General features: G+C 41.5%; 1 protein-coding gene and 1 pseudogene across 1 annotated transcript; both read left to right on the top strand.

Moving 5' to 3' along the window:
• Window positions 1–23,962: 23,962 nt before the first annotated feature.
• On the top strand, window positions 23,963–44,758 carry LOC122427818 (syncytin-2-like). The gene is given in 5 exon segments (XM_043447536.1): window positions 23,963–24,143; window positions 29,294–29,372; window positions 42,305–42,415; window positions 42,418–42,473; window positions 42,808–44,758. Coding segments are annotated over 3 exon segments (1,206 nt in total). The 5' UTR covers window positions 23,963–24,143; window positions 29,294–29,372; window positions 42,305–42,343; the 3' UTR covers window positions 43,886–44,758.
• On the top strand, window positions 24,000–26,321 carry LOC122429076 (annotated as a pseudogene).
• Window positions 44,759–72,089: the final 27,331 nt, after the last annotated feature.

Below are 72,089 nucleotides of genomic sequence, written 5' to 3'. Positions count from 1 at the left end.
TTTTTTTTTTTTAACCAGTGAGCCATTTGGGAAGGTCCTCAATAAATGTTAGTTATCTCTCTCTCCCACCTCCCACTCCCCATACATATCTAGGCAAATTAGGCCTGGTGCTCTGTCACAGGGAGCTATGTTCTTCCTGCTTAGAAATTAGATTAGTGCTTCTTGTCTGGGGCCAGACGCCTCTGTGTCTCTCCTAACCAGAGGCTGAGAGCTCACCAGTGTTGACCTTTCCAACACGCATCAGCATTCACCCCTTCTAGGCCTGCTCATTTTGACTGATGTCTACAACCGGATAATCACTTTGGAAGCTTCTGGATAATCACTTCTAATCTCCTGCTCCTGGAGGGGTGTAGAAAATGTCACTCGTGCCGTCTTTTGTGACTTGGTTACCAGCAAATACCCACATTGGCTGTGGTGGACTCTGGGACAAAAGGGGAAGTCTAACCACTCAATACACCAGCAAATTTGGAAAACTCAGCAATGGCCATGGGACTGGAAAAGGTTAGCTTTCATTCCAATCTCAAAGAAGGGCAATATAAAACAATGTTCAAACTATTGTGCGATTGCACTCATTTCACATGCTAGAAAGGTAATGCTCAACATCCTTCAAGCTAGGCTTCAACGGTACAGCATCTGAGAACTTCCAGATGTACAAGCTGAATTTAGAAGAGGCTGAGAAACCAGAGATCAAGTTGTCAACATCCGTTGGATCATAGAAAAAAGCAAGAGAATTCCAGAAAAAGCATCTACTTCTGCTTCATTGACTAAGCTAAAGTCTTTGATTGTGTGGATAACGACAAACATGCTAAATCTTAAAGACATTGGAATACCTTACCTGCCTTCTGAGAAACCTGTATGCAGGTCAAGAAGCAATAGTTAGAATTGGACATGGAACAACAGGTGGGTTCAAAATTAGGAAAGGAGCATGTCAAGGCTGTATATTGTCACCCTGCTTATTTAACTTCTATGCAGAGTACATCACGCAAAATGCCAGGCTAGAGAATGCTCAGGCTGGAATGAAGACTGCTGGGAGACATAACAACCTCAGATACGCAGATGACTTGACCCTAATGGGGGAAAGTGAAGAGGAATGAAAGAGCCTCTTGATGAGGTTGAAGGGGAAAGTGAAAAAACTAGCTTAAAACTCAACATTCAAAAAATAAGTATCATGGATTCTGGTCCCATCTCTTCATATCAAATAGATGGGGAAACAATGGAAACAATGATAGACTCTATTTCCTTGGGTTCCAAAATCACTACAGATGCTGACTACAGCCATGAAATTAAAAGACACTTGCTCCTTGGAAGAAGGAGCTATGAAAAAGGAGAATAGCTATGACAAAACTAGACAGTGTATTAAGAAGCAGAGACATCACTTTGTTGACAAAGGTCCATATAGTCAAAGCTATGGTTTTTCCAGTAGTCCTGTAAGGATGTGAGGTTTGGACCATAAAGAAGGCTGAGCACCAAAAAACTGGTGCTTTCTTTTTTTTTTTTTTTGGATTTTTTTTTTTTCATTTATTTTTATTAGTTGGAGGCTAATTACTTCACAACATTTCAGTGGGTTTTGTCATACAATGACATGAATCAGCCATGGAGTTACATGTATTCCCCATCCCGATCCCCCCTCCCACCTCCCGCTCCACCCGATTCCTCTGGGTCGTCCCAGTGCACCAGGCCCGAGCACTTGTCTCATGCATCCCACCTGGGCTGGTGATCTGTTTCACTATAGATAATATACATGCTGTTCTTTCGAAACATCCCACCCTCGCCTTCTCCCACAGAGTCCAAACGTCTGTTCTGTACATCTGTGTCTCTTTTTCTGTTTTGCATATAGGTTTATCGTTACCATCTTTCTAAATTCCATATATATGTATTAGTATGCTGTAATGTTCTTTATCTTTCTGGCTTACTTCACTCTGTATAATGGGCTCCAGTTTCATCCATCTCATTAGAACTGATTCAAATGAATTCTTTTTAGCGGCTGAGTAATATCCCATGGTGTATATGTACCACAGCTTCCTTATCCATTCATCTGCTGATGGGCATCTAGGTTGCTTCCATGTCCTGGCTATTATAAACAGTGCTGCGATGAACATTGGGGTGCACGTGTCTCTTTCAGATCTGGTTTCCTCAGTGTGTATGCCCAGAAGTGGGATTGCTGGGTCATATGGCAGTTCTATTTCCAGTTTTTTAAGAAATCTCCACACTGTTCTCCATAGTGGCTGTACTAGTTTGCATTCCCACCAACAGTGTAAGAGGGTTCCCTTTTCTCCACACCCTCTCCAGCATTTATTGCTTGTAGACTTTTGGATAGCAGCCATCCTGACTGGCGTGTAATGGTACCTCATTGTGGTTTTGATTTGCATTTCTCTGATAATGAGTGATGTTGAGCATCTTTTCATGTGTTTGTTAGCCATCTGTATGTCTTCTTTGGAGAAATGTCTGTTTAGTTCTTTGGCCCATTTTTTGATTGGGTCATTTATTTTTCTGGAATTGAGCTTCAGGAGTTGCTTGTATATTTTTGAGATTAATCCTTTGTCTGTTTCTTCATTTGCTATTATTTTCTCCCAATCTGAGGGCTGTCTTTTCACCTTACTTATAGTTTCCTTTGTTGTGCAAAAGCTTTTAAGTTTCATTAGGTCCCATTTGTTTATTTTTGCTTTTATTTCCAATATTCTGGGAGGTGGGTCATAGAGGATCCTGCTGTGATTTATGTCGGAGAGTGTTTTGCCTATGTTCTCCTCTAGGAGTTTTATAGTTTCTGGTCTTACATTTAGATCTTTAATCCATTTTGAGTTTATTTTTGTGTATGGTGTTAGAAAGTGTTCTAGTTTCATTCTTTTACAAGTGGTTGACCAGTTTTCCCAGCACCACTTGTTAAAGAGGTTGTCTTTTTTCCATTGTATATCCTTGCCTCCTTTGTCAAAGATAAGGTGTCCATAGGTTCGTGGATTTATCTCTGGGCTTTCTATTCTGTTCCATTGATCTATATTTCTGTCTTTGTGCCAGTACCATACTGTCTTGATGACTGTGGCTTTGTAGTAGAGTCTGAAGTCAGGCAGGTTGATTCCTCCAGTTCCATTCTCTTTCTCAAGATTACTTTGGGCTATTCGAGGTTTTTTGTATTTCCATACAGATTGTGAAATTCTTTGGTCTAGTTCTGTGAAAAATACCGTTGGTAGCTTGATAGGGATTGCATTGAATCTATAGATTGCTTTGGGTAGAATAGCCATTTTGACAATATTGATTCTTCCAATCCATGAACACGGTATGTTTCTCCATCTGTTTGTGTCCTCTTTGATTTCTTTCATCAGTGTTTTATAGTCTTCTATGTATAGGTCTTTTGTTTCTTTAGGTAGATATACTCCTAAGTATTTTATTCTTTTTGTTGGAATGGTGAATGGTATTGTTTCCTTAATTTCTCTTTCTGTTTTTTCATTGTTAGTATATAGGAATGCAAGGGATTTCTGTGTGTTAATTTTATATCCTGCAACTTTACTATATTCATTGATTAGCTCTAGTAATTTTCTGGTAGAGTCTTTAGGGTTTTCTATGTAGAGGATCATGTCATCTGCAAACAGTGAGAGTTTCACTTCTTCTTTTCCTATCTGGATTCCTTTTACTTCTTTTTCTGCTCTGATTGCTGTGGCCAAAACTTCCAACACTATGTTGAATAGTAGTGGTGAGAGTGGGCACCCTTGTCTTGTTCCTGATTTCAGGGGAAATGCTTTCAATTTTTCACCATTGAGGGTGATGCTTGCTGTGGGTTTGTCATATATAGCTTTTATTATGTTGAGGTATGTTCCTTCTATTCCTGCTTTTTGGAGAGTTTTAATCATAAATGAGTGTTGAATTTTGTCAAAGGCCTTCTCTGCATCTATTGAGATAATCATATGGTTTTTATCTTTCAATTTGTTAATGTGGTGTATTACATTGATTGATTTGCAGATATTAAAGAATCCTTGCATTCCTGGGATAAAGCCCACTTGGTCATGGTGTATGATTTTTTTAATATGTTGTTGGATTCTGTTTGCTAGAATTTTGTTACGGATTTTTGCATCTATGTTCATCAGTGATATTGGCCTGTAGTTTTCTTTTTTTGTGGCATCTTTGTCTGGTTTTGGAATTAGGGTGATGGTGGCCTCATAGAATGAGTTTGGAAGTTTACCTTCTTCTGAAATTTTCTGGAAGAGTTTGAGTAAGATAGGTATTAGCTCTTCTCTAAATTTTTGGTAGAATTCAGCTGTGAAGCCATCTGGTCCTGGGCTTTTGTTTGCTGGAAGATTTCTGATTACAGTTTTGATGTCCTTGCTTGTGATGGCTCTGTTAAGATCTTCTATTCCTTCCTGGTTCAGTTTTGGAAAATTATACTTTTCTAAGGATTTGTCCATTTCATCCAAGTTGTCCATTTCATTGGCATATAGGTGCTGATAGTAGTCTCTTATGATCCTTTGTATTTCAGTGTTGTCTATTGTTATCTCTCCATTTTCATTTCTAATTTTGTGAATTTGGTTCTTCTCTCTTTGTTTCTTAATGAGTCTTGCTAATGGTTTGTCAATTTTGTTTATTTTTTCAAAAAAACCAGCTTTTAGCTTTGTTGATTTTTGCTATGGTCTCTTTAGTTTCTTTTGCATTTATTTCTGCCCTAATTTTTAAGATTTCTTTCCTTCTGCTAACCCTGGGGTTCTTCATTTCTTCCTTCTCTAATTGCTTTAGGTGTAGAGTTAGGTTATTTATTTGGCTTTTTTCTTATTTCTTGATGTTAGCCTGTAATGCTATGAACCTTCCCCTTAGCACTGCTTTTACAGTGTCCCATAGGTTTTTGGGTTGTTGTGTTTTCATTTTCATTCATTTCTATGCATATTTTGATTTCTTTTTTGATTTCTTCTATGATTTGTTGGTTATTCAGAAGCGTGTTATTTAGCCTCCATATGTTTGAATTTTTAACAATTTTTTTTCCTGTAATTGAGATCTAATCTTACTGCACTGTGGTCAGAAAAGATGACTGGAATGATTTCAATTTTTTTGAATTTTCCAAGGCCAGATTTATGGCCCAGAATGTGATCTATTCTGGAGAAGGTTCCGTGTGCACTTGAGAAAAAGGTGAAGTTGATTGTTTTGGGGTGAAATGTCCTATAGATATCAATTAGATCTAGCTGGTCCATTGTGTCACTTAAGGTTTGTGTTTCCTGTTAATTTTCTGTTTAGTTGATCTATCCATAGTTGTGAGTGGGGTATTAAAGTCTCCCACTATTATTGTGTTACTATTAATTTCCTCTTTCATACTCGTTAGCGTTTGCCGTACATATTGCGGTGCTCCTATGTTGGGTGCATATATATTTATAATTGTTATATCTTCTTCTTGGATTGATCCTTTGATCATTATGTAGTGTCCTTCTTTGTCTCTTTTCACAGCCTTTATTTGAAAGTCTATTTTATCTGATATGAGTATTGCGACTCCTGCTTTATTTTGGTCTCCGTTTGCATGAAATATTTTTTTCCAACCCTTCACTTTTAGTCTGTATGTGTCTCTTGTTTTGAGGTGGGTCTCTTGTAGACAGCATATATAGGGGTCTTGTTTTTGTATCCATTCAGCCAATCTTTGTCTTTTGGTTGGGGCATTCAACCCATTTACATTTAAGGTAATTATTGATAGGTGTGGTCCCATTGCCATTTACTTTGTTGTTTTGGGTTCACGTTTATACAACCTTTCTGCATTTCCTTTCTAGAGAAGATCCCTTAGCATTTGTTGAAGAGCTGGTTTGGTGGTGCTGAATTCTCTCAGCTTTTGCTTATCTGTAAAGCTTTTGAATTTTCCTTCATATCTGAATGAGATCCTTGCTGGGTACAGTAATCTAGGCTGTAGGTTATTCTCTTTCATTACTTTAAGTATGTCCTGCCATTCCCTTCTGGCCTGGAGGGTTTCTATTGATAGATCAGCTGTTATCCTTATGGGAATCCCTTTGTATGTTATTTGCTGTTTCTCCCTTGTTGCTTTTAATATTTGTTCTTTGTGTTTGATCTTTGTTAATTTGATTAATATGTGTCTTGGGGTGTTCTGCCTTGGGTTTATCCTGTTTGGGATTCTCTGGGTTTCTTGGACTTGCCACTTGGGTGGCTATTTCCTTCCCCATTTTAGGGAAGTTTTCAGCTATTATCTCCTCGAGTATTTTCGCATGGCCTTTCTTTTTGTCTTCTTCTTCTGGGACTCCTATGATTCGAATGTTGGGGCGTTTCACAGTGTCCCAGAGGTCCCTGAGGTTGTCCTCATTTCTTTTGATTCTTTTTTCTCTTTTCTTCTCTGCTTCATTTATTTCCACCACTTTATCTTCTACCTCACTTATCCTATCTTCTGTCTCTGTTATTGTACTCTTGGTTCCTTCCAGAGTGTTTTTTATCTCACTTATTGCATTATTCATTTTTAATTGACTCTTTTTTATTTCTTCTAGGTCTTTATTAAACATTTCTTGCATCTTATCAATTTTTGTCTCCAGGCTATTTATCTGTAACTCCATTTTGTTTTCAGGATTTTGGATCATTTTTATTATCATTATTCTAAATTCTTTTTCAGGTAGATTCCCTATCTTCTCCTCTTTTGTTTGACTTGGTGGGCATTTTTCATGTTCCTTTACCTGTTGGGTATTTCTCTGCCTTTTCGCCTTGTTTAGATTGCTGTGTCTGGAGTGGGCTTTCTGTATTCTGGAGGTCTGTGGTTCCTTTTTATTGTGGAGGTTTTACCCAGTGGGTGGGGTTGGAGGATTGGCTTGTCAAGGTTTCCTGGTTAGGGAAGCTTGCATCGGTGTTCTGGTGCGTGGAACTAGATTTCTTCTCTCTGGAGTGCAATGGAGTGCCCAGTAATGAGTTTTGAGATGGGTCTATGTGTTAGGTGTGACCTTGGGCAGCCTGTATGTTGATGTTCAGGGCTATGTTCCTGCGTTGCTGGAGAATTTGTGCGGTATGCCTTGCTCTAAAACTTATTGGCTCTTGGGTGGTGGTTGGTTTCAGTGTAGGTATGGAGGTTTTTGGACGGTCTCTTATTACTTAAAGTTCCATGTAGTCAGGAGTTTTCTGGTGTTCTCAGGTTTTGGGCTTAAGTCTCCTGTTTCTGGATTTCAGTTTTATTCTTACAGTAGTCTCAAGACTTCTTCAACTATACAGCACTGATAATAAAACTTCTACGTTAACGGCAAAAAGATTCTCCCCCGTTAGGGACACCCAGAGAGGTTCACAGAGTTACATGAAGAAGAGGAGAGGGAGGAGGGAGATAGAGATGAGCAGGAGGAGAAAAAGGGGGACTCAAGAGGAGAGAGAGAGATCTACGCAGTTGTCTGTTCCCAGAGTGTTCTCCGTAGCCCAGACACCCATAAAGATTCACAGAATTGGATTGGGAAGAGAAGGGGAAAGGAGGAAATAGAGGTGTTCTGAGGTGGAGAATGGAGAGTCAAGATTGGGAGAAAATAATCAACACACTCCAGAATAAAAATGGAAACTGAATATTGGATTCTTAAATGTCCACAATTTATATCATATACGGAAAACAAAGATTAAAAATCTAGAGTAGAGGTTAGACTCTTAAAAATACTTTATTAAAGACACAAACAAAAGCACAAAAAAAATTTTAGAAATATATATGAAGTTCAGTTTAAAAATAGGTTTCTCTTTTTTTTGTAAGATTATTGTGTAATGAAAATAAAAAATTAAGGAGTAGTAGAGGAGTAATAGAGGACTTTAAAAGGAAATAAGAGAAAAAGAAAAATAGAAAATAGAAGAGAAAAAGGAAAAAAAGAAAAAAAAACAAGAAAAAAATTTTTTTCCTTATTAAAAAAATCATAAAAATCTATGAAAATGAAAGTTAAGGAGTAATGGGGGAGTAATAGGGAATTTTAAAAGAAAATAAAAGAGAAAAAAGAAAAAAGAAAAATAATTTTTTTTTTTTACTTCAAAAAAAAAAAAAGAAAGTAAAAATATATCTAGGAATTTCTCTGGAGCTGTTCCAGTCAGTGTGGGTTCGGTTCAGTTTCAGATAGCTCCTCGTTCCAGCTTACACTTCTCTATATCTACAGGCCCCCTCCGGTGTAGTCAATGTTATCTACAGGGATTTTGATCTGTTGCACCGGTCCCTTCTGAAGTGGTTCCCTTTGTTTACTTGGCTTCTGTTTGCCCGTCTCTTCAGTGCCTAATTTCTGCCCTGACCCAGGCGGGCGAAGGTGGTCTCTTATTCAGGTATCTAGTTCTGTCGGCTGCGCGGAGGGGCTGGCGCTGCTTTCCCCATCTACGCTGCTCAGGCTCCCAACTGTTCTATATGGAGCGTGCCCTGCGCTGCACGCGGTTCCAGCCCTTGGGTGTTCCACAAAAACGTGGAACAAAAAGCTGCTTTTTGTGCCTTCCCCGTCAGAGCGGCTCAGGCAGCCAGGAGCTTGACGGGCGCACTCTCCCCAGGTGCAGCGCACCTCCTGCCCTCTGCGTCCCCAGCCCCAGTCAACGCCGGAGCCGGTCGGGTGCCTGCGCCCTGTGTCTCGCCACGACCCTCCCGGTGGATGTCGACCATCCAGAATCTCAGGAGGTCTTTGATTAGAAACTGGGGGCCTGTTTGCCGTGCGGTAGGGGATGTGGTCCTTGGGGCCGAGCCTGCCCCTTTCCCCTCCCCCTGCCTCCAGCCTCCGGGCGGGGCTGGGCTGGTCCGCAGCCTGCGAGCTCTTCTCTGGACTTGCTTGGTCCCTTTGTTCTGCGAACGGCCAGCAGTGTGTTCGGGCCGGTTAATTTTCTCTCTCTCTTTTTCTGTCCCACAGTTTAAGTTGGTAACTCACAAAAGCTCCCTCCGATTGTCCTCAGGGCACTCAGGCCCGGTCCTTAGCCTAAGCAATGCTGCCCACTCCTCTCTGTTCTGCTCCCACTTGCTGGTGGCGGATGCGGGTGTCTGGGGTACTTTTCTGCTGGGAGTTGCGTTTAGGCACGTAATCTGTGGGTTTTATTTATTGTTCCCCTCCCAGTCAGGTTGCCCTCCGAGATTCAAAAACTTCCCCCAGACCCGCCAGTGCAAGGGTTTCCTGGTGTTTGGAAACTTCCTCTATTAAGACTCCCTTCCCAGGACGGATCTCTGTCCTTAGCTCTTTTGTCTCTCTTTTTATCTTTTATATTTTGTCCTACCTCCTTTCGAAGACAATGGGTTGCTTTTCTGGGTGCCTGATGACCTCAGCTAGTGATCAGAAGTTGTTTTGTGAAGTTTGCTCTGCATTCAGTTATTCTTTTGATGAATTTGTAGGAGAGAAAGTGGTCTCCCCGTCCTATTCCCCCGCCATCTTGGCTCCTCCCCCAAATTGGTGCTTTCAAACTGTGGTGCTGGAGAAGACTCTTGACAGTCCCTTGGACTGCAAGGAGATCCAGCCAGTCAATCCTAAAGGAAATCAACCTTAAATATACATTGGAAGGACTGGTGCTGAAGCTGAAGTTCCAATACTTTGACCACCTGATGCAAAAAGATGACTCATTGGAAAAGACCCTGGTGCTGGGAAAGACTGAGAGCAGGAGTAGAAGGGGGAGACAGAGGATGAGATGACTGGATGGCATTATTGAATCAATGGACATGAGTCTGAGCAAACTCTGGAAGATAGTGAAGGACAGGGAAGCCTGGTGTACTGCAGTCCATGGGATTCCAGAGAATTGGACATGACTTAGTGACTGGACAACAACAACCAGATTTTGGGGCTTTCCCAGGTGGCACCAGTGGTAAAGAACCCACCTGCCAATGCAGGACATGTAAGAGATGCAGGTTTGATCCTTGAGTTGGCAAGATCCTGTGAAGGAGGCATGGCAATCCACTCCAGTATTCTTGCCTGGAAAATCCCATGGACATAGGAGCCTGGTTGGCCTGCAGTCCATAGCATCACAAAGAGTCTGACATGACTGGAGTGACTTAGCAGGCATGCACCAATCAGATTTTAGACACCTATCTAGCCCTGTGGTTGAGTCAAGGCTACACCATAACCAGAAGGAGAGGGAAAATGGAGGAGCAAGATCAAAGGGGTTGCCCTGGAATCAGTGGTGAAAACTCAATGCCAAGAGAACAGTGAGCATACATTCATATGACATTATTGTGTCATGTGGTTATGAGCGACAAACGTTTCTCATTGAAAGAATTTCTTGTCTGGACCCACCAGATCTGAGCATTCTCCACTCTCTCCTGCCTCGGGTGGGTCACCTGACTCGAGGGAACTAAAACCATCTACACCCACACAGAGACTGTCTATAGTAACAGAATTTTCCTATTTCACTCTTTGTGTCAACATAAGTTGACTCTTTCAGGGAACTCTTGCCCAGAAGGTGAAAGCTGAAGTAACTATTGTTTGTTCCTGGAAGGTTTTTTTTTTTTTTTTTTTTTAATGCTTTAAATGATCATTCAGTTACTCAACTTTTCAAAAGAATACATCAACAGACAATTTACCTCCCAAGATTCTCTCTGAACCCTTGCTGCTTCTCTTGCTGTGGCCATCAGTCTTAAACTCTAATTTTGTGATCCTTACCCAATCCTAATCAAGCCCTTCCATGAAAGAGCTTTCAAAACCGGACTCCAAAACCTTATACACATCCTGACTTTACCTTCTTCTCTCCAAGACACTACTAAGATTCTGTCTCACTGAGAAAAGAATGAACTCAGTCTTGTCTTAACAACAGGTTTTCCTGGTGCTATTTGGTGGGAAGGCAGCATTCGACAACCTCATCTGTCACCTCTATCTCCCCACTAGTTCTGAAAGCCATTTGGAACTCAGACAAAGAGGATATGGGATATGGGTTCTGACTGAGCAGGACGAAAGCCTTAGTCTTATATTCAACATACAGGGCTCTAGGTGATCTGCCTGGCCCTAAATGTATATTCAATGTATTATTGTCTACTATTTGTCAGGTCAGATGCTAGACATGGGAATTTAAACCTGAAGATATATGGAGTTACCTTATCTGCCTTCAGTGCATACACCCTTAGTGGGAAGAGAGTCACTTAAAGGTAAAGTACATTGTATTATGTGCAGTGATGTTACGCAGAATAGTGCTTCTTAAACAATATGTGGTTAAAAAGAAATCCCCCTCTACCTCCAAATCCACTATGGATCAGTGTTTTTGTAAAATGCCATTGTGTTCATTATCTATGGCTGCTACAACACATTAACACAAATTGAGTCACTTATATCAACGGAAATGCATTCTCTGGCAGTTCTAGAGACCAGACGTCTGAAACCAAGATGTTGGTAGGGATATGCTCCTTTCGGGACCACCATTCAACCCATAACATCCATAAACATGAATAAGTAGGAAAAGAAAATTAAAAATAGATGCAATAGAAACCCACTGACTGCACAGCATCAAATTACTGTAAAGTTCTAGCCACATTTTGAGTGGCACTGATGTGATGCTTATGAGAGCTGCATGTCATCCCTCCAGATTTGTGAGTATCTGTGGTGACCCTGGGGGCAAAGGTCATGGAAAGCTTTCCAGAGGAGGTCATGCTGAGGTACAATTTTAAGAAACGGTAGGCATTTGCTGTGAGGAAGAGTGAGAGCTAGAGGGGAAGAGCATCTTTAGAAGAGAGGAACAAAAGCATATGTTATGTGCTGAATTGTGCCCCCCCTTCCCCCCAAAGATATACTGAAGTCCTAACCCCTAGTACCTCACAATGTGAACTTATTTGGAAACAGTTCTTTACAGAGAAAATCCAGTTAAAATAAAATACTTTATGTGGAAGAAAACATTTGTATGCAGAAATAGACACTCATGGGGCTTCCCAGGTAGTACAGTGGTAAAAAAAAAATCCACCCGCCAATGCAGGGGTTGGGGATTTGGGAAGATCCCCTGGAATAGGAAATGACAACCACTCCAGTACTCTTGTCTGGGAAATCCCAGGGACAGAGGAACCTGGCAAGCTACAGCCCACAGGGTCACAAAGGGTCAAACACAACTGAGCATGCACATTCACAGTAGGCATGCACATTCACAATAGTCATGCACAGAGGGAAGATGATGTGATGATACACAGGGAAAAGACACTCCCATGAAAGAGGAGGCAGAGATTGGGGTCATGCTGTCAGAAGCCAAGAGGTGCCTGGGGCCACCAGAACCTGGGAGAGAAGCCCTGGCTGATCTGATCTCTTGGGTCCTGTGTCTGTTCCTTGTTAGGGCTGTGACTGCTTTTAAGCCTAGATCGTGTCAACTAGGGGTAGAACTCAGGTGGCTTTATAGCCATGCCAGCCTTAATTCTCACCCTCCTTGCTCCCTGGCTGAGCCCCGCCTTGGACCGCTGGCTCTCTCCTCCTGAGTCCTGGATGGGCATCTGATGTGCAAACCTTGCTCCTTGGTAGAGTTTTCATTACTTATATCTCAGTTCTGCCACATCCTGACCAGACCTCTGAACCCTGAGACCCAGACACCCCAAATTACACTCCAGTGAGGCTCTGTCTTACCTTACCCTGACTCAGAGCACCCTGTTCCAGCCATCTAGGGGAACCATAATGTCATCTGTGAATGGCATCTCCTGAAACACAGCCAGCAGAATATGATGTTCACTAGTTACAACACTCCTGGAGTTGTGCAACTGAAGTGACTAGTGGCACTGTAGACTCCAACATCCTTTGAGTGTGGCAATGCCTCCTTCAGACAAGATTCCTTCATCTGCTCCTGAGCCCCGCCCCTCTTTTCCACCCCACTTCACCAACTATACCAGACTGGACCACATCCACAAGACCAATGTGCTGACCAGGGAGTGTGGGGGACTTGGAACAGGAGTTTGGGGGCAATACATTTTGTTAATTTTCACATTTCCCAAGCTGGAAAACAACTGGGAGATGAGACACCAGAAATGTCAATTTTACAACTGATCACAACTGTAAAGAAGGGCGTAGCTTCCCTGGTGTTTCCATGGTAAAGAATCAACCTGCTGATGCAGGAGATGTGTATTCAATCCCTGAGATGAGAAGATCCCCTGGAGAAGGAAATGACAACCCACTCCAGCATTCTTGCTTGGGAAATCCCATGGACAGAGGAGCCTGGTGGGCTACAGTCCATGGGCTTGCAAACGGAGTCAGACATGACTTACTAACTAAACAACAATAGCTGGAAAGAAGGATGTGACTTACATGTGCACAGCGAGTATCTCACGCTTGCACCCAGAATCCCATGTTCACTCTGGTCACAGGCAGAGCTGCAGTGCCCCTTTCTGTTTCCCTGTGATATTGTGACTTTAATAAAAAATATATATTGGACTTTGTCCCCTTTCTGGCACAGGGCTACTAAAACTGTTGAATCTCCTAAGTGATGAGAGCTGTAAAGGGGTGTTTTGTATGTTAATGAACACCTTTTGGATGGCACCTAAGGACGGAGACTGATTGTCAGGAGAACCAACCATGCAATTTAAGGGTTGGAACATTCAGTCTTACTCCTCTGATCTCCTTACTTCTGAGGAAATGAGAGGGGCTGAAGACTGAGATCTATCACCATTGGCCAATGATTTGATCAGTCATGCCTATGTAGTGACAACCCAAGGACCAAGGTTCAGAGAGCTTCTCGGTTGGTGAACCTCTGTGGAGATGCAGAGAGCAGTGCGCTCCGAGAGAATAAGGAAGTTCGGTGCCCTTTCCCCATTCCTTACCCTACACTCTCTTCCATCTGGTTGTTCCTGAGTCCTTTTATGATAAACCTGTGATCTAGGAAGTAAATCTTTCTGTGAGTTCTGTAAGCTGCTCTAACAAGTTAATCGGACCCAAGGAGAAGGTCATGGGGAACTCTAAGCTACAGCCTGTCAGTCAAAAGCACAGGTGACAACCTGGGTTTGTGACTGGCATCTGAAGTGCAGGGCAGTCCTGTGGGACTGAACCCTTACGTTGTGATTCCATTTCCAGTCACATAGTATCATACAAGTTGAAAGGTAGGACACCCAGCTGGTGCCCAAGAATGGCTTGGATGAGGGGAACACTCTACACACTGTAACTGGTGTACAGAGTCTTAGTCCCCTAGTGATGCATGGCTGAGCCTGTCCTGCTGAGACAGCAGTAGGTAGACACAGACACGTGTTAATCCTCTCTGTGGGCAGGCAGAGCAGAAACAGGTCCTGGCCTTTGCTCCTACACTGCTCCTGATCTTCAGTTCCCTGTGTTACACATAGGACCTTGTTGTTTATCCATTCTATAAATAATAGTTTGTATATGCTAATCGCAAACTCTCAGTCCTTTTCTCCCCCACCACCTTGACCACATATCTATTCTCTATGTCTATGAGTCTGTTTCTGTTTCATATATAAGTTCATTTGTGTGATATTTTAGATTCCACATATAGGTGATATCATATGGTGTTTCTGTTTCATTGATAAGCTCCTTTGTGTCATATTTTAGATTCCACATGTCAGTGATATCATATAGTATTTTTCTGACTTTCTTTGCTTAGTGTGATAAACTGTAGGTCAATCCATGTTGCTGCAAATGGCATTATTCCATTCTTTTTATTGCTGACAGATATTTCTATATATACACATATATGTGCATATATATATATGTACACCACATTTTCTTTATTTGTTCATCTGTCAATGTACATTTAGGTTGTTTCCATGTCTCACCTATTGTAAATGGTGTTGCTAATGAAAAAAGGGTGGATGTACCTTTGCAAATTATAATTTTGTCCGGAGAAACTCCCATAAGTGGGATTGCTACATATGCCAATTCTATTCTTAGTTTTTTGAGGAACCTCCATATTGTTCTCCACAGCGAATGTACCAATTTACATTCCCATCAACAGTGTAAGGGAGCTCCCCTTTCTCCATACTCTCTCCAGAATTTGTTATTTGTAGATTTTTTAATGATGACCATTCTGATCGGTATGAGGTGGTACCTATTGTAATTTTGATTTGCATTTCTCTAATAATTAGTGATGATGAGAATTCATTCACATGCCTATTAGCCTTCTGTATGTCTTCATTGGAGAAATATCTATTAAGGTCTTCTGCCCATTTTTTGAAAGGGGTTTGGGGGTTTTTTGTTATTGACTTGTATGAGCTGTTTATATATTTTGGAAATTAAGCCCTTGGCATTTGCATCATTTGCAACTATTTTCTTCCACTCAGTATAACCTCAGCTTTAGACTGTTGAGACTGCCATGGGATTCTGAGTGCATTTTTCCAGTTCTTCCTACAGCAGAGATCCCAAATGTGCAATGGAGTAAGCAAGCTAAAGAATTATTTCTTGTTCACATATCAAATGGGGAATAAACAGTCAGAAGCAGATTCAATGGCTTTACAATGTTGAAGGCCTAAGCTCTATCTGATTTGTTGTTCTATGATCCCTAGACTGTTGGCCTAATCATGGATCAAAATTTATCACTACCACATTCCAGCCAGTGGGTAGGGAGAAATGCTTTTTCCTTCTTTAAATGCAGGAGTTGGAGTTTGCACACATACACATTGCTTCACTCACATCTTATTAGCAGGAGCTTAGTTACATGGCTATATCAAGCTGTGAGGGAGATGTACAAATGAGATGTGTCTACTAACCTTCTTCTCAAATCTCCTCCCCTGTCACTTGCCCTGTGCAACCTAAACCCAAGTCCTCCTGAAATGACTCTGAAAGAGCAGGCCATCCATGCTTTTTCACACTCCACATCTTTATGCCTGCTGTTCTAACTGGAATGCCTGGGCAAACTCTTTTGCAAGCGTATGCGTGTGTAAGTGCATACTCGGTGGCTTCCATCATGTTCTACTCTTTGTGATCGTATCCACCAGGCTCCTCTGTCCACAGGATTTTCCAGCCAAGAATACTGGAGTGGGTTGCCATGCCTTCCTCCAGGGAATCTTACCAACCCAGGGATCGAACCTGTGTCTCCTGCTTCTTGCTAACTGTTCTGTTTCCCCTAGTAGATGAAATGGCTGTTTGAACTGTATCACTGTGATGTCTAATTTGAGCCCAGCAACTACACACGATAGGTGCTCTAGAAATATCTGTGGAATGATCTGTGCTATCTGGTCTTATTCTTTCCTATTAGCAAGTGTGTTTTGTCATCCTAAAGCAGATTTCAAGGTCTGAAGGCAGAGAGGGAAGTTGAAATACCTGTGAATCTCTCCCCACCCTGTGCTTAATGCCTGTCTCCAGGATGCCTGATTTATGCTGCTTGGAAACTGTGCTGTCAGGCACATGACAAATGTATTAATCAGTGGAACCTTGGTTTAATGTCTGGTCAGCCTGAAATTGGGATCATGGTAACCCTAGACACTGAAAAGCCACTACTGGAAATAATGTCAGGCATCTGGTCAGTCTCAGCAGATATTTGTGAAGTGAGTTCTAGAGCAGTGACTGTGTAGGAAGGCAGGCTGTGATTGTTCATCTCACCATGTTCTGGGCTCAGACATTCCAATGGAATGACATGGTTATAAGGGCTGAGATCATATATTCATGTTCCAGGCTCAAGATGAAAAGAAACTTATTTAAAATCTCGGACAGGGTGGACAAAGTCTTTTTGATAATGACTCAACTACTTCAAGTTCTAGGAAAACCATTTGCTTCTAGGGTAAATGGGGCTTCCCTGGTGGCTCAGATGGTACAGAATCTGCCTGAAATGTGGGAAACCTGGGTTCAATCTCTGGGTTGGGAAGATCCCCTGGAGAAAGGAAAGGCAACCCACTCCAGTATTCTTGCCTGGAGAATTCCATGGACAGAGGCTATACCCTATGGGACTTGCAAAGAGTTGTACACGACTGAGCAATAAACATGTTCACTTTCTATGGTAAATAAGCTGTATTTAAGCGCTAGACTCCAATGAGATACCTTTTAAAAACGTGACCAAATACAAGCTGCCACCCAACAAGATGTGGAAACAGACTCTAAATAGGCAACATGGGACACATTGCCTACTTCCCTCTGTAGAACCACAACAGAAGACCCACATTACAAATTCCCTAGAGCTGAAACCAGAGAAATGCAAAGAAACTTGGGAGACAAAAGACAGAGAAGCAGCATTTTAATATATAAATGGTCAGGATAGGCCAGAGTCTTGCTGCTCCAGATGTGGTGTGGCCAAGCAGTGTCAGCGTCCCCTGAGAACTGGTTAGAAAGTTCTAACAGACTCTCCAGCCCCCTTCCCTCCTAGACTGACTGAATCTTCCGACAAGATCTCCAGGTGATTTGAATGTACATCAAAGTTTGAGAAACACTTAGCTAGAACATTAGTAATGTGGGATTCTGCTCTTAAAATGTGCTTTGAAATCAAAGTAAACCCATTTAAAGCATTTCAGATCACTCTTTGCCCCATTCTCTGAGCCACACCATCACACATCAGTGTCCTGCTCTGGGACTTTGCGCCTCTCTTAGGTATGAGTCACAGAGTTGTACTGACATTGGCTGTGCCATTCCTGTAAGACAGTCTTCATGGATTACAAACTGGATTCCAAGACTTTCTTTGGCTATTCCTTGCCCAGCACCCCAAGGTTATATGATGATTTCCATTTTTAGAGATGATGAACCTGGGGCCCAGGGAGGTTCCATGACTCACCCATGGGGCATTAAGCTCCCGGTATCTGAATCACAAGAGAACTCAAGCTTTTGAGTTGCCAACGTGAGGTTCACTCAACTTTGATGTCTTTCCTTTTTGCATAAAAGGGATATTTTTGTGTGAGAGATTTTTGAGAAAGAACAAATTCATAGATAAAACCATGAACATTTGGGCCCCTGGGATTGTGGAAGTTTTAGAACAAATTTCCAGGTAGAGAGATATGTCAGTGCAGAGTGGGCCCTGCCCAGCCCAGCTTCCACATTCCTGCTTCAGCCCAGGAATGCTCTATCTCCAGAACCACCAGCCTGGTCCAGGACACCATCATTTCCCACCTGGAGCTACTTCTAATTGCTCTTTCAGTTTTCAGTCTCTCAACCTTCAATTCATACTGCATCAAATTGAATAACTTTTTGAAATGTTCATGGGCCCTTGTAACTTCTTCCCCACCCCTGCTGCAAACCCTTCATTGACCTTAGGATAAATTCAACTTCTTTTTTTTTTTTTTTTTCTCAGATATTTATTTGGCATGCAAGAGGAGTTATTATGGCTTGTCAATTAAGACATCAAGTAAGTAAAAATATATGTAAGTTTCTCCTTATATTTAGTGCTATTATATTTTTATAAAAATGCTAAATAATTTTTATTTTTATCATTGTTTCCTAGTGCTGCTGCTGCTGCTAAGTCACTTCAGTCGTGTCTGACTCTGTGTGACCCCATAGATGGCAGCCCACCAGGCTCCCCTGTCCCTGGGATTCTCCAGGCAAGAACACTGGAGTGGGTTGCCAAAATTCAACTTCTTTTTATGTGGCCTCGAATGATCTGTTCTCACCAGCATTTCCCTTGCTGTTGCAACCACTCTTTCAGTTCCTCTTGACATAAGCTCCTGACTCACAACCTGCATTCAAAATCTTCTTCTCATTTTTGTGCCTGAATAACTCCTTCTCTTTCCTTAATTCCAGATGTTGTGTCTCCTCAGGTGGGTCATTCATGACACCAGCATAATCTCCTTATCCTGATGTTATTATTTTTATATTAATCCTTAGCTCCTTGTCTTTAGTGTGTGCATCGTACTCAGCCGCTTCAGTCATGTCTGACTCTTTGTAACCCTATGGATTGTGGCCTGCTAGGCTCCTCTCTCCACGGGATTCTCCAGGCAAGAATACTGGAGTCAGTTGCCATGCCCTCCTCCAGGGGATCTTCTTGACCCAGAGATCGAAGCCATATCTCCTGCGTCTCCTGCACTGCAGGTGGATTCTTTATCACTGTGCTACCAGGGAAGATCCTCTTTGTCTTGGCAATTGTCTATTCACTTAGGCAATTGTGTATTCACTTGTGTTTTTGTGGGTCTACTGTATGGCTCTCCCACTAGATTGTTTAGTATTAAACAAAGAATGTCACCCACTCTCCATTTCTACAAGGATGAAATCATTAGCCACTGCAGTCAATGACCAACAGTGCACCCTGAGAGGAATTCAGGATGAAGAACAGAATGAGGCACTCTGTGCTTTGGAAAAAGGACTGTAGAAAGTTAAAATATATATATATATATGTGTGTGTGTGTGTGTGTGCGCATGTGCATGCGCATGTGTGCACATGTGTGTGTGCTAAGTTGCTTCAATCACATCCAATTCTTTGTGACCCTATGGACTGTAGCCCACCAGGCTTCTCTGTCCATAGGATTCTCCAGCCAAATATAACATGCATATATATATATATTAACATTTTTATAAAATCTTTATGGACTCTTGTATCATTCCAAATCTACAAAAGCACTAAAATCATTTACTGAGATACTGTCCAGCACAACTGGCAGTAATCTGCTGTTGAGATATATGGTTGGCTACATGTGTTCTCCATCCAAAATTGTATTTATACTGACTTCTCGCCCTTCCTCCTTGGAGCAGGTTCTCAGCGCTCTATGAGGAGCTCTTCTCAGGCTATAATCCTCAGGAAGGTCCCAGAACAAAACTGAAGCTCAAAGCTCTCATGTTGTGCCTCTTTCTTTAAGTTGACTCAAACTTCGTGAAGACAGGAACCATGACTATCTTTTTCAGTACTGTGTATCCACCCAGCTCTTTGCACATGGCTTGCCATGTAGTAGTTGCTCAGTTAATATTAGTTGAAAATATTCATTTTTAAAATAATTCTTGATCTTCCAGAGTTATCATCCTTCCTTTGTTACTGAGTCCAAGCTTGCTCTGTTCACTGAACAACAGGCCAATAAATCTGAGACAAGGTATTGAGACGAGGAAGGGACTTTACTCAGGGAGCCGACAGATGGAGATGTCAGTCTAGTGCCTCAAAATAACCATCTTGTAGGGGCTGGATGCCAGTTTCTTTTACTGGTCAGAGATGGAGAGGGAGGTGAGGGAACAAAGTAAAAGGACCATCGCTTTCTTCCAAATGTCTCCTAAAATGACAAGTTTCAGGCAGTGGAATATGTTTCACTTCCTTACAGCCGTTCACACAGGGGCAGGGTCAGGCTATCTCACTGAGGCAGGCCATTACGTATGCCTACAGTAACAAAAGGGGCAAGATAAAGGATAAATTCACAGAAGCCGATCCAGTATGAATTAAAAATTATCCCTCCCTAGTTAGACCATCCTTGACATTACAGAGAGACATTACTCTTTAGTGGTTATGCGTATGGACTCTGGAGCAGGAGCATCTAGATTCACATCCTGGCTCTTACAACTTTGAGCAAGTTCCTCTGCCTAGTTTCCCATCTGTAAAGTTGGGAAGACGATGATGATGATAATAATAAAAACTACCTTATAAGATAACATAGGCTCTAGTGGTAAAGAACTCACTTACCAATGCAGGAGATCTAAAAGATGTGGGTTCAATCCCTGGGTTGGGAAGATCCTCTGGAGGAGAGCATGGCAACTCACTCCAGTATTCTTGACTAGAGAATTCCATCAATGTACAGAGGAAACTGGAGGGTCTGTGGTTCACAGGGTCGCAAAGAGTCAAACATGTCTGAAGCAACTTAACACACACAAGATAACATAACAGAGAACAATTAAATGGGTTGACATAGATGTAAAAGCAGCAGTTCTTGTTTCATAGTAAAACTAACTATTATTGCTATATCTGTACCTTGTTCATTGCTTTAATAGTGCAGGCATCACTTCTTTTTGTAATTATTTTCATACCTATGTCATTCTCTAGGTCATGAATTAGATTGTTGTTCACTTCATATTCAAGAAGTCTCACACAGTGCCTGGTCAATTAAGCACTCAATAAAATTGAACTTAACTTGGTATATTATATAACATTCAATTATGAAAAATGCATATCTTTTTCTCACTATATGTATGCTTAGTTGCTCAGTTGTGTCCGGCTCTTTGTGGCCCCATGGACTGTAGCCTACCAGGCTCCTCTGTCCCTGGGGATTCTTCAGGCAAAAATTCTGAGTGGGTTGGCATGCCCTCTTCCAGGGGATCTTCCCAACCCAGGGATAAAATCCAGATCTCCTACATCGCAGGTGGATTCTTTACTGGTTGAGCCACGAGTGAAACTATACTCTCCTATTACTGAACCTCTTTATTAAAATTAGACTTATGATGAATAACAAATAATCAAAATGCAAGATAGCTTTTACATTGTGGAAAAGAAAAAGGGAAAAAAGAACACAAGTAAAAAGAGATACATGGAGAGGAAAAATAGCTCTTGGATTGCAAAATTCCATTAAACATTTCAAAGGACAGGCTTTATGATTCTAATTAGAGATTGTTGTGCTTGTAGAGGAATTGACTCCTTTCATTTATGCAATTCCATGTTTTTGACATTCTGCCTAATATATTAAATCTGGAAACAATGAGCTGACAATATTATCAAGAATTAATCTGTACCACAGTCTTTCCTAGTTTACCCTAAATAAGTAATCAAAGATGTAGACAAAGATTAATGTAAATGGATGGTCATACAAATACTATACTATGATTTCTAACAAAGAAACCAGCCTGAAGATCTTCCATAACCCAAGTGGGAACAGTTAAACATGACATGGCACAAAGTCACCAGTGGAAAATGATGCAGTTAGTTTCAACCATATTTTCAAAGGAATTTTTATTGCAGACACAAAATTAAATGGAACAAAAATTGAATTAGAAAGTGATACTTTTATCTGGTGTTATACGTGATTTTAATTTTCATCTTTAATATTCCTGTACTTTCCAAACTTATGCATTTTAACTTAAAAAGTGTGTTTTTATTGTTTGATTTTTTGTTTTGCCATGCAATGCAACTTGTGGGATCTTAGTTCCCCCATCAGTGATCAAACCCCAGCCCTAAACACTAAGTCATAACCACTGGATAATCAGGGAATTCCCAAAAGAGTGGTTTTGTTTTTCATCATAAGATGATTTTTAAAAATCCATAAGCATTTACATTTTGGCATTTGTCCCATTATTTTTACTGTTTTTCAAGAGTGTTGTCCGTGAACAGCTTACATCAGGATCCTGGTGCAGGCAGGTGCACGCTTAGGAATCAGAATCTGACTTTTCACTTAATTCCACAGGTGAGTCATCACTGAATACATGTTGAAGTTCACAAAACTTTAGATTTAGCAACTAGAAAAGAAAAACCTGTATTTAATACTAAATAACTACCGCACAATTGCACTCATCTCACACGCTAGTAAAGTAGTGCTCAAAATTCTCCAAGCTAGGCTTCAACAATATGTGAACTGTGAACTTCCAGATGTTCAAGCTGGTTTTAGAAAAGGCAGAGGAACCAAAGATCAAATTGCCAACATTCGCTGGATCACTGAAAAGTAGGAGAGTTCCAGAAAAACATCTATTTCTGCTTTATTGACTATGCCAAAGCCTTCGACTATGTGGATCACAGTAAACTGTGGGAATTTCTGAAAGAAATGGGAATACTAGACCACCTGACCTGCCTCTTGAGAAATCTGTATGCAGGTCAGGAAGCAACAGTTAGAACTGGACATGGAACAACAGACTGATTCCAAATAGGAAAAGAAGTATGTCAAGGCTGTATATTGTCACCCTGCTTATTTAACTTATATGCAGAGTACATCATGAGAAATGCTGGGCTGGAGGAAGCACAAGCTGGAATCAAGATTGCTGGGAGAAATATCAATAACCTCAGATAGGCAGATGACACCACCCTTATGGCAGAAAGTGAAGAGGAACTAAAAAGCCTTTTGATGAAAGTGAAAGAGGAGCGTGAAAAAGTTGGCTTAAAGCTTAACATTCAGAAAACTAAGATCATGGCATCTGGTCCCATCACTTCATGGGGAAATAGATGGGGAAACAGTGGAAACAGTGTCAGACTTTATTTTGGGGGGCTCCAAAATCACTGCAGATGGTGACTGCAGCCATGAAATTAAAAGATGCTTACTCGTTGGAAGGAAAGCTATGACCAACCCAGATAGCACATTAAAAAAACAGAGACATTACTTTGCCAACAAAGGTCTATCTAGTCAAGGCTATGGTTTTTCCAGTGGTCATGTATAGATGAGAGAGTTGGACTGTGAAGAAAGCTGAGTGCCGAAGAATTGATGCTTTTGAACTGTGGTGTTGGAGAAGACTCTTCAGAGTCCCCTGGACTGCAAGTAGATCCAAGTAGTCCATCCTAAAGGAGATCAGTCCTGGGTGTTCATTGGAAGGACTGATGCTGAAGCTGAAACTCCAATACTTTGGCCACCTCATGCGAAGAGTTGACTCATTGGAAAAGACCCTGATGCTGGGAGGGATTGTGGGCAGGAGGAGAAGGGGACGACAGAGGATGCGATGGCTGGATGGCATCTCCGACTCGATGGACGCAAGTTTGAGTAAACTCCGGGAGTTTGTGATGGACAGGGAGGCCTGGCGTGCTGTGATTCATGGGGTCGCAGAGAGTCGGACACGAGTGAGCGACTGAACTGAACTATAAATGGAGTATAAACTTTAAAAATGTGAATCACTCTACTGTACACCTGTAACTTATATAATATTATACATCAAATATATTTCAATAAAAAATGTTTTTAAAAGAACTTTTCAAGACACCTACTCACACACATGGCCAGAAGATGGCGCAGGTTTTCCATTACCTGATTCACATCATCAGAAGGAAACCTCCTTCAAAAGAAATAGCTGGATCTCAAGTGCAGGAGAACGTCCTCACGCTGAAATGAGAACTAGAATTTTTAATACAGGGTGGAATTAGGCATCCTTTCTCCAGAGAAACTACTTTCCTCTAGAGAAAGATTACTAGGTTAGGATATATCCTCTGGGCTAAAACAGTGCTACACCCCAAAGGAAAGTCCTATGTTAGCTGCAAATCTCTGTGGAATTTAGGAGCAGCAGGAGTGAAAAAGCAAAGGGCCAGGGCATCTAGTTCCAGGGCAGGTAGAGATGAATGCAACAGACTCTCTAATCTGTTTTCTTCTTTTGCCTTCACTTTGACTTCTGGCATTAGCGGTAGAACCCACCACCTTGGCCCATCCACTGAACAGGAGTTAAGCAGTGATGGGAGCACAGTACCAACAACAGGTGCAAAACGCTTTGACCTTGAGGACCCAGCCCCCTGTGACTGCTTCCAAGAAACTTGCCCAGACAACCCCTGCAAGTGTGGCTGACAGCCTTCTCTGCCATTCACAGAACCCATTCACAGTAAGCTTGCCTTTACTTTTTCAATTAACCTGTTGTGATAAAATTAATCTGTTTACAAGATCTATCTTTCCCAGGAGATGCTAGACTGTGAGCTACTAGCCACAGGCTGTCAGCTACTGCTTTCCAATTTATCAGTCATAGACTGGGGGTGGGGGGAGTGGAATATAATTTACAATGGTGGTGAAAATAATTATTACCCAGGAATAATATTAACCAAAAAAGAAAGAAAGAAAGTATGTGAGAACTATTTGAGAAAAAATACAGCCAAGTTTAAACAAATGATAATAGCAATATAATAGCAAACAATTATATGAGGCTTACATCTCACTATTCTAGCATTTTTTCATATTTTACTTCATTTAATCAACAATCTATGAGGTAGGTACCAAAGAATTTCTCATTTTATAGGAAATGGAGGTTAAAAGAGCTTAAATAACTATCTAGATGAGATTTCATCTTCACTGTTGGAAAGCTTGAATTATATCTTACAGTTCCCCAATTGTTTTTTTGTATTTCACTGAAGTCTCAGGAAAATCCCTAAAGAAGAAAAGTTCACTGTTATAAGAGGTTCATTATATAACTTATGCAAGCAACATAAGTCCTAGAAAAAAAATCCAAAGAACATGCATCAAATGTTGAAGGTGTCCTTGATTCTTTTTACTTTCACATATATAACAAACTTGTTGCAATATGCACATATTACTGAATTCTAAGCATCATGAAAGATATTTTTCCTGAATTTTCTTTAAGTTCTGCCAACAACATGAGGTAGGGACTATTTTGCCTGCTTCATTTATTTTATAAATGGAATCACAGAGAGGTTTGCTAACTTACTGTTTTAGGTCACATAGCTGGTACAGAGGTGATCTCAGCCCAACAGCCTGAATCAGGATGGATGAGTGCCTTAGTAGCAAAAGTCCAGGGTGCTGGGACTCAGAAGAGTTGGAATGTATGGAACCTGAATCCTGGAAACTGAGCCTCTTAAACTCTTTGGGGGCCATAGCATAGGGGCAGGGGCCCATAGCATAGGGGTGGGGGGCCATAGCATAGGGGCAGAGGCCCATAGCATAGGGTGGGGGCCCATAGCATAGGGGTGGGGGGCCCATAGCATAGGGTGGGGGCCCATAGCATAGGGGTGGGGGGCCATAGCATAGGGGCAGAGGCCCATAGCATAGGGTGGGGGCCCATAGCATAGGGGTGGGGGGCCCATAGCATAGGGTGGGGGCCCATAGCATAGGGGTGGGGGGCCATAGCATAGGGGCAGGGGCCCATAGCATAGGGGTGGGGGGCCCATAGCATAGGGGCAGGGGCCCATAGCATAGGGGCAGGGGCCATAGCATAGGGGCAGGGGCCCATAGCATAGGGGTGGGGGGCCCATAGCATAGGGGCAGGGGCCATAGCATAGGGGCAGGGGCCCATAGCATAGGGGCGGGGGGCCATAGCATAGGGGCAGGGGCCCATAGCATAGGGGCAGGGGCCCATAGCATAGGGGCAGGGGCCATAGCATAGGGGCAGGGGCCCATAGCATAGGGGTGGGGGGCCATAGCATAGGGGCAGGGGCCATAGCATAGGGGCAGGGGCCCATAGCATAGGGGCAGGGGCCCATAGCATAGGGTGGGGGACATAGAGTAGAAGTGGGGGGCCTTGGCGCTACAGTCTTTCCCTTAGTTTTCCTCCCTCATGCTCTTACACAGACTCAAAATTGAGAATGTACAAAACCAAGGAGAAAGTAGAAAATTCACTATGGCTGTTGCTAGAAAGAGCAATCCATTCGTGCTCTGTTCTTTTACCTTTTTTTAACCTTTTACCAGTTTTTTAACCTTCTACCTGTTCTTTAAACTTTTACCTGTTCTTTAAGCTTCTAGTTGGTACCATACTATAACTTGTGAAGGCTTTTTATCACTGAATGCTGGTTAAACTTCATAGGCTTAATCTACCAGCCTCAAAAATATTGGGCAGTTGCATTACCTGTCTACCTGTCTATTATTCTAATTATAATAGTTGGCTGTGGGCATTTTTAAAAATTAACATGATGAGTACCTTGCCATTCAATACCATTCATATAATCATAGAAGAAATACCAAGAAAAAGCCATCTCAGCATTAAGAGCTAATTCCTATCAAAGGAGTGAACTAAATGTTCTTTTTTATAGTCAAGGAACTTTACAACGAAAACTGAATGCAGATATACGAACATTAAACATTTATAAATTTTGGCATTATGCATTTGACCATAATTAATTTGACTTTCTTTTTGAGATGTATTGAGATGTGAAACAAAATGTAAATTGAACTTATTAGAGTAAGTACCATTAATAATATAAATGTTCTCAAATATTAGTTATAAATGATGTCATGATATAATTTCTTTTGTGTTATGATTCCTATTCATCTTGTGTGAAACTTGTAGGACTTTAACCTAAGTGAAGGGTTTTAAGCCTCAGTAGCCAGGGTGAAATTCCACATTTTTTTGTCTTGAAAAGTCAGCTGGAGGACTGAGGGATAAACTGAGGGAAGTCTGATGGGTGACACAAGTCACTGGAACAGAAGAAGCAACTTATGAGCCAAGGTCCCCTCCCCAGGGGTAAATGTTATTCCTTAAAATTAGATGCTTCACTGAGGACCTGACTCCACCTGCTGAGAGCTGCTGCAGAGGAACACTGCCAGAGACTCCGGCGGAGCAGAGGGCCACTTCCCACTCACACTTGTCTGGAGACCCACTGCAGACAGCAGACCACTGGTCCTGCTGACATGTCTTGTGCTCAGACTTCTCCTCGGAGAGGTTCCCGACCCTCTTTTCTATATTCCAAATTTGACTAATGTGTCTTGCAGGCTAATTGCGTGTAATAAACCAAGTGATTTGTGAACTGAATATTGGCCATGTTTTTTCGGTCTCCAAGCCATGATGCTTGCCTGTCCTTACTGCTGGGCCCTGTGACAACTGCTGGGAGCTGTTACTGAACCAAACTTGGGTCTGCTCGACTGCATGCAGCAAAGCCAATTTATTGACACCTGGTTGTGGTGAAGAAAAGTGCAGGGCATCAAGCAAGAGTCCAATCAGCTAGTGCTCAAAATACTTGAACTCCCTGATAGGTTTCAGGACAGCACTCTTTTTGGAGTAGGTAGCATTTCTAAAGGCTGTGGAAGGAGGAGGGGGTGGGCAGTCACAAGGAATGTAATCAGGTTGTTTATAATTCTCTGATTTGTTGGTGGTAAGGTAACAGGACAGTATCACTTTATCAATCCTCTGGCTCCACTAGGTCTGGGGGGCTATGTGTTCATGGTCTTCAAGCAGTTAATTTTGGCAGCTACAAATTGACACTTGCCATCTACCTCTACAAGGGTTAAATCATGCGCTGCTGCAGCTACTGACTTTCAACACTCCATGAAAGGAGTTCTGGGGGGAGAGCTGAATGAGGCACTCTGTGCTCTGGAAAAAATCAACAGGTATTTAGACAGATATTTTCAGAAGATGGCCTTATGGGCCCAATTCTTGCATCTCCTCATATCTAGAAGCTTTCACGAGACTAGCAGAAAACTTCTACAAAAATGATGCGCTTGATTGCATAAACTACCCCTTTACCAAAATCACATCTGTGCTGACCTTCCCCACTACCTCTGCGGAGTAGTTTATCAGAGCTATCTGAGGTGCTGTCTCCCAGGCTACAGTCCTCATATTTCTCCCAGTAAAACTTAACTCACAACTTTCACATACATTTTTTTAAAGTCAATGACTTCTTCCATTATGTGGGGATTTTAGGATCTGTACAACAGTTCTGAAAATGTGCATCAAATATTGTTTTCTGGGGACCTCAGAGACGAGTTAAAATAGAAGACATAGTAGGACTCTGCCCCAGGAAGGCCGCGTAGAGTCACACGTAACTACAGAACCACGGAGAGAGAAAGACGACGACAATTCCAAGGACTTGGGGATGATTAAATGTGGGGATAGAAGAAAAGAGAGAAGTCAAGGTTGACTCTTGGGGTTGTAGCTGAATAACTTGGTAATTAGTGTTGCCTGTATTGCCTTGAGGGGTCTTCCCTGGTGGCTCAGACAGTAAAGAATCCAGCTGCAATGCAGGAAACCCAGGTTCAATCCCTGGGTCAGGAAGATTCCCTCGGACAAGGGAATGGCTATCCACTCCAGTATTCTTGCCAGAATTCCATGGACAGAGGAGCCTGGTGGGCTGTGTAGTCCATGAGGTCATAAAGCATCAGACACAACTAAAGGATGAACAGTTTCATTTTTTTTATTTTTTTCATTTTTATTTCCTTGAAAGCCTGGAATCCTGACAATTGTGGCGTGGGGGAGAAACAGAAGTGCCCAAGAATTGAACCTGAAGGTGGAGCTCGGTGATTATGGATAGAAAGTCAAGATTGGAAGTTAGCAGTGGCTTCAGGGTTGCATGAGATGTCAGGAGAGGTAGGGAAGGGGTGGGATTTAAAAGGCATTGAGCCTAGAGATTTGCAAACTCTGCAAGGGGAGGGAGGAGACAACATAAGAGCAGCCTGGATCTAGCCTCCTTCCTCACTCTGCTCCAGGTTGAGTCCTAGGGCTGGAGCCCCTCTCCAGGTAAGGCTGACAGAAGTATGGGGCATGGGGCAGATGCTGTCCTGGGCTCCCCTAGCTTTATACCTGCTCTGTCTCTCACCGGATCATGAGAAAGGCACCTTCCTAGGTGTCTCTTATTAAGAAATTGGGAATACGAAAATAGTAGTGCCATGAGAGAAGAAAATAAAGACCAGGAGGAAATGAGCAAGAACTCATGCTTTAGAAACATGGTTGGGAGGTGAAATTGACAGTGTCTTTGGAGGCAATGGTATAAGCGAGAGTTTCCAAACTTAGGGAACCCAGACTGTGATTCTTTCTCCTCCATTCCCTAGACATGATACCTGAACTTTAGCTCCAACCTATATCTTCAGATTTTTTCTGGCTGGGGATAGAGTTGGAAGTAGTAACTCTTCCTACATTTCCTTCATTGTTAGAAAATTGAGCTCTTTTTCTAAAAACAAAAGGAAAAACATGTAAATTTAAGCAAATGCATATGTAGAAAAGTACTTTTTTATTTTCTGAGTACAAATGGATGTACTTATCCGCATACTAAACCTTAAACTTTGAATTCTGTATCAACCGCTTTGCTTGAATTCTAGGCCCCGAGTCACAGCTGCACAGGAGACCATCCTGCTCTGCAGAGAACTCATCCTCCTTCCAGAACAAGGACCTCCGTCGGTGAGCAGAGGTGTAAAACAAAACTCAATCAATTTGAAGGTCAAACTGGGAAGTATCCTTTCTAGCCCTTAGGGAAAGAAAAGATTATTTTTTGGCCAGGACATCTTTTGAGGGAAAAGAATGGCAGCTTCATCATGTAGACAGCTTCTTGATCTGGGGGCAGGCTATAGAGAGGGGCCACAAAACAGATAACCTCTTCGGTGCCAATCAGAAAATTCTGATCCGGCTGGCTAAGGTTACATTTCTGGGGAAGGTGGAAACTGCAAGTAAGTTAAGTGCAAAGTCTAGGATTGGTGCCTAGACTTTAGCATAAGAGATGCCATTTTGGGATCATTTATAATTTTTTTTTAGCAGCAGCTAAAACTTGGTAGTTGAGTGTCTTAGTAAATGGAGAAGTGGAGGGGGTGTGGGAGCACACATATTTTAGTGAATCAGGGGAACAGACCTTTTGGACTGATAAGGAATGAGTGTAGGGTGGGAATCCTTAATCTGGAGCTTTGATGGTCTGATATTATTAACAGAATCATGACTTTGCCATCACTGGAAATCATAGCTTTTTTCATTTCATGTTATAGTTTTGCAGGTATCATGAAATACAACTTTATATTCTAAGTTAAAATTCAAAAATAGTTTAGATCTACCACTCAATCTTATTTAATAATAGGTTAAGAGGCTCAAATATTCTATATCTCAATTATTATTTTGATAGTTTTATCAAGCTAAATTCCATTCAGATATGAATGAAAACAGATATGGTCTCTTTCTTGCCCTATCCTAGGCACCACTGAGAATCTATCCACTCTGGGTTCAGAATCCCTAAATTAAGGTGGAAAGCAAAGTTTAAACATCCAATGTGGGGCAAACTTGGCAAATTTCAGATCAGGCTTGGAGGATCATCAGAGGGTCTTAGTATACAGAAAGACTCCAGGGTGCTGACGTTTAAAAACTGTACAACGTGAGATGTTCCAAGCTCAGTTTTATTTGGAGCAAAATGAGGACTGCAGCCTTGAAGATGGCATTTCAGATAGCTCAGAGAAACTGATCCAAAGAAGTAAGGGGGGAAATGAGTATATATGTGATTATGGTGAAAGGGAAACTCATGCAATCCAGCACATAACTTTTGCCAAAGGCTTCTGCTCATTGGGTTTCCATGCTGGCTCAGTGGTAAAGAATCTGTCTGCCAATGCAGAAGACTTGTGGACTCAGGTTCAATCCCTGGGTGGGGAAGATCCCTGGATAAGGAGCTAGCAACCCATCCAGGATTCTTGCCTGGGAAATCCATGTGCAGAAAAACCTGTCGCACTACAGTCCATGGGGTCACAAAGAATCGGACACAACTTAGTTTGTAGTTAGGATACAAATTTTAGTTTGTTGACTAAAAGCAACAAACAACAACTTCTCCTAGGCAGAAAGAGCAGACATCACCATGAAGGACTTTGGTGCTTTTCTAATAACCAGGAGATGCAAGACTTGGGCTCATAAAATCAGCTCCTGAAAGTATCTATCTGAAGACCTGTTCTGCCAGCTTTTCCCAGAGTCCAGAGTGCCTCAGCTCTCCACAGTGAACTTTCGGGGGCTGTTGAAAGTCAGAAGCTGCAGCAACATATGATTTAATCCTCGTAGAGGTAGATGCCAAGTGCCAATCTGTAGCTGACACGGGCTTTTATTCAGTGTGGTGATGTGCTGGTTTATGTCCTAAAGAACTTGCTCTGACAATATGCAACAGGAGGGTGAAATTTGGAGACAGCGATCAGTTAGGAAGGGTGAGTGACATATAACAGTTTGTATCCCAGGCTTTGCAGGGGATGGGGAGGTGAGGGGTGCTAAAATTTGATGTGACTTTTAATCATGTGATTCCTACTCACCTTGTGTGACTTTAGGCTATGTTAGGTAGTTTGAAATGGAGTCACAGCGGCCAGTGTGAGTTTGTATGATGATTGTTTTTAATATCCTGTTAGGCTATGAGTATTTAAGTGTGACATAATACAGGTGTTAATATGGATATGGAATTTGTTTGGTGAGGTCCAGGGATGCCATCACTGGAACAGGAGCACTGACATACATAAGAATTCCCTGAGGCTTCACGGGTATTCTGTATTGGAGGCTCCTGAAAAATGAGACTGCTAAGCTGAGTAGCTCGCAGGCTCTTGTCTGGGGACTGAGTCCAGTTGGAGGCTCTGTGACTTCTTGCTCACACTACTCTTAACAGCCCAGAAAGTGGGGTGCCAGTTGGATACCTTCCAGATTGCTCTTCTTTTTTACTGGTGTGTCTACCTTAGAGTGCTTGTGTGATTGTGTGCAATAAATGGAGCAAATCATAAACTGAGTTTGGATGTGTTTCATTTTCTCCAATTCTGGGACTCACCTGGCCTTTATGCAAGGCTGCCCCACCTTAATCCAATTCCCCTTAATTGGGGATGGAAAACAGCTTGTTTGGATTTGCATTTTCTTAGCTTATGACTGCCATCATTTTATATGTTTATTGTCTACTTCATTTTCTCTGTACTGAGTTAACTTTTCAAAACAGGAACCCTATTCTTAGGGTGCTTTTTTTTTGTCTGTTTGTTTTTCTGAAATTGCTGGCAACTTTGTGGATTCCCTTTTCATGAGAGAAAGAATAATTCATAATCCCACAGAGTACTCTGGAGCACCCAGAGTTAGGCATTACTCTATACATTTCACATTTTAATTACCCAAAGGATCTACCAGCTCTGTTGTCCCTTTCCAGGTGGAGGGGTAGGCATTTAGCCCCTGCCATCATCAACTTTTTCGAACACTGGAACCAGTTTTGTTAGCATTCCCCTGACTAATAATCATGGAGCATGTTTTTATCTGTTTACAGTCCATTCTCACTACTATGGCTTTGAGTGTATTTACAAAAATGGGCTTGTACTATCTACATTATTTGCAGCTTGTTTTTTCCTCTAATGTATCCAAGACAGCCCTAACCAGTGCATTCTGATCTCTCGGTGGGCATTGAGCTTCCTTGGCTCAATGCTTCTCTTATTAAAGGATATTTGTTTTCTGAGTTTTTGTCATGAAAACCTCAGTACTTAACGCTTGGCTCGTGTATTGTCAAGTCCAGGTGGTTTTAATGCTTGTGTAGGTCATTAAGGGGAGAGTATGTGTATTATTTTTTATTTTAATAGGTGTTCCAAGTTCCTGAAAAATCATAATTATTCCCACAGAAGATAGGTAATAGTGATCTTATTTTTTTCAGTTATAGCCAAAACTTCTGGAGAAGGCAATGGCACCGCATTCCAGTACTCTTGCCTGGAAAATCCCGTGGACAGAGGAGCCTGGTAGGCTGCACAGTCCATGGGGTTGCTGAGTCGGACACGACTGAGCAGCTTCACTTTCACTTTTCACTTTCATGCATTGGAGAAGGAAATGGCAATCCACTCCAGTGTTCTTGCCTGGAGAATCCTAGGGATGGGGGAGCCTGGTGGGCTGCCGTCTATGGGGTCGCACAGAGTCAGACACGACTGAAGTGACTTAGCCGCAGCAGCAGCCACAACTTTTTGTCTTGGGAAACCTTTCATGTTTAGTACTCATTGTTTTGCAATTCCCTCTATTTTAAAATTTTGATTTATCAATTTCCTTACACTTTTAATATAAGAAACATGAATGATTTTTTAGTGGTGGTTTAGAATTTGTTATTCACTCCTCAGTGAAGTACTTTCTTATTTTAGCTTTTGTGTAGTTCAGAAATGTTTAATGAATATCGTCTGTTCTATATTGCTGAGTGGAAGTTTCTGGATGTGGAACCTTTTTAAAATCTTGGACATTTTACTGTTTGTTTTTTTTTAATCCTCACTAATGAGGATTCTGTGTTTGTTTATATTTTTTGGATTCAGTTCAGTTCAGTCACTCAGTTGTGTCTGACTCTTTTTGACCGCATGGACTGCAGCATGCCAGTCTTCCCTGTCCATCACCAACTCCCAGAGCCTGCTAAAACTCACATCCATTGAGTCAGTGATGCCATCCAATGATCTCATCCTTTGTCGTCCGCTTCTCCGCCCGCCTTCGATCTTTCCCACCATCACGTTCTTTTTCAAGGAGTCAGTTCTTTGCATTAGATCGCCAAAATACTGGAGCTGGAGATTCAGCTTCAGCATCAGCCCTTCCAGTGAATATTCAAGACTGATTTCCTTTAGGATTGGCTGGTTTGATCTCTTTGCAGTCCAAGGGACTCTCAAGAGTCTTCTCCAACACCACAGTTCAAAAGCATGAATTCTTTGGTGCTCAGCCATCTTTATGGTTCAACCCTCACATCCATACATGACTACTGGAAAAACCATAGCTTTGACTAGATGGACGTTTTTGACAAAGTAATGTCTCTGCTTTTGAATATGCCATCAAGGTTGGTCATAGCTTTTCTTCCAAGGGGCAGACGACTTTTAATTTCATGGCTGCAATCACCATCTGCAGGGATTTTGGAGCCCAAGAAAATAAAGTCAGTCACTGTTTCCATTATTTCCCCATTTATTTTTCATGAAGTGATGGGACCAGGACACATGAAGTGTGTGAATCTTCACATTTCATGCAAAGATGGGCACAATAAAGGACAGAAATGTTATGTACCTAACAGAAGCAGAAGATATTAAGAACAGGTGGCAAGAATATACAGAAGAACTCTACAAAAAAGATCTTCATGACCCAGATAACCATAATGGTGTGATTACTCACCTGGAGCCAGACATCCTGGAATGTGAAGTCAAGTGGGCCTTAGGAAGCATCGCTATGAACAAACCAAGTGGAGGTGATGGAATTCCAGTTGAGCTATTTCAAATCCTAAAAAGATGATGCTGTGAAAGTGCTGCACTCAATGTGCCAGCAAATTTGGAAAACTCAGCAGAGGCCACAGGACTGGAAAAGGTCATTTTTCATTCCAATCTCAAAGAAAGGCAATGCCAAAGAGTGTTCAAACTACCGCACAATTGCACACATTTCACATGCTAGCAAAGTAATGCTCAAAATTCTCCAAGCCAAGCATCAACAGTATGTGAACCATGAACTTCCAGGTGTTCAAGCTTTATTTAGAAAAGGCAGAGGAAGCAGAGATCAAGTTGCCAACATCCAATGGATCATCAAAAAAGCAAGAGAGTTCCAGAAAAACATCTACTTCTGCTTTATTGACTACACAAAAGCCTTTAACTGTGTGGATCGCAACAAACTGTGAAAAATTCTTCAAGAGATAGGAATATCAGACCACCTGACCTGCCTCCTGAGAAATCTGTATGCAGGTCAAGAAGCAACAGTTAGAACTGGACATGGAACAACAGACTGGTTCCAAATCAGGAAAGAATACATCAAGGCTGTATATTGTCACCCTGCTTCTTTAACTTATATGCAGAGTACATTATGCAAAATGCCAGGCTGGATGAAACACAAGCTGGAATCAAGATTGCCAGGAGAAATATCAATAACCTCAGATATGCAGATAACCCCACCATTATGGCAGAAAGTGAAAAAGAACTAAAGAGCCTCTTGTTCAAAGTGAAAGAGGAGAGTGAAAAAGTTGGCTTAAAACTCAACGTTCAGAAAACTAAAATCATGGCATTTGGTCCCATCACTTCATGGCAAATAAATGAGGAAATAATGGAAACAGTGTCATACTTTATTTTTGGGGGCTCCAAAATCACTGCAGATGGTGACTGTAGCCATGAAATTAAAAGACGCTTGCTCCTTGGATGAAAAGTTATGACCAACCTAGACAGCGTATTAAAAAGCAGAGCCATTACTTTGCCAACAAAGGTCCATCTAGTCAAAGTTTTGGTTTTTCCAGAAGTCACGCATGGGTGTGAGAGTTGGACTATAAAGAAAGCTGAGCACCAAAGAATTGAAGCTTTTGAACTGTGATGTTGAAGACTCTTGAGAATCCCTTGGACTGCAAAGAGATCCAACTAGTCAATCCCAATGGAACTCAGTCTTGAATATTCACTGGAAGGACTGATGTTGAAGCTGAAACTCCAATACTTTGGCCACTTGATGGGAAGAACTGACTCATTGGAAAAGACCCTGATGCTGGGAAAGATTGCAGGTGAGGGGAGAAGGGGACAACAAAGGGTGAGGTGGTTGGATGGCATCTCCAACTCTATGGACATGAGCAAGAGTAAGCTCCAAGAGTTGGTAATGGACAGGGAAGCCTGATGTTCTGCTCTCCTTGGGATCACAAAGAGTCAGACATGACTGAGTGACTGAACTGAACTGATGGCACCAGATGGATTATTTTTGGATTAATATTTGATTATTTAAAATCTTGCTAGGATATCATGTGTTCCATCTAGATTTTTTTTCTTTATTACCATACATTTGCTGATGTGTCTTTTAAAATACCCACACTGGCTCACTTTTTATGCTTAATCTTGCACATGGTTATTTTTTCTCTTTAAGGAAAATTCTTACTTGGCTTTTGCTTTTATTCTTACAGTTTTCTCTTAAATTTCTACTTTTAACTCAGCATTTTCTCTTTTCTTGGTTTTGTCTTAGCCATGTTTTTTGGAGCACAAAATAATTTATACTTCTGGATTGCAATAACTGAAAATTTTTCTTTGTTTCGTTTCTTTATTTTGACTTGGATTATGCTATATTAGTCAGTGCTTTAATTTTGTAAGCATTTATGTGTAAAGGAGATCAGTCCTGGGTGTTCATTGGAAGGACTGATGCTGAAGCTGAAACTCCAATACTTTGGCCACCTCATGCAAAGAGCTGACTCATGGAAGGAAAAAGACCCTAATGCTGGGAAGGATTGGGGGTAGCAGGAGAAGGGGACGACAGAGGATGAGATGGCTGGATGGCATCACCGACTTGATGGCCGTGGGTTTGGGTGGACTCCGGGAGTTGGTGATGGACAGGGAGGCCTGGAGTGCTGCGGTTCATGGCGTTGCAAAGAGTCAGACACAACTGAGCAACTGAACTGAACTGCTATGTACAACTTTGTCCTTACTTTCAGTTTTCCTTGATATTTGCTTTAATAGCACTTGTAGGACATATAGAGTAGCTTTGTTACTGAACTGAACTTGGGTTCATTCACATGATGCACAGCAGTCAATCTACTGACAGTCGGTCATGATGAAGGAAAGTAGAGCATTTATTGGCAGGGCACCAAGCAAGGAGAATAGGCAACTTATGCTCAAAGGACCTGAACTCCTTGCTTGATGACCTGCAGATTAACACTGTACTTTTCCTTCACCACAACCTGGAATCCATAGATTGACTTTGCTGCAACTAAACCTGAGTTCAAGTATGCAACTATTTTGGTGACTGTGAAAGGACCACCACCCCAGCTGGATGTCTTTGTGGCACATTGGCCACTAGCAAGAAGTGGCTCTAAGATTCTGTCCCGCAGATTCCTGAGCACCTTTGTCTCAGGGGCAACCCTGAACCTCTGCCACCAACTGTATTACAATGGCCCTTGGTGCATCGAGGTGATGGAAACAAGGCACTTGCTTGTGACATCTCTGTGAAATAGCAGAGCTCATGTGTGATGACACCAAGGTATTCTTTCTTTTAGCCCAGTCTGTCCATGACTGGGCATTGATTTTGAGGGTTTTCTGTATTGAACTGAAGAATCTGTAACCCTGAGAGATGCCTTGTGTTTGTGAACTTACTTCCTTCTTTAACATTTGACAGCACTCTGTGAACAATTCAAAGTAGATAATGAAAGATCTGTTCCATTTTGTAGACTCTGAGAGTATATTTTGCAGAATTGGTAAATATTTAAGCACCTCTGAAAAAAAAAATGGTGTTCTATTGTAACACAACTTGGCCTCAGTTGTCTAGGACCTGGACTACATTGCCCCCCAGTATCTCTCTAAATAACACCATCTTTCAACCAGAACTGTTTTGTTAAAAAGGGAGGAAATGGAATGATGCTTCTTAAGTACAGCCTTTGATATTATTTTACCAAGTGAACCTATTCAGAGAAAAATGTAACATGCATAAATTATGACAGAGAAAGAAATTTCCTCAAATAAGGAGATACTAAAAGTTCTATTTAAAAAGTTTTACCAGATTCTCAGGAATCAAGAGAAGGAAATTAATTCAACAAATAAATGCTCCTAGATATCCATCTCACTTGTATGGTGGGCAGAATGGGGAAGCAGGGGCAGGGGCCGTAGATCCCATAGCAACAAATTCACCTTCACCTGCTCAGGTAGAAGCTGAGGAAGGAGGAATTGTCTCCCTCTTATATCCAACAGAGCACCCATATTGGTCAGAGAACCACTTATATTCAGGCAAGGCATTCACACTGAGGCAGATTCTCATTGGAGGAATAAGTGCCCAAGGTCAGCCAGCAGGATTCATGTGGATATACTCTCCCTTTTCAAATTCAGACTTGTTCAATTGGAAAATTAATATACCAACCTATTGTGATGATCGTACCAGGATAGAAAATGCCACCCACAGTCCAAATTGGGTCAGAGCTTCCTAACTACCCCAATGGCTGAGGAAGAGATGAGGATGGTAATAGAAAATGCTAGAGAAGAGGCAGATGGAATGCATGTTGCTGTCTCTGGCAATCCCCTCCCAGCACCAGCAGCAAAAGCAATTCCCACCACAGATCCAGACTGGGAGGAGAATGACCTAGGAGATAAAGCTGGAATTGAGCATTACAAGGAGTGCATCATGGTAGGGCTTGAAAAGGGAGAACCAAACCAAGAGTTTTCATAAGGTGCAAGGAGTGTGCAAACAGCCACAGTAAAAAAACCTGAGTTTGGGGAGAGAATGTACAGGGTATATCACCAATATACAGATGTGAATCTAGATAATCTGGAGAATTTCAAGTTAGTTAACCAGACCCTCTGGCTCAGAGTGCCCCCTATATCTAGAAATTGTGCAAAAGGTAGAAGGTCTTTTTCTGCTTCTAATCTCTCTTTTGGTGTAATAGAAACTGCTTTCGGTTTCTCACAGTCAGGAGGGCATACAAGAACAAAAGGAGACCCTTTAAAAGAAGCAGCAGATGCCCATTCTGGCAGCGATACTCACTGACCAGAGAAATGAGGAGACAAGAAATCTGAGCAGAGGATAAGATTCCAGGGACCCAAGAGAGTGAAGGGTAGCCCTCAGAAAAGAGACCCCTAAAGGGGACATGTTAAAGTGCATCCCCAGCAGTGCTTACTGAAAGCCAAGAAGCTTTCAGTAAGAAAATCTGTCCCAACTTAAAAACAGAAACCAGAAGAAGAGGAGAAATCATTTTTCATGCTGGAGACAAGAGAGAGTGAGGAAAGTCAGGGAATTCACTTGGGGAAACAGGCTCCATCCCACCTCCCACCAGGAGCGCCAGGGAACCCTTTTTTGGGAAACAGACAACTGACTTTCTGATTGGTACTGGAGCCACTAGCTCAGTTTTGAACATGAGTTAACCCAAAAAAAGAGCCGTGTCAAGAGGAGTCTACAGAATGCCTCTCCCAAAACTGCTTTGCAGCGCCTAGATTGAGGCGATTAACTTAAAACACGCTTTTATATACATGCCAGAGAGCCCAGTCTCATTGTTGAGGTGAGATTTATTATGCTAAAATGACTTTCGCTCCTGGAAGACTGAATAGAGAGGGACTACCAGAACAAGCCTGTGCCTTGCAGGCAGCCATCCTGTCAAGAGATGGAGCCACTAGCATCCCTGAAGACAGCCTGCATCAGGGAAGCCTGAGAGCATAGACTGATCAGACGGCAGGTACAGCAAGGAAGGCCGTAGCAGTAAAGCTGAAACAAACTGGACACTCAAACGCTGAGCTTAAGGCAATACCCTTTACTTATTTATGTATTTTTCATTGAAGCATCCTGGCCAAATTTGGCAAGATAAATTTTTATTTTTATTTTTTATTTTTTTCCCCATTTATTTTTATTAGTTGGAGGCTCATTACTTTACAACACTGTAATGGTTTTTGCCATACACTGACATGAATCAGCCATGGATTTACATGTGTTCCCCTTCCCGATCCCCCCTCCCGCCTCCCTCTCCATCCCAGCCCTATGGGTCTTCCCAGTGCACCAGCCCTGAGCACTTGTCTCATGTATCCAACCTGGGCTGGTGATCTGTTTCACCCTTGACAGTATACTTGTTTCAATGCTATTCTCTCAGAACATCCCACCCTCGCCTTCTAGGAGCAAGCAAAACAGGGATGCAGACTTTGACAAACTGGATTTTAAAAATACCTGCTTATTTTCCTCCCTCAGTCATCTTACAGGCTTCCTATGTGTCACCAGTGGTTAGAATCTGCTTGCCAATGCAGGTGATGTAAGAGACATGGGTTCAATCCTGTGTTGGGAAGATCCCCAGGTGTCGGGCACAGCAACCCACTTGAGTATACTTGCCTGGAGAATCCCATGGACAGAGGAGCCTGGTAGGCTACAGTCCATAGGGTCGCAAAGAGATGGACATGACTAAAAGCAACTCAGCATGCATGCATGCCTTCACCGTATAATACTCACATCCTGACTTTACGAAACCAGGCACTGAAGAACACTGATTCATTCAGGACATAAGAGCCATAAATCAGATAGTGAAAGATATCCAAACTGTAGTCCCCAGTACTTATTCAATTGACTATCTTAACCTGAAGATTATTGTTAGGCTTAACAGAGGTCTTTTTCTATATTATTTTGAGTCTTGAATCCCAAGAGTTATTTGCATTTGTAAGGAAGATCTGAAAATCAAAGCAATAAACAATCTCAACTCTCTGGCCAAATGAAGCTCTAAACTCTCTCGGAAAAAGGCCCAAATTTCACAACTGTCAGTGAAATATCTAGGAATCAAACTGACCAAAGGCCAGAGCAATGGCTCTAGGACTGCCTGGAGACAGTCCCCAGAGTAACAGTGTCCAAAACCGAAGACAGTTGCCTCGGTTCCTGGAATGGCAAGATTCTGCTGCACATGAGTCCCCAACTTAAGCTAATAGTTAAACAGTTACACGAGGCCCTAAAATAAGTCTAACAATAAGCCTTCAGTGGGGAGCAGAGAATGTGAAAAATCTTCCAATCAATGAAGGGAAAACTACTGACTGCCCCTGTTCTGGGTTTGCCACGTTTGAAAAAGTCATTTGATCCTTTTAAACATAAAAGACAGGTAGTGAGACTGGAGGTATTGACCTACAATCTGAGAGCACAAAATGCCCAGTATCCTATTTCACAAAGGCTTTGGACAGTATAATCCAGGATTGGTCAATATATCTGAGCATCATAGCTGCTGCGCTGGATTTGTGGCAAGAAGCAGAATTCACTCCAGGACAGCCAACCATGGTGTTTACATCCCACTATGTGTTGCTGCTGTTGGAACTAAAGGGTGGATATTGGCTCACTTCAGACCACTTGGGAGGATATCAGTCAATTTTATTTGATAATCCCAATGTGACCCCAAAGACTATGTCCTTTTCAAATCTGGTCTCATTGTTCCCCCCCCTTTGGGTGGCCCATGCACTCAGGTTCATGCATTATTGTTTGCAGATTGTTGAGCAGCTGTTTGGGCCTGATTAATGATTCCTTGGGAGATCCAGACATCGAGAACTTCTCAAACGGAATTAATTCATGGACCATGGAAACTGAAAGAGCAGATACACAGTGATAACCTTGCAGGAGACCCTAGGAGTGGAAGCTTTGCCATCATGTACTTGGCCCAGAAAGTTAGATTATTGTTCTCAGTTGACTTTTCTGTCTCTGTGAGGTTAATATAGTTAACATCTATACTGACTCGAAATATGCCTTTTCAGTTGTGAATGCATACGGGGCGATTTGGAAAGATAGATTGCTCACTTCTGAAGAAAATGAAATCAACATGCCCCCAGGAAGTTTTGAAACTGCTAGACACAGTGTTCAAGCCAAAGGAGGTGGGAGTTGTGCATTGCCCAGAACAGTCAGCAAAAACACCTTTAGTTACAGCACGGATTCTAAGTATAAACCTGATCCAATTTAACCTGATGTACTGAGAACCTTGAAAGGTCATGAGAATAAGTATTTAGTCTTTTGTATCTAGGAGCAAGTGGAAAATGACCAAGGAGTGTTTTAATTCATGTATATCTCATGGAAGAGGTTATTGGATTAGTATACCTGAGCACCCATCATGGACAGTAGATACAGGATTATGTTAAAAGATCAAATATGCAAAGGACACTTTAAAGAATATTATGAAAATGTATCATTTGTCCCAAAAATAATTCTAAGACTGGAACTCCCCCACCCTGTATGGAGTGGAGGAGATGAGCCTGAGTGAAGATTGGCGAGTAGATTTTATAGTCATGCCCAAAGTAAAAGGGGAATTTCACTACCTACTAGTGATGGGTAACCTTAATAGGCTGCTTAGAAACATTTCCTTGCTGGATTGAAGAACACTTCAGAAGTAGTAAAGGTCTTGACCTAGGAGATAATTCCTAGATTTGGGCTACCCAGCTAAATTCAGAGTGATACTGGAGGTGTCTTTACTGCTAATATGATTCAGGAGGAATCTAAAATATGTGGAATAAAAAAGAGTTTGCGTGCATCTTAGAGCCTGTGATCAACCAGAACCACACGTTAAAAAAGACAATGGCTAAAATCTGTCAAGAAACTGACTTAACGTGGATTAAATTGCCCCCATTGCATTGCTTAGAATTAGAATGTGTCCTAGAAGTAGACTCCAATTGAGTCCTTAAGAAATGTTGTGTGAGAGATCCTTTCTCTATTCTGAGCAGTTAAGTGGTCAGACATGTGATTGAAAGGTAAAAGAATTAGACACTGTAAGATATGTGTAAACACTGGGGTAAGTTTGAAATACTATTTCTAAATTTGGTACTAATAAATAATGTTTCTCATAGATGTCCTCTTCCAGTGTTTTAGAACTGGAGACTTGAGTGCTCCTAATAATGAGGAAGAATATACACCAAAGAACCAACTCCAGCCTCAGAGGGTGAGGCCTTACCATGTTCTACTGCTAACTAGCTCTTCTGTTCAATTGACAGGAGTCAACTGTATAACAGTTGTGGATCTGTTACACACGGATGAAGTTCACTTCTGACTCAACTACAAATCTACAGTCCTCAGCAGTTACAGAAAAGACAACCACAAAGCTGAACAAAGTCAGTCTGCCTTCCTACAAGTCCACAGTGGGACTTCAGTTAAAATCAAAGAAAGTATCTTTTATAAGTTGTAAATGACTTGTGACCATTTATCATAACATTTATAATTGGCTGGAGCGTTTTTCTGTTTTATTATTTGCTTATAGTTTTTTGTTTGCTTCTGGATTCATCTAATCATTTTACCTGTGATTATATTGTAGACAATCAAGCCTATCATTTGCTGTGATATTGATAATAAGAGATATTTAACTTTTGCTCTATTTTAATTTAAACCTTGTGATAATACAGTTAGTACCAAAGTTTAGGGCTATTGCTATTTTCCCACATAAGATCTTGGCCCCAGGTATAATGATGGCTCTTGCTTTTCTTTACTGTCTCATCCCACTGGTGTCTGCTGTTTCCTGGAGGGAAAATTCTCTAATTATGTTATCTCAGAGTATAGCCACAGGTCAGAAAGTAAGTAATTGTTGGGTATGCCATTTGATATCTGAAGACATCCAGAAAGACTTTGTCCCACTTATAGTCCCCGTAATTGATTTTGGTACTGTGCCAGAACCCATGACCTACTATCATCTTCCTCCTCCAGGCCGCACATTCAAAGTTAGGTTAATCAGATTACATAAGAATGCCTCTACCCCTTGTTTCACCTTGTCTGAGAAAATTTTCAGGGGACCAAGAGTCAGAATTGGTCCACCGCGGTCTCTTGACTTTCTCCTGAAAAAATGTGATGAACAAAACCCCCTGAAATGTATGAATGACAAATGTGAAAGAGCTAAAAGTGACACTAATTCATGCCAGAGAGTCAGAAAAGTTAAATATAATGTAACGAGAATCTGGAAGGCTTGCACTGGTAGTGATCCCTGGCTAGAGAACGTACTGTCCGTGCTTCCCCAAAAAGAAAGTATCAATTTCACTACCCTGGGAGGTATAACGTGTGCCCCGGCAGGATATTACTTTGTCTGTGGCACAGGAAATACCCCAAGAAGTGAAGGGAGGGCATATCGCTGCTTAGACAGCTGGGAAATACAAGGGTCCTGCCTACTGGGATATGTAAAGATGCCTTTGTCCTTGTATAGCCTGGAGAACATCTCTTTGCTCGCTAAACCAAACACCTATAATAAAAGAATGATATTGGCAGTATATGAGAAGAATATAGGACAAAGCTCTTTTGGCAACCTCACACCAACTGCCAGAGTTTATGTCAATAGAGATACAATTCATAACCTATCTGCCACAATTGGACAAATTGCTGAAGACACAGATAAAAGTACTGTAGCCCAACACATATCTTTGAACTCATTGACTCGAGTGTTCCCGGGCAATAGAATAGTCCATGATTTCTTATTAGCAGAACAAGGAGGAGTGTGTGTAATGGTTAATAATACATGCTGCACATACATCAATACCTCTGGAGAAGTTGAAACCCGAGTAAACAAAATACTTCAAAAGGCTACCTGGTTATAGGATGTACATAAAAAGGATGCACATCAGGACTTATTTCAGAACACATCTGAAATAGGGGGACTTTTTTGAGTACTGTTACAAGGCTCTATTTGATCATCATCTTCTCTCTAATGTGTTTCTTAATTTTCAATTGTTTGTTCAGATGCTATGACAAAGTGGTCAAAGAGAGAAATCATGTTTTCATAATTCAAAGTATGATGCTAGACTTGGGACTCAAGAATTCTTTGAAAAGAAGATTCAAGACTTTTGCTCCTCTAATTCTGAAGAATTAACATCGCCCCTGTTCAGCAGGAAGTAGCCAGAGCGGTCGTCGCCCCTGTTCCCCTCAGGATGAGGAGTATCAAAGTGCAGAGGGACCTGAAATTGAGCAGGACCCTGCAGGGTCTTCCTGGATACAATCTCCTATTGTCCCCACTTCTTGTTTGTAGAAAAAGATTGAGATTTTTAGGTCTTCACAGAGTTCCTAAGAGCAGACTCAAGCAGTTAATAATTACAGAAGTGAGGAAATACAGGAACAAAGGAAAAGCAATCAAGAAATAAATGTTTAGTCATAAAACAGAGTCACAGGATTCCTAGATCCTTTTCAAGGGATATAGATAATAAACTAATGCAACATATCTTTGAGTTGTTTTTCAGAAACCAGGATCTCATGATGAAACCCAGTGACCACAGCCAAACAAGTTCGAACCAGAAGAACGATGATCAAGATGCCAGACATCACTTTGTTGATTAAAACCCCATCAATCAGAATATTCCATGAGATAATCACACACTTAAGATCCTTACCCTTATCTTTAATATAAAAATCTCCTGTCTGAAAGTCACTGGGGAGTTCAGGTCCTTTAAACATTTACTGCCCATTCTCCTTGCTTGGCACCCTGCAAATAAATGCTGTACTTTCTTTCACCACAACCCTGTCAGTAGATCGATTTTGCTTATTTGGGTGGGCAAACTCAAGTTTGGTTAAGTAACAACCTGTGTTTTGATTAGGAGAGCTCAGTGGTTTTTCTTAATGACTTCTCAGCTTATTGAATGTTAGGAGCACTTTCAAGCATACAAAAGTATAAACTCATATCCATCACCCAGATTCAAGAAGAACTGTATTCCTCATTTGTCTTTACTCTTTTTGTTGAAATATTTTAAAGCAAATCACAGACACCATGCCATTTCACCCTTAGAAACTTCAGTATCTATCTCTTAAAATATGAGTGTTTTCTTAAATAACCACAATATGATTGCCCCAGCCAATAAATTTCATATTCCATAATACGGAGTACTCAGTATATATTGAAAATTTCCTGCTCTTCCTCAATTGATTTATTCAAGCCAGAATCTAAATAAGGGGCACATAATTATCTATATCTGCTAACCTAGAATAGCACTTTATTCCCCAAGTTATTAAAGTATTGGAATCCTATTGAAGGTCCTACCTGGTGGATTTTTCTTATTACTCATTCATAGTCATCTTGATAGCTTCAAGTACAACAAATTTTTTCCATCTTTCAAAACTGAAACTCTACTCACTAAACACTATTTCTCTATTCCCCTCCCTTTCCCTTCTCCCTTGGCAATACCTATCTACTTTGTTTCTCTCTGAATTTGACTAATTTAGGTACCTCATACAAGTAGATTCACACTATATTGGTCTTTTTGTGACTGGCTTATTTCACTTAACATGATATCTTCAAGGTTTATCCATGTGGTAACATGTGTTATATTTTCCTTCCTTTTTAAGGCTGAATCCTGGAGTAGGAAATGGCACCCCACTCCAGTATTCTTGCCTGGAAAACTCTTTGGACATAGGAGCTCAGTGGACTAGGAGCTCAGTGGACTACAGTCCTTGGGGCCACAAAGAGTCAGACATGAATGAGCAACTGAGCACAAAGCTGAATAATCTCTTGTGAATGTATATATATATATATACACCATATTTTTTATCCACTCATCCTTTGAAGGACACTTGATTGGTTCCATTTTTTGACTACTGTGAATGATGCTGCTTTAAATATGATTGCATAAATCAAAACCACAATGAGGTACCATTACACGCCAGTCAGGATGGCTGCTATCCAAAAGTCTACAAGCAATAAATGCTGGAGAGGGTGTGGAGAAAAGGGAACCCTCTTACACTGTTGGTGGGAATGCAAACTAGTACAGCCACTATGGAAAACAGTGTGGAGATTTCTTAAAAAACTGGAAATAGAACTGCCATATGACCCAGCAATCCCACTTCTGGGCATACACACTGAGGAAACCAGATCTGAAAGAGACACGTGCACCCCAATGTTCATCGCAGCACTGTTTATAATAGCCAGGACATGGAAGCAACCTAGATGCCCATCAGCAGACGAATGGATAAGGAAGCTATGGTACATATACACCATGGAATATTACTCAGCCGTTAAAAAGAATTCATTTGAATCAGTTCTAATGAGATGGATGAAACTGGAGCCCATTATACAGAGTGAAGTAAGCCAGAAAGATAAAGAACATTACAGCATACTAACACATATATATGGAATTTAGAAAGATGGTAACGATAACCCTATATGCAAAACAGAAAAAGAGACACAGAAGTACAGGACAGACTTTTGAACTCTGTGGGAGAATGTGAGGGTGGGATATTTCAAAAGAACAGCATGTATACTATCTATGGTGAAACAGATCACCAGCCCAGGTGGGATGCATGAGACAAGTGCTCGGGCCTGGTGCACTGGGAAGACCCAGAGGAATCGGGTGGAGAGGGAGGTGGGAGGGGGGATCGGGATGGGGAATACGTGTAAATCTATGGCTGATTCATATCAATGTATGACAAAACCCACTGAAATGTTGTGAAGTAATTAGCCTCCAACTAATAAATAAAATAAAATAAAAGAAAAAAAAATATGATTGCATAAATAAATAGCTTTTGTCTCTGTTTTTAGTTCTTATGTGTATGTACCCAGAAGTGGAATTGCTGGACCACATAGTAATTCTATAGTTAATTTTTTGAGGACCCTCCCTTCTTTTTCACAGTGACTTTCCTTGCACTCTTGAATAAATCAAGTTGGTCTTGGTGTATCTGTTTAAATAATTTGAATTTGATTTGTTGCTTTTTTTCTTTAAAATTGTGGCATCTCTATATATTTAGGAGTTTGAGGGAAAGTCTTTTATTCTTATTATCCTCTGCTTTGTTATTGAATAGCCTCCTGGAGCATAAAAAGGAAGTATTTCAATATGCTCCAGGAGGCTATTCAATAACAAAGCAGAGGATAATAAGAATAAAAGACTTTTCCTAGAAGAGTCTAGGTATACTAAAATAAAAGTTGTGTCTCAATTTTCAAATTTACTTGTGAAAGTTCGATAATATTCCCTTTTATTTATCTATGATTGTACTCTCTTTCTGTTCACTGTGTTATTTGTACGTTTTCTTCCAGGTAAGTCCATGTAACCAAAAGTTTCAATGTTGTCCACTTTCTGGGTCCATTTTGCTTATCTTGCAATTTATCTCAATTTTCACCTATTCTAGTTTTTTTAATATTTTAAGTTTGTAAATTTCCCTCAATTCTCCACTTTTACAAAAGGCAGTTATTATTATTGATATCTAATAGTTTCCATTTTCCCTTAGGTTTTGGCTGATGAGTGTTTTTAGAATTTAAATAAATATCTTTTAGTATTTAAATGCCAAACATAGGAATCATTATCTTTTAATTTTATGCCCTCTTAATTTTTCTTGGTTTAGTTTATATGTAATGGAAAATTTTGAACTTCTTGTTTCTAAGTATAATTCTCTCCTTAACATTGACATTAATGTTGTGTTAAATGTTCATATGAATATTACGTCACAGTCATTTTTAAAAAATAGTTTTATTTATTTATTTATATGTAGCTTCAGTTGGTCTTTGTTGCAGCACGTACATTTTCATTGCAGTGACTTCTCTTGTTGCAGAGTACAGGCTCTAGGGGTACAGGCTTCAGTAGTTGCAGCACATAGACTTGATTGTTGTGGCTTGTGGCCTCTATAGCACAGGTTCAGTAGTTATAGCATGGGGATTTAGTTACTGCATGGCATTTGGAATCTTCCTAGACCAGGGACCAAATCTGTGTCCCCTGCATTGGCAGGTGGATTCTTATCCACTGCACCACCAGGGAAGTCCCATTGCAATCTTTTTGTAGTACAGTAAGTCCCCTCCATATGAATGTGTTCTGTTCTAAAAGCAAGTTCCTAAGTTCAATTTGTTTGAAAGTCCAACAAAGTTAGCCTACGTACCCAACAAACACAACTAGCTATCTAGTACTGTACTGTAGTAGGTTTATAATAGTTTTCACACAAATAATACTCATGATACAGGGTGCTCGGGGCTGGTGCACTGGGATGACCCAGAGGGATGGGATGGGGAGGGAGGTGGGAGGGGCATTCAGGATGGGGAACACATGTACACCCGTGGTGGATTCATGTTAATGTATGGCAAAACCAATACAATATTGTAAAGTAAAATAAATAAATAAAATTGGGGAAAAAAAAGCAAACACACAAAAATAAAACATTTTTAACCTTACAGTACAATACCTTGAAAAGCATGGCAGTATACAGTACGACAGCTGGCATACAGGGGCTGGCATCAAGTGAAGAGGCAGAAGGATTACTGACTGAGAAGGGAGAGGAGGTAAGAGAAGCAAAGGCTGAAGGCTCATGAGAAGTAGAAGTTTGAGGCAGAGCTGCAATTTCACTCACGCTTGACGCTGATGTCTCAGGTTCTGGTTCTTTTCTGGATTCAATTCTATCTACCCTCTTCAAAAATGTTCCAGTGACATCTGTGTAGTAGCTCTGTTTTCCTCATGATAGATGATATAATAGTGCTGGATTGCATTCTGAACAGCTCCTGTAACCTTCCTATACCATCCTAAGTTCAAGTCCCATGCCTCAAAAACTAACAATGCCCCCTCAAAGAAATAAAATCCCCTCTCCATTTCCTGCATCCTGAATCTGGTTCTTCAGTTACTTCTTCCTCTTGTCTCTCTTTGTCCTTTCTCTGCGCCTCCAATTCCATCAAGTCTTCATTAGTAAGCTCCTCGTGTTGCACAGCAAGGAGTTCAATGAACTGTCCTTCCTACAGTTCTAGCTTGAAATGTAGATGCTGGGATGCACATACATGAAAATGTAGGCCAGACTCATGGACTACAACAACTCATGTGATTGGACATGCAAACACACATTTGCATCTTTTAAAGTTGACAACTTTAAGGTTCATATGTAGGGGACTTACTGTAGTCTCTAGTGTTCAGTTTTAGACTTCAGCATCGAAGGTAATATGTCTTATGCTCAATCTTAAAAAATTAATAGAGTTAACTTTTTTTGAGCTTACGTTTACAACCAATTGAGTGAAAGGCACAGAGGATTCCCACACACTCCAAGCTCTTACACAAGCACACTCTCCCTCATCATCATCCCACATCAGAATCACAGTTGTTAACAATCCATGAACTTACATGATACATCTTATCACCCAATGTCTATAGTTTACACTAGAGCTCACTCTTCATGTTGTACTTTCTGAGTTTGGACAAATGTGTGACTTGTATCCACCATTGTATCATATGGAATCATTTCACTGTCCTAAAAATCCTCTGTGCTCTGCCTAGTCACCCCCCTTTCCCAGTCCCTGGGGAGGACTGATCTTTTCACTTTCTCCACAGTTTTGCCTTTTCAAGAATGTCATATATTGGATGGAAGGCTCAGTAGTTGTGGCACTCAGGCTTAGTTACTCCGTGGCATGTGGGATCTTAGTTCCCCAACCTGGGATCAAACCTGCAACCCCTGCATTGCAAGGCAGATTCATAACCACTGGACCACCAGGGAAATCCCAAGAATGTCATATATTGGAATCACACAGTATGTAGCTTTTCCAGATTGGCTCCTTACACTTAGTAATGTGCATTTCAGTTTCCTCCGTGTAATGTAGGTTGTTTTCTATAAAATGGCCTCCAATCTAATGGCTAGTGTCTTTATAAGAAAACAAAACAGAAGACATATGCACACACACAGTGGGGAGGCAATGTGAAGAGAAGGCAGAGGTTGGAGTGATGGGTCTACATGCCAAGAAAGCCCATGTATCTCTGGCACCACCAGGAGCTAGAAGAGACAAAGAAAGACTCTTCCCTAGATCCGTTGAAGGGGAGCATGATCCTGCCTATACCTTGATTTCAGACATCTACTGTGAAGAGTTGGGAGACAATGTTTTTGTTTTAAGCCACCTAGTTTGTGGTACTAGGAAACTTAATGCAATGGTCAGGAACTCATGTTAGTTTCTGAGCCAGTGCTATTATTCCCAAGAATAATAGCCAATTCCTGCCTAGATACCAGAGGAGAAGGACTGGTGGAGGTCAAGTTATAAGGAGGACACGTTTAGTTGCAGTAACCAAATTGAGAGACAAGCCTTCTGCAGAATCCTCCAACAGGGATGTTTACATTGACATAGCCGCACAAACGCAAGACTCCTTGTCCTGTGAGGTTTACTTGGGGATAGTTAGTAATTTTTTTTTTCTCCAAGTCTTGGAGAGAGGTAAGAATTTCTACTAAAAAGTAAACAGCTGATAATATCCTTACAATACTTTTTAGCCTCTGCTCCTCTATCATCAAGTATACAAAATATCCCCCTCCTTTTTTATTTTTATCCTCTATCCTAACTTGCACTTCCCATTCTCCAGTATTCATCCACACTAATGTGTGTTATGGCAACCCACTCCAGTACTCTTGCCTGGAAAATCCCATAGACGGAGGATCCTGGTAGGTTACAGTCCATGGGGTTGCAAAGAGTCGGACATGAGTGAGTGATATAACTTTAAATTAACGTGTGTTGTGTAAGTCCTTGGATATATGTGTTTCTTCTAAAATATGTCATTTTGTGAATGATTGTGTCCTTAGTTTATGTAAATCTAATTATGCTTCACACCTCAATTATACTCAGCATTCTTTTTAAAAGATCTATGTAGGTTTTCATGCACATGTAACTCATTGTTTATAACTTGAATTTTACTGTATGTATCCACCATATTTTATTTATCAGTTTCTCTAGTGATAAACACCAAGCTGCCTCTAACTTCCCACCACTGCAAGCAACGCTACTTATGAAGAGCATTTAAGGATCAGGGTGAGAGTCCCTTTGTTGGCTCCTAAAGTAAGTTTAAGTTTAATTCTGCTGTGTATTGCCAATTTGTTCAGGGTGACTCTGACATTGTGAAAATGAAGAATCATCCAAATAATTTCTATTTGTTCCATCTTGGGGAGAGGCCTCACTCTGCCAGGTCCAAGTCACCCACAGCCCAGTTCCACAGGCTTGAAACATTCAGGGAAACAGAAAGTCCCTCAACTTCTCTGTTTTCGTGTGTAGCTGAAGCATGTGTAGACTCGGAGAGATAGTTATATTTATGACCTAGAAGGTTGTTAGTTTAAATACAACAATACTCTTCTTTAAAAAAAAAAATATATATATATATATATATGTATATATAGGATTGAATTAATATACCACATATTCTTTACCCATCTGTCTGAACATTAGGGTTTTTTTATATCTCTTGGCTGTTGCAAATAAGGTTGCAATAAATGTGCGCGTGCTTTGTTGCTCAGTCATATCTGACTCTTTGCTACCGTGTGGACTGTATCCTGCCAGGCTCCTCTGTCCATTGGATTCCCTAGGCAAGAACACTGTGTTGGTTGCCATTCCCTTCTCCAGGGGATCGTCCCAACTCAGGGATTGAACCTGGGTCTCCTGCATTGCAGGTAGATAGATACTTTACTGCCTGAGCCACTGTGGAAATTTACAGTGTAAATACCTCTTTGAGATACTGTTATGAATTCTTTTGAATAACTACCTAAGAGTGAGGTTGTTGGATCATACACTACTTGCATTTTTTTAAAAAAAGTTCATGAAGCTTGGTGCTGTTTGACATAGCAGCTGTACCATTTTACATTCCCAACTACTTCCAGATTTTTAAAGAAATATGAACACCCTAGGGACTAAATCCCTACCCACATAGTGTCCTTGTCTTTACAGACAGGATATGAAGAGAGCGGAAGGCATTTGTGGGTCTGACAGTCGTTAAATGGTTTGCATCCATTCTCAGAATTTAATTGCTAAATGCAAAGGTGCATAGTCTGGTGTCAAAACTTTGTTGTTCTCGTTCAGTCACTCAGTCACATCCAACTCTGAGACCCCATAGGCTGCAGCATGTCAGGCTTCCCTGTCCTTCACTGTTTCCTGGAGTTTGTTCAAATTCATGTCCATGGAGTTGGTGATACCATCCAACCATCTCATTCTCTGTTGCTCTCTTCTCCTGCCCTCAATCTTTCCCAGCATCAGGATTTTTCTGTTGAGCCAGCTCTTTAAATCAGGTGGGCAAAGTACTGGAGTTTCAGCTTCAGTATCAGCCCTTCCAATGAATATTCAGGGTTGATTTCATTTAGGATTGAGTGGTTTGATTTCCTTGCTGTCCAAGGGACTCACAAGAGTCTTCTTTAGCACCACGATTTGAAAACATCCATTCTTTGGCACTCAGCCTTCTTTATGGTCCAACTCTCTCATCCGTACATGACTACCGGAAAAACCATAGCTTTGACTATACCAACCTTTGACAGCAAAATCATGTCTCTGCTTTTTAATACACTGTGTAGGTTGGCCATAGCTTTCCTCCTAAGGAGAAAGCATCTTTTAATTTTGTAGCTGAAGTCACTGTCCACAGGATTTTGGAACCCAAGAAAATAAAATCTGTCATTGTTTTCACTTTTTCCCTTTCTATTTGATATGAAGTGATGGTACTGAATGCCATAATCTTAGTTTTTTGAATGTTAAATTTAAAGTTAAGTTAAAGACAGCTTTTTCACTCTCTTCTTTCACCTTCAACAAGAGGCTCTTTGGTTCCTCTTCAAGTTCTCCCGTTAAGGTGGTATCATCTGCATATCTGAGATTGTTGATATTTCTCCTAGCAATCTTGATTTCAGCTTGTGATTCATCTAGCATGGCATTGCATATGAAGAAGTCTTAAAGGAGGTGATATCCACACTAAGCCTTGAAGGGTCCTAGGAGTTAGCTGGAGCAAGACAGCAAGAAGGGCTTCCAGGTTGATAAGGCAGCCTGGAAAAACACAGAGAAGAGAGAACTTGACTCATACAGAGAATTCCTGATTCCTCAGTATGACTGGGGCTTAGAAATCCTATTAAAATCTGCAATTTTAATTTTCTATTTAATTGTTAGCTTTTCTTTGGCATATGCAGATGCTTAAACTTTTCATGTACTAATCTCCCTAGTCAGTCAACAAAGGCTGGGCTGTGATGTCCTTCTTTCTTTTCATTGTAACAACAGAAGTTGCTAACTGAATACCAAAGGTATGAATATCTTCATCACACTAAGAGACACTCCTTGACTTCATATAGTTTATGGTGTTAGTGGGAAAAGGTAGTGAAAGTGCTGGTCACTCAGTCGTGTCCAACTCTTTGTGACACCGTGGACTGTAACCTGCCAGGCTCCTCTGTCCCTGGAATTCTCCAGGCAAGATCCCTTTTCCAGGGGATCTTTTGAACCCAGGGATCAAAGCTGGGTCTCCCACTTTGCAGGCAGATTCTTTACCATCTGAGCCACAAGGGAAGCCCCTTAGTGGGAAAGCCAGGCATTAAAGAAGGATTTGTGAGTTTTATAAATAAGAACAGTATGCTGTATACAGTATGCTCTGGGAAGCTGTAGAAAATGAATGGAGGAGGCTCAGAAGGTTTATCTGATGAAATGGAAGCAGATAGGCTAGATGGTCTTCAGAGGAAAAGAGTCAGGTAAACCTTTTTAATGTAGGAGAAGCCATTTTAGGCCTTAAGCTATTTTATGACCTAAGCCTGGCCTCAAAGCTCACCCTTGAACAGGCCTTAGTAATTATGTTCATAAGAGAATAATACTACTGTTATCAGACAAGAGAGGCAACAATAGAAAATAGAGCAAATTAGTTGTAAAGATTTCCAATTCTGTTTCATTGGTATAGACTAGCATGAAGCACTTTCTTGAGGTTTACTGCAGAATTTTGACCCTTCCTCCAGCACTCAATCACTAGATCAACAGGAACCTAAGGGATGATGACTCTTGAAAGTCCCTTGGACAGAAAGGAGATCAAACAAATCAATCCTCAATGAAATCAACCCTGAATATTTACTGGAAGGCCTGATGATGAAGCTGAAGCTCCAATACTTTGGCCATCTCATTCGAACAGCCGACTCCTTGGAAAAGACCCTGATGCTGGGAAAAACTGAGGGCAGGTGGAGAAGGGGGCCAACAGAGAATGAGATGGTTGGATGGCATCACTGACTCAATGGACATGAGTTTGAGCAAGCTCCAGAAGAAGGCAAATGACAGGAAGCTGGCATGCTACAATCCTTGGTGTTACAAAGAGTTGGGCATGACTTAATGACTGAAGCACCACAATAAAGGGATGATGATGTTGACCTTTCCTGAATTTTGTGACTTCAGTCTATTAGAGCTTAGGACTCTGTCAACCTTTGCCCCAATTCTCTGCTGACTTCTCTTCTGCTCAAGTCCCTTAATGAGTATGCATATACCCTTAGCTTAAAACTTCCCCAATTTTGCTGTTCCTGGAGACACTGCTTTGGGAAAGATCTATGATGGTTTCCTTACTTGCTGCAAGTAACAAACCCTTCCTTCTCCTTATCTTTGGTTTGGTTGACATCCATCAGGAAGTGAACTCAGTTTGGGGATAAAAAAAGGAAGGGGAATAACACCTAACTTACCACTGAGACATCATAGCTGTATTAAAACATTAATTTTTTTTTTTTAATGACTTGAGTTATGTACCTGGCATAATTTTAGAGCACAATGAATTTTATTTTCTGTATATGTCTCCTAGTAAATGATATCTTTTCATTAAGAGGCTTTATAACCATTATGTTAATTGCCCACTCAAGTATTCCTGCTTGGAAAATTCCATGGACAGAGGAGCCTGGCAGGCTACAGTCCATGGGGTCACAAAGAGTCAGACACAACTGAGTGACTGAGGAGTAGCAGCAGCAACAATACATTGAATAGACATGTAGGGCCAGGTGGATCACCTAGGGTTATGTCTGTTGAAGATAGAGTAAGGTCTTTGTCCTGCTTGACTAAAGCACCTCTAACCCATATCACCATGTCTGAATTCTGAATGGCTTTGTCCTGAATTGCTTTGTCCTGCTTGACTAAAGCACCTCTAACCCATATCACCATGTCTGAATTCTGAATGGGTTTCAGAACTTGCGGGGAGGTGGAGAAGTCAGATGAGATTATCAAATGCTGCCTTTCCCCCAAAGAGCAGCGGAACAGTTTGTTGTCAAAAAAAGACTGAGTTCATTTTTTTTTTTCCAGTAAGACAGACTCTTCATAGTGTCTTGAGAGGAGAAGGCAAAGTTGGGATGTCTGAAAGGTTTTGGAGTCTAGTTTCAGAAGCGTTTTCAAGGAAGGGCTTGATTAGGATTGGTTAAGGATCATGAAATAAGAGTTTAAGATTGATGGTCACAACAAGAAAAGCAGCAAATGTTCAGAGAATCTTGGGAAGTATATTGTCAGTTGACATTTTCTGTTGAAAAACTGAATGATCATTTAAATCACTTTTTTGAAAACTTTTAGAAATAAGCAATAGTTTCACCTTTCATCTTCTGGGCAAGAGTTCCCTGAAATAGTCAACTGTTGTTGATGCAGAGAGTGGAATAGGATAATTCTGTTACTGTAGACACCGTGTGGTTTTACATGCTTTTGGTTCTCTCAAGTCAGGTGGCCGACCTGAGAGAGGAGACAATGGGGGATGCGCCGAGTTGGTGGACCCAGACATGATCAGTTGCTTATCAGGATGCTAAAAAATAATCTTGCAGTGGAAAACCTTTGTTCTCATAACCATATAACAATAATGTCATTTGAATGTATGCTCACTGTTCTCTTGGCATTGACTTTTTGTCACTGGCCCATAGGAAGCCCTTTGGTCTTTTTCCTCCACCTTACCTCTCCTCTGACCATGGCATAGCCTTGACTCAATTATGGGGTTACATAGGGGTCTAAAATCTGGTTAGGCTTCCCCTTTTTGTCACAGAGCCCACCACAGCCAGTGTGAACATTTGCTGGTAGTCAAGTTACAAAAGACTGCACAGGGGACCTTTTCCACAGCCTTCCAGGAGCAGATCTCCCCAGAAGCTTCCAAAGCGATTATCCTGTTGTAGACATCAGGTAAAATGAGCTGGCCTAGAAGGGGTGAATTCTGATGTGTGTTGGAAAGGTCAACACTGGTGAGCACACAGCTTCTGGTTTGGAGAAACACAGAGGCGTCTGACCCTAGACAAGAAGCACTAATCTAATCTCTAAGTAGGGAGAACATAGCTCCCTCTGAACAAACACCAGGCCTGATTTGCATAGATATGTATTGGGAGTGGGAGGTGGTTGGGGGGGATAACTAACATTGATTGAGGGCCTGTAAGGTGTCTTTTGCACATCATATCATTGAAAAGTTCAGCATATCCACAGTCTTTGAAGTCAAATAATATTTTAGTACTTTGACAGACCTCTGTTTAAAATAAATTTGTAGCAAATCTTTTCTAAAACTAGGATATCTCCTCGGTTTTATTTATTTATTTTTTCAGGTTGACTTCTCTTTGACAAAAGACATCATTTAATACCTTCCACTGAACACATGCTACCCACACAGGTAAGGTGAAGTTTGACCTCCTAGTCCCAACAACAGCAACAACAATTCTCTAATTAATTTTGTTTGTTAATTGTGAATAAAATGAAAAGATCTTAAGGGTGAAGAGTCCATTGTCTTCAGAATTTACTTCCCACCAGTGCTTCCATTTGGCTGTCTAGCCCTCACTAGTTTAGTATTAGCAGTGAGGGCATACTCTAGAAAGGGGTGTCTTCACCTCCACCCCACCCTCCTTCACCCATGTTCAGCTTTGCTTCCTTGTAGCTCAGCATAGCTCTGCCCCTCCGTTTCCATGACTGCTCTCCATGGTCTCCTCCTCTAGATCCCTTTCTCAGGCTCCTCTCTTTAAATCCCTTTATATACAGTTTCATCCTTGACTCTTCTCTCTTCCCTTCACTCCTTTAGAACACTGAGGACTTCTGTGATTACTTTCATGCATACGACTTCAATCCTGCTTCTCTGCCCTGATCTTCTGAACCCTGTTCATCCATTCATGCTATCTGACTTGACTTCTGATCGTGCAGGCGTCCCTGGCATCCTGCTCCACCCACTGCATCTGGCACCCTAGTCTTAGCATCTGCCAGAACCCATTCTGAGTTTGTGGCATTCTACTCTTAAAAAGCCCACTATCAAGGACCTCCCTCAGAAAGGTCTGTAGACAGACCTACAGAAATTCTGTCAACTTTAGCCTCGGATTCAAGATCCAGTTGGTCTGGCTTCCAAATGTCTACATGCGTGCTAAGTTGCTTCAGTCGTGTGTGACTCTTCATGACTCTGTGGACTGTGGCTCATCAGGCTCTTCTATCCGTGGGATTCTCCAGGCAAGAAGACTGGAGTGGGTTTCTGATGCCCTCCTCCAGGGGATCTTCTCCAGGGGTCCAACCCGTTTCTCCAGCAGCCCTTGCATTGCAGGCGGGTTCTTTACTGCTGAGCCACCAGGGAAGGCCCTCCAAATGTCTGCCACATGCCTATTGCCATACCTTCCACCTAGACAATACCCCTAATCTTTCCCTACATCTGAGAATTTCTTACAATTTTTTCTCAGTTTTTACAATATTTTCATGCCCAATTTCTGCATATTCAAATCTCACTGAGTGTTCTTATCTTGTCCCTTGGGTTAAGGTACCAAAGTCTCTTGGAAAGTACTTATAATAAGTGTAATAAACATATAATAAATCCCAAAGTCTATATCCAGTGAGTGTGATATCCTGGAAGTTCAACAGAAGGTACTTCACAGAAAAACCCAGCTATATTACTGCCATTAAAGAAAAAAAAAAAATGCATGAAGGGGACTCCCCTGGCAGTCCAGTGGTTAAAATCCTATGCTTCCAAAGCAGGGGTCATGAGTTTGGCCCCTGATTGGAGAACTAAGGTACTGCATGCCCCATGGTGCAACCAAAACAAAAAATAAAAATAAAGTATACAAGACTCACCTATTACTATTTCAAGAAGCTGGAAAAAGTAAAACAAATCTCTAAAAGGCAGAATAAGGAAACAGTAAGGTAAGAGCAGAAATTAATGACCAAGAAAACAAAAATGCAACTCTAAAGCCATAACTTTGTAATTTTAAAGTCTGGATTGCTGAAAAATGTGGATATTGGTACTTCACAACACAGAAGAAAGAAACAGGAGAAAAAAGCACAACAATACAAAATTATGCCAAAAAGAGACTTGTTCCATATACAGAGGAAGGATAGATACATGTGAGACTATTATGTACTATTATAATTAGTTTATTTGAAAATCCAAATAAAATTGATGCCCTTCTATGAAAATATATCTTACCAAAATTAGGTTAGAAAGACATGGAACACCTAAAGAAACTAATGACATAGAAGAAATTAAGAAAATTCTTCTCAAAAATCCTAGTCTCAGATCATTTCACGTGAATCTTTCAAACACTGAACAAACAGATATTTCTGATGCTGTTTAAACTATTCAAGAGCAGAGACATATGGGAAATATCTTAATTCCTTTTTTAAAATTAGTAAATCTTTAATCTAATAACCTAATTTTGACAGACTAATTTTGCCTCTAAATAGAAATGAGAAAGAAAAGTTTAAAAATATATATCTCCACATATAAATTATATATATATATATAAATTGTATATATATATATATATATATATATATATATATATCTCAAATGAAGCCAGAAATACATTAAAAGAGTAACACACCAAGACCAAGAGAGGTTCATTTCATGAATCAAGAAATTAAGGATGGTTCCATATTAGGAAATTTAACAATATAAACTAATTTTAAATGAGTCAAAAGACAAGAACCATCTGATTGCCTTTAGGAATGTTGAAAATGCATTTCATAAAATTCCTCCACCCATTTCTTATAAGCCTCTTAATAAAATGAAGATGTAGGGGGTGTTCCCTTATCATAAGGAAAACATTTCTCAAAACCAAAACCGCCTGCCAGGCTCCTCTGTCCATGGGATTCTCCAGGCAAGAACACTGGAGTGGGTTGCCATTTCCTTCTCCAAAAACCAAAGCTGGGATGTGTTTAATGCTAAAACACTAAAGGCATTTCTAATAAAGTCAGAGACAAGAGGGGGGGGGTCTGATAGCACCATTATTATTGGATATTGCTCTAGAACTTCCTGTCAATGCAATTAGAAAAGGATGGGATTTAAACATGTAATTAATAAAAAGGAGTTTGCAAAGCTGTCATTATTTACATATCATATGATTGTACATCTAAAAAGAAGACAAAGAGAAACATCTTGAATCTGCTAGAAAAATAGAAGAATGAATAAAGAAATATTTACAAAATTAACATTAAAAATGTATTTTACTAAAAATAACCTCTATTAAAGTTTTAGGTCAAGATGATAGACGAAGAACATGCTAAAGCACTCCCTTCCATGCCTAAAATATAGTAATACTAGACAGAATATTATTTACAATATTTGAATATTCAAATAGTTTAAGAATACAGTCTCAAAGGCAAGAAAAAGGGAATTCCCTGGTGTTCCAGTGGTTAAGAATTCGCCTTCCAGTGCAGAGGACCTGGGTTCAATCCCTGGTCAGGGAGCTAGGATCCCACATGCCACAGGACAAGTAAGCCTGCTCTCCTCAACTAGAGCAATGCAAACCCAATGCAAGATCCTGTGTATCCCAAATAAGGCCAAAAGTAAATAAATAATAACATTTGTTTTAAAAGACAGGAAGAGGAAATTCCCTAGGTGTTGGATATAGAGCAGTAGCTAAGGTTACATGGCTTTCAAGAGAACCAGAGATGGGCTGTAGAAGGAGGTGTTTGAAAGCCCATAGGCCTGGCATTTAATGAGGACCTGGAGCTAGAGCCAGGACTTAGCTGCCGTCCACAAACAAGAATCTGAGTGTCCTTCCACTCTCCCAGGTTCTCAGCAAGAAGAGAGAGTTAGTCCTCCCAGGCTGGAATCATACAATTGGAATCTTGGGTCTGTACCACATACATGTGGGACCTACATTCTCAAAGTAGCAAAACCCAAGCCAATCTACTAACACAAAAAATGGTCTTATCTGAGTCAGGGGACTCAGAAGAGTACCTGAGCAGAGGCAACCAAGTGGAGTTTCCCTACGTGGAGACCCCCTACAAGCCAAGTCACATGAGTAGAAATCCCTTGAGCAAGAATTATACATGTGAGGAAAGCCAATGCCATTTAAGTACCATCTACTCACTCTTGAAGAAGTAAAGCTACTAAAACAGTCTAAAGGAGAAACTAAAATAAATACACGGGAGATGTGTGAGTAAAGAAAGAATAGCATCATTAAACATAAATAGGAGGTGGTATTCTACCATCATGACTCAAGCCAGTAAGGCTTCCACCCTTAGTCACTTGCACTGCCAGAATCTTTTCTCTCCAATAATCTGCTGAACGAGATCCCTGTGGACCCACATGTCTGGTCCCAACACCTGCAGCCCACTGGTGATTTCCTCCTTGGGAACCTTGGATATAAAAGTGCCACCATCCACTCCAACAGCATTTCCTAAAAATGAATTTCTAATAGAAGGGGTTGTGAAGGGGCCTCCGTCCACTTCTGCCTAGAATATCCTTGTTTCCTTAGGCCACCCCACCCCCTCCATCCAAAGCGTAGCAGGGGGTGGGGTTTCAGGAAGGGGCAGAGGCCTTAATCGAAACACAAAAACAGTCTACTGCACCCTTCCCTCAAGGCTGTCCAGGGCCTTTTCCATGGTGACTTGTTTCCAGATTTGTCTATTGTTTCAAAATTCCAACTCCACAGTCATCTTTTACATTTTATTTTAAATCCAAACATGAATTAATATGCAGAATAATTGGCATATAGGAGCTTATGTAATTTGGGCACATTTCTGCATAACAAGAACTAGGAAGACAAACATTCTAATTTTCTATAAAAATATAGTTATGGACTTTCCTGGTGTTCCCGTTGTAGAAAATCTATCTACCAGTGCAGAAAACATGGATCATATCCCCTAGTCTGGGAAGATCCACATGCCTCGGGGCAACTAGGCCAGTGCTCCACAACTACTGAATCTGTCTGCCCTAAGGCCAGTGCTCAGCAAAAATAGAAGTCACTGCAAAGAGAAGCCCTGGCATGGCAAGGAAGAGTAGCCCCTGGTTGCCACAACTAGAGAAAGTCAGAGAACAGCGATGAAGACCCATGACAGCCAAATATATGTGTGTATATATGCTTATATATATATATATATACATATATATATATATATATACACACACACACACACACATTTATGCATACACAATAGTAAAGTGAAAGTGAACGTGTTAATTGCTCAGTCCTAGTCCTGTCCAACTCTTTGCGACGCCATAGACTATAGCCCATCAAGCTCCTCTGTCCATGGGATTTCCCAGGCAAGAATATTGGAGTGGGTAACCATTTCTTTTCCAGGGTATCTTCCAGACCCAGGGATTGAACCTGCATCTCTAGCATATTCTGCAATGGCAGAGGCAGCTCAGGAGCCTGAACATAGTTTGGGCTTAGGGTAATAAATTCAAAGAAGTAAGGTTTGTTTACACAAGCGTCTCAGCTATGAATTCCCTGTCTCTGATGATAAGGATGTACTCCTACCTCAAGATGCAGGGAGTGCACCTTTCCCAGGAGAGGTTCATTTCTTGCTTTTCAGGGAGACAGAGACCAGTGAGAGATACCTATTTGCATTGCCTGATTCTCAAGCAAGTCCAATTCAAAATGATCAATATGCCACTGTGACAGATTTGGGGATGCTCCAACCTGAGCCCCAACCCTGAGTACATGCTTCCAGCCTGAGGCTTAAAGAGAATGGAAGGGCCCTATGATCTTAGGCCTCAGGTATCAGGTACAGCTTCCTGGAGGAGGTGAATCTGACTACTTTATAGAACTAATTTCCAGGTGACAAGGAGAATAGTTTTGCAGGAGAGGAAACAGCTTATGGACCAGGCAGAGGAAAAGAGAATACAGCACCTACAGAGAACTACTAGTTCTGAGAAGCTGTGAGACAGAAAAGGGGCAGGGCACAACTTTTAAAAAAATGACATAGGCATTGAAGACACAACCTAAACTGACTAGAATCAGCTGGGTCCAAAATGGTGGACAAGTCAACTTCCATTAGAACTTGAGCGACAGTAGACACTCATTGTAATACATCATCTGGTAAATGACACACCCGCAGGCACCATGGTAGTTCCAAGGGTGACCATGAGGGTCAAAGAGTGGGCATTGGCCCCAATTCATGGCAATCCCTGCCCCTAAGATAACTGGAATACACCTCCCACTCATTAACCTATGAAATTACCCATTCTATAAAAAACTGACAACCCTGCCCTCTGGTACCTCTTGCCATCTGAGATGGACCATTCTCTGTCTATGAGGTGTATGTCTCCCTGAATAAACTTTCTTTTGCTTTACCATAGCTCACTCTTGAATTCGTTTCTGCACAAAGCTAGAACACACACTTGGGATGTCCCCAATGATGTCCCTGAGACCTGGGATGTGACCACCCTCTCACACCCCACTTTGTTTGCTATAACAGTTGGACGGAGAAGTACAGGAAACAAAGAAAGAACACCAGGTTGTCTTTTAAAGTCTCTGTTGTCTTAAGTTTTACACTTGTTTTAGCTATCTTGTCAGCACATATAATTTTTAAAGACTCTGATGGTGAGGAAGATTGAAGGCAGGAAAAGAAGGGGATAACAGAGGATAAGACGATTAGATGGAAAATAATAGAAATAGAAAAAAAAAAGATGATTAGATGGTACCACCAACTCAATGGACAAGAGTTTGAGCAAGCTCTGGGAGATGGTGAAGGACAGGGAAGCCTGACTTGCTGCAGTCCATGGGGTAGAGTCAGACACAACTGAGTGACTGAACAAATTTTCAACCCACACCATCCATGAACATGAATAAGTAGGAAAATGAAATTAAAAACAAACACAATAGAAGCCTACTGACCGCACAATGTCAAATCACTGTGAAGTTTCTAGCCACATTCTGAGTGGCACTGATGTGGAGCTTATGAGAGCTGCTGGTCATCCCTCCAGATTTGTGAGTATCTGTGGCGGTCCTGGGGGCAGAGGTCATGGAGGCTTCCCAGAGGAGGTTACAGTGAGGTGCAATTTTAAGAAATGGTAGGCATTAACTGTGAGGAAGAATGAGAGCTAGACGGAAGAGCATCTTTAGAAGAGAGGAACAAAAATATGTGTTATATGATGAATTGTGTCCCCCTTTTTCCCCCTCAAAAGATATATTGAAATCCTGACCCTTAGTACCTTGCAGTGTGAACTTTTTGGAAACAGGTTCTTTACAGACGTAGTCCAATTAAAATGAAGTACTTAGGGTGGGCCCTAATCCAATATGATTGGCATCCTTATCAAAAAAAAATAACTTGTGGATGCAGAGATAGACAAGCACAGAAGGAAGATGATGTTATGACACAGGGAGAAAACGGCACCATGAAGGAGGAGGCAGATTTTGGAGTCACGCTCTCAGAGGCCAAGAAATGCCAGGGGCCACCAGAAGCTAGGAGAGAAGCCGTAACTGAGCTGATCCCTTGGGTCTTGTGTTTGTTCCATGCTGGGTTGTGACTGCTTTTAAGCCTAGATTGAGTCAACTGGAGGTGGCACTCAGGTGACTTTATAATCGTGCCAGCCTGAACTGTCAGCCTCCCTGCTCCCTGGCTGAGCCCTCCTTGGCCCACTGACTCTTTCCTCCTGAGTCCTGGATGGTATCCTGGTGTGAAAACCTTGTCCCTTGGTAGGGTTTCGATCACTTGTATCTCAGTTCTGCTACCTGTCTGATCAGACCTCTGAACCCTGAGACCTGGACACGCCAAGTTACCTGCCAGTGAGGCTCTGTGCTATCTTATCCTTTTCAGAGGATAAGTCTTCCAGGGAAACATTGTGCCATCTGTGAATTGCAGCTCCTGGAACACAAGCTAAGAAGGTGATGTTTACTAGTACACTGAGATGGCATCCCCTGGAGTTGTGCAACAGAAGCGACTAGTGTCCTGTAGGCTCAAACATCCTTTGAGTGTGGCAGTGTCTCATTCATACAAGATTCCTTCATCTGCCTATGGACCCCTGCTCCTCTTTTCCACCCCAGTTCACCAACTGGACCAGACTAGACCACATCCACAAGACCAATGTATTGACCAGGGAGGGTGGGGGACTTGGGACAGAAATTAGGGGGGTATAAATTTCATTACTTTTCTCATTTCTGAAGCTGGGAAATGACTGGGAGATGAAACAGCAGAGATGTCAACTTTATTACTCGTCACAGCTGGAAAGAAGGACGTTACTTAAAGGTACACAGTGCCTATCTCACACTTGAACTAAGAATCCCACGTTCACTCTGGTCACAGGCAGAGAGCTTCAGTGTCTAGTGTTCCTGTGATACTGTCATTTATAATAAGAAATACATATCGGGCTTTGTCCCATTTCTGGCACAAAGCTCCTAAAACCCTTGGGATCTCTTAAGTGATGAGAGCCATAAAGAGGTCTTCTGTATGCTAATGAACAACTTCTGGATGGCAGCTAAGGATGGGAACTGATCAGTTGGACTGATCCAACTGATGGCAATTCAGTTGGTTCATTGCCATGAACCAATCATGTCATTAAAGGATTGGAGCTTTAATCGTACTCCTCTGACCTCCTGATTTCCGAGGAGATGAGAGGGGCTGAAGACTGAGACCAATCACCATTGGCCAGTGATTCAATCAGTCATGCCTGTGTAGTGAAGCCTCCATAACAACCCAAGGACCAGAGTTTGTAGAGCTCCTTGGTTGGTGAACCTGTGGAGATGCAGAGAGGAGCACGCTCCAAGAGGATCAGGAAGCCCCATGCCTTTCCCCACTCCTTACCCTACATGTTTCTTTCATCTAGTTGTTCCTGAGTCACATCCTTTTATGATAAACCCATACTCTAGTAAGTAAATGTTTCTCTGAGTTCTGTGTGCTCTAAAAAATTAATTGAACCCAAGAGGAGGTCATGGGAACCTCTAAGCTACAGCCTGTCAGTCAAAACGTAGGTGACAACCTGGGCTTGTGATTGGCATCTGAGATGCAGGGCAGTCTTATGGGACTGAACTCTTAACCTGTGAAATCTGAAGCCATTTCCAGGTACAAGGTGTCAGATAAGTTGAAAGGTAGAACACCTAGCTGGTGCCCAAGAATGGCTTGGATGAGGGGAACACCCTACACACTGCAATTGTTGATCAGAGTCTTTCTCCCCCAGTGAGGCCTGGCTGGGCCTGTCCTGCTGAACCTGCAGTGGGTGGAAAGCAGACCTACGTCCATCCTCTCTGTGGGTAGACAGAGCAGACACAGGTCCTGGCCTTTGCTCCCACCCTGCTCCCAGTCTACAGTTCCCTGTGCTTCACACAGGACCTTGTTGCTTATCCATCCTACCAACAATGGCATCTATGAATCCCAACTCCCAGTTCTTTCCTCCCTCACCCTTTTGAAACTACATATACATTCTCTATGTCTGTGAGTATGTTTCTGTTTCACAGATAAGTTCATTTGTGTCATATTTTAGATTCCACATGTAAGTGATATCATATGGTATTTGTCTTTCTCTTTCTTTCTTTGCTTAGTATAATAATCTCTAGGTCCATCCATGTTGCTGCAAATGGCAATATTTCATTCTTTTTATGGCTGAGCAGTGTTACATTATATACATATATACGCCACATTTTCTTTATCTGTTCATCTGTCAATGTACATTAAGGTTGTTTCCATGTCTTGCCTTTTGTAAATATTGCTGCTATGAACAAGGGGTGAATGTACCTTTATGAATTATAGTTTTGTCTGGATATGCTCTCAGGAGTTTTGTCTGGATATAGTTTTGTCTGAATGTCTCAGTCGGCTAGATGGTATGCCAAATCTATTTTTAGCTTTTTGAGGAAACTCCATACTGTTCTCCATAGTGGCTGTACCAATTTACATTCCCATCAACAGTGCAGAGGAGCTCCCCTTTCTCCATACTCTCTCCAGCATTTGTTATTTGTAGATTTTTTTAGTGATGACCATTCTGACTGGTGTGAGGTGGTACCTATTGCAGTTTTGATTTGTGTTTCTCTAATAACTAGTGAGGATGAGTATTCGTTCACATGCCTATTAGCCTTCTGTATGTCTTCATTGGAAAAATATCTATTTAGGTCTTCCGCCTATTTTTGGAAAGTGATTTGGGGTTTTTTTGTTATCGTCTTGGATGAGCTATTTGTATATCTTGGAAATTAACCCCTTGGTGGTCGCATCATTTGCAACTATTTTCTCTCACTTGGTATAACCTCAGCTTTAGACTGTTGAGATGAGATGCTGAATGCAATTGTCCAGTTCTTCCTGCAACAGAGATCCTAAACGTGCAATGGTCTAAGCAAGCTAAAAAATTATTTCTTGTTCACATATCAAATGGGGAATAAACAGTCAGGAGCAGATTCAACAGCTTTACAATGTTGGGGGCCTAGGCTCTTCCTAACTGGTTATTCTATGATCCCTAGACTGTTGGCCTAATCTTCATGAATCAAGATTTATCACTACCACATTCCAGCTAGTGGGTAGGGAGAAATACATTGTCTTCTTCTTTAAATGCAGGAACTAGAGTTTGCACACATATATATCACTTCACTCACAACTTAGTAGTAGAAGCTTAGTTAAGTGGCCATATTAAGCTATGACGGAGCCTCAGAGATGGAGTCTCTCTTCTGCATGGTGATGTGTCCAGCTACAAGTTGGAAATTGTATTACTAAGGATGATGGGAAGAACAGATATTGGAGACAGTAGTCCCACCATTTTTGACCCTTCTTCCTATCCATTTGTCATCACATCCTGTCCCATGCCCACTGCTGATGCCTTTCCTATTCTTTATCCCTGCTGACACCATGATGGAACAGCCCTTACAGCTTCATACCTCTTGTCTTATGAAAACCTTTTAGCAGATCTTTTTGCCTCCAGTCTCTTTCCACCCTTCCCTGGTGATCATTCTAAAGTACAAATCTGATCATCTGGCTTCATTGTTTAGAAATTTTTCAAGGGTCTATTGCCCAGAGCAGTGAGATTTTAACTGCAGATTTCTGAATCCTTGAAATTGCAAGCATATTTGGCACTCCTGTGCATTTTTCCAAAGAAAGCTTCAAATTCTTCAAGGAGTCTGTGATTTCTCTCAAGTTATAGGCACAAGTTCATACCCCTAATCAATGTACAAGTGAGATGTGTCTCCCAACCTTCTTCTCAGATCTCCTTTACTGTCACTTGTCCTGTGCAACCTAAACGCAAGACCTCCTGAAATGACTCTGAAAGAGCAGGCCATGCTCTTTCACTCTCCTTGTTTTTACACCTGCTGTTCTAACCGGAATGCCTGGGCAATCTCCAATGCATCATTATGCATGTGTATGTGCATGCTCAGTGGCTTCAGTCGTATCCAACTCTTTGCGTCCCTAAGGAGTACAGCCTGCCAGGCTCTTCTGTCCATGCGCTTCTCCGGGCAAGAATACTGGAGTGGGATACCACGCCTTCCTCCAGGGGATCGTCCCAACCCAGGAATCAAACCCTTGTCACCTGGAGGCAGAGTCTTTAGCTCTGAGCCACTGGCGAAGCCCCTAGCACCCTATGGCTTAGGTCAAATGCCACCACCTCTGCAGGTTTCCCTGACTCCTTCTGGCGGGTCCAACTGCAGTGCAATTTGGACTTTCATTATTCAGCTATTCTGCTACTGCTGTCAGTCTGTCTGCCTCATTTACCAAGCCATGAACGCTGGAGCCTAGGACCCAGAATGATAGTCTACGAATATTTACTGAATAAATATCACAAATGCCCCCCCAACAAAGCTGGAGTGTTCTTTCTAAAATGTAAATCTGAACATTGCTTCCTATAGTCCTACTTCCTTCAAATCCAAACTTGTTATATAGTGGCTTTCTCTCCAGTCTCATCTTGCAATCCTTCCTTTTTTCCTACTCCAGGAACTCTGGAGTTCCTCTAATGCCCCAATCAGTGTTCTCCCTCGTCTTAAGGCTTTATGCGTGCTTCCTCAGCTCCTCTTCGCCCGGCTAATGTCTCATCATCCTTCAGATAGCTTATACATTCCTCAGGAATCCTTTACCCCATCCACATCCTTGAACTAGGCTGAGGGTCCCAGCTGAGGGTCCCACGTATGTGTCCCCATCACACCTTGTACCTTCTCAGTTGCTACATGCATCATTCTGGGCCAAAATGACTTGGTTGTCTCTCTTGTCTGCTAATCTGTAAGTTCCATGTCTAACTTACCTACCACCATTTCCAAGCCTGAAACATAGTGGTTGGAAGGGAGTAAGTACCTGACAAATCTGTGTCAAATAAAGGCTAGATAAATGAATTTCTCAATCATGAATCAAAGGCCTTTAGAACAAAGACATTATAGTTCTATGGTCCCTTATGACCTGGTTCTCACATATTTTCAGTCTCATCTCTTCCAAATCTACCCTTTGAACTCAGTGTCTCTCTTAAACTCTACATGGCAGTTCTTTCAAATTGAATGAAGGTCCCCAAATGCTGGCTCTCAGATCATTCAGCCTTGGTGACACTGGACTCTCTAACTGACATGCTGGTGGTGAGGTAACAGGACAGTATCACTTAATCAATCCTTAGACCTCAGTAGGTCCAAGTGGAAATGTGCTCATGGTCATCAAATAGTTAACTTTTTCAGCTACAGATTGGCACTTGCCATCTATCTCTACAAAAATTAAATCATGTGCTGCTGCATCTGCTGACTTTCACATCCCGTGTAAGGAGTTTAGGGTAGGGAGTTGAAATGAGGCACTCTGCTCTAGGAAAGATTCATAGGTTTTCAGACAGATATTTTCAGTAACTGATTTTATGAGCCCAATTCTTGCATCTCCTCATATCTAGAAACTTTCACAAGACTTGCAGAAACCTTCTGCAAAAGTGATGTGCTTGATTGAACAAACTTCGCCTTCACCAAAATCACACCTGTGCTGACCTTCCCCATTATCTCTGTGGAGCAGTTTCTCAGAGGTATCTGAGGTGCTGTCTCTCAGGATATAGTTCTCATTTTGCTCCCAATGAAACTTACCTCACAACACTCACATTGTGCATTTTTTAAAGTCAATAGCTTCTTCCATTATGTGGGGATTTTAGCATCTGTACAACAGTTCTGGAAATGTGTTCAAATATTGTTTTCTGGGGACCTCAGAGAAGAGTTAAAACAGAAGACATAGTAGGAGGACTCTGCCCCAGGAAGGCTGCACAGAGTCATACGTAACTACAGAACCACGGAGAGAGAAAGAAGGTGACAATTCCAAGACCTGGGGATAAGTAAATGTGGGGATAGAAGAAAAGAGAGAAGTCAAGTTTGACTCCTAGGGTTATAGTTGAATAACTTGGTAATTAGTGTTGCCTTTACTACCTTGAGGGATCTTCCCTGGTGGCTCAGACAATAAAGAATTCACCTGCAATCCAGTAGACCCAGGTTCAATCCTAGGGTCAGGAAGATTCCCTAGGGGAAGGGAATGGCTACCCACTCCAGTACTCTTGTCAGAATTCCACGGGCAGAGGAGCCTGGTGGGCTATAGCCCATAAGGTTGCAAAGTGTGGGACATGACTGAGTGACTAACACTCTTTTTTTTAAATTTTCATTTTCTTGAGAGCCTGGAATCCTGGCAGTTGTGTGGTGGGGGAGAACCAGAGGTGCCCAAGTTTGGACCTGAAGGTGGAGCTCGATGGTTATGGATGGAAAGTCAAGACTGGAAGTCAGCAGTGACTTCAGGGCTGCATGAGATGTCTGGAGAGGTAGGGAAGGGGTGGGATTGAAAGAGGTTGGGACTAGAGATTTGCAAACTCTTCAAGGGGAGGGAGGAGCCAACAGAAGACTAGATCAGCCCTCCAGCCTCCTTCCTCACTCTGCTCAGGGCTGCATCCTGGGGCTGGAGCCCCTCTCCAGGTAAGGCTGGCAGAAGTGTGGGGGACAGGGCGGGCACTGTACTGGGCCAGCTAGCTGTATGATGTGCCCTAACTCTGATTGCTGAGAAAGGCACCTTCCTAGGTGTCCCTTACCCTAAAATTGGGAATATGAAAATAGTAGTGCCATGAGAGAAGAAAACGAAGACCAGGAGGAAATGAGGGAGGACTTAACTAATGGTTTTACAAACAGAGTCAGAAGGTGAAATTGACAGTGTCTTTGGAGACAATGGTATAAGTGAGAGCTTTGGAATTTAGGGGACCTAGGCTTTGATTCTGTCTCCTCCATTCCCTTGGCATGAGGCCTGAACTATATCTTGACCTATTTCTTCAGAGTATTTCTGACTGAGGGTAGATTTGAAAGTAGTAAGTTTTTCTACATTTCCTTCATTGTTAGAAAATTGAACTTTTTCTAAAAACTAAAGGAATAACATGTTTACATTACAATCATATAAATTCAAGCAAACATACCTAGAAAAGTATCTTTTTTTTTTCTGAGTACAGAATGGGGGTACTTATCTACATGCTAAATCTTAAACTTTGAATTCTGTGTCAATGGCTTTGCTTGAATTCTAGGCCCTGAGACACAGCTGCACAGGAGACTAAGTCCTGCTCTGAGAGAATTCATCCTCCTTCCAGGACGAGGAGCTTCATGGGTGAGCAGTGGTAAAAAACAAAATTCAACCAATTTCATGGGCCAATTGGGGAGCATACCCTCTAGAAAACAGAAGGGGGACTCCCAGAGATTTCCCAAATGGAAGGTTTTTAATAAGAAAAATGGTGGGGCAAGGTAGCTACTAAGGAAAGAAAAGAAAAGACATCTTTTGAGGGGAAAAGAATGGCAGTTTCATCATGTATTCTGCTTCTTCCTCTGGGGGCAGGCTATGGAGAGGGGCCACATGAGAGATTAACTCCCTGGTGCCAATCAGAGTAATCCAACCTGGTTGGATAAAGATTGCATTTCTGGTGAAGGTGGAAACTCCAAGTAGGTCAAACGGAAGTCTAAGTCTGGTGTCCTGGGCTTTAGCATAACTGATGCCATCCTGGACTTGTGATTTTCCTTTAGCAGCAGCTCAGACTTGGCAGAAGAGTGGCTTGGTAAATGGAGAAGTGGAGGGGGTGTAGGAGCACACATATTTTAAAGAATCAGGAGGACGGACCTTTTGGACTATTGAGGAATGAGTGTAGGGTGGGGATCCTTAACCTGGAGCTTTTGTGGTCTGATATTATTAGCAGAACCATAACTTTGTCACCACTAGAAATCATAGCTTTTTTTCATTTTACATTGTAGTTCTGTAAGTATCGTGAAACATAGCTTTATATTCTAAGTTAAAATTTGAAAATAGTTTAGACCTATAACTAAGTCTTGTTAAATAATAGATATCAATGTATGACAAAACCCACTGGAAAAAAAAAATAATAATAAAAAAAAAAGAATAAAAAAAAAAAAGAAGCTCATATATTCTTTATCTGAATTATTGTTTTGATAGTTTTATCATGCTAAATTGCATTCAGATATGAATGAAAACAGGTGTGATCTCTTTCTTGCCCAAGATCCTAGTTACCTTTGAGATTCTATCCACTCTGGGTTGAGAATCTCTAAATTAAGGTGGAAAGCAAAGTTTAAACATCCTATGTGGGGCAAACTTGGCAAATTTCAGATCAGGCTTGGAGGATCATCAGAGGGTCTTAGTATACAGAAAGACTCCAGAGTGCTGACTTTTAAAAAATGTACAATGCGAGATGTTCCAAGCTCAGTTTTATTTGGAGCAAAATGAGGACTGCAGCCTGGGAGATGGCATTTCAGATAGCTCAGAGAAACTGATCCAAAGAAGTAAGGCGGGAAATGAGTATATATGTGATTATAGTGAAAGGGAAACTCATGCAATCCAGCACATAACTTTTGCCAAAGGCTTCTGCTCATTGGGTTTCCATGCTGGCTCAGTGGTAAAGAATCTGTCTGCCAATGCAGAAGACTTGTGGACTCAGGTTCAATCCCTGGGTGGGGAAGATCCCTGGATAAGGAGCTAGCAACCCATCCAGGATTCTTGCCTGGGAAATCCATGTGCAGAAAAACCTGTCG

This window comes from Cervus canadensis, chromosome 2 (assembly GCF_019320065.1).
Source record: "Cervus canadensis isolate Bull #8, Minnesota chromosome 2, ASM1932006v1, whole genome shotgun sequence".
Taxonomy (NCBI): Eukaryota; Metazoa; Chordata; class Mammalia; order Artiodactyla; family Cervidae; genus Cervus; species Cervus canadensis.
This window is presented reverse-complemented; position numbering and strand designations above follow the sequence as displayed.